Raw genomic sequence first — 71907 nt, forward strand, 5'->3', positions numbered from 1 at the left:
GGAGTTGAAAATATAAAAAATCTGAGCGTGTTATGGGCTGAATTTTGTCCCTCCAAATTCATATGTTGAAAGCCTAGCACGCGGTATCTCAGAACATGACTGTATTTGGAGACAGGGCCTTTAAGGAGGTGTTTAGGTTACCGTGAGGTCATTAGAGTGGGCCCTAATTCAAACTGACTGGTGTCCTTATAAGAAGGGACAATTAGGACACAAAGAGAGAGATACCGGACATGTGCCCAGAGGAAAGACCATGTGAGGACACAGCAAGAAGGTGACCATCTGCAAGTCAAGGGGCCTGAGAAGAAACCAGACCTGCCTCACGTCGCCTTGATTTTGAACTCGTAGCCTCCTGAACTGTGAGAAAAATTTCTGTTGTTTAAGCCACCCAGTCTGTGGTATTTTATTATGGCATCTCTAGCAAATTAATACAGAACAGAAGGGTTACATTATCAAAATGAAATATTTAAGAGGCTGTTTTTAGCTGAGAGAATGAGGAAGTTTGAGAGTATGGGAACGGGGCCTTTGTTTATCCTGTCAGCTCCTGAGGTCGGAGTTGCCCAATTGCCTCTGACTCCCCAAGCCTGACACAGAGCACGTCCTCAATAATTATGAGTAGAATGAATGATGGAATGAAAAGAAAGAGGGAGATTCAAGAGAGGTTCTGTAAAAAATAATCTAGTGTAGTAGTTCTCAGGCTTTCTGGTGTCAGGACTCATCACACTCTTAAAAACTTTATAATGAAACCCAAAGATCTTTGTGAATTTTATCTGTCAATATTTATTATGTTAAGGTTTAAAATGTTTATTTGATTTTTAAAATAACATGATCAACCTATTAGATGTTATCATAAGTAATATAATTTTATGGAAAATAACTATATAATTTTAAACTCTAATGACTGGCTTAATAGAAGACAGATTTTTATATCTGCTTCCACATTCAAAATCTTGAGCTATAATGTTTTGTTTCAAGCATATGAAGAAAGTTTGGCTTCATACAGATATGCTGTTAGAAAAGGAAAGAGTATTTCAATAGCCTTTTCAGGTAATTGTGGACATCTTTCTTTGATTTTACACCAATACTTGACAGGCAGTACCTTCTTTAGGGTTGGTTGTAAAGTAGAATCTGACGCCTTATTGCTAACTTTGAATGGATCTTTTACCCATGTGTGATTTGGTAACAACTTGGTTATATTGGTCCACTGAGATATATAGTTCTTCCAAATGTTGAAACGTTTCAGTATACAATATCAAACAAACAGAAAAGAACATTCATTGATACCATCACCAATCTCATCAGAAACATCTCTAAATATTGGGAAGCTGCAAATTCATGAAGTTTCCTAAATGCTAATTTTCACTTGAAGGCTAATATTTTATCATTGCAAACAAATTCTGTCAGTTATTTTCTTTGAAGTGACAGGCTGAATTTTTTTACTCTTGAGAAAATGCCTGAATATGTCATAGTTTTGTCTGTTACTTCTTTCAAATAAAAGTGGTGTTCCCTGAAAAAAAAACAAAACAAAACCCATAACTAGAACAGTTCACAACTCAAAAGTCACCCAAGTGCTTTTCTTAGAGATAATCATTCTACTGTGATGCACAGCTGAAGGGCTTTTTCTGCACTTCTCATTTATTCACACAAATTATTAAAAAGACATGTACTTAAGGGTGAGAGTTAGTAAATATTTTTTACTGCTCCATCAAGGATATTCTTAGGTAAAATACTTTTTTTTTCTGAGTGTGTGGCAGATAGACACAGTGGCTGCTAGCACAGCTTGATGTCACTGCCTTGATCCATAGCAGGCACCAGAAACTTTATGCGCTGCTGTTTTTGCACCATCGGATTGTTTTTCATAGCAAATAAAGCCTTGATAATTATGAAAAAATTGTTGGCCTCACAGATACCCAGAAAGTGTCTCAGAACCCCCATGGATCTGGACACCACACTTTGAGAACTGATAGTCTAAGGTATTTGTCAGGATTTGAAGGACAAAAGGTCAAGTCTGTCTCGTCAGGTGCCAGGCACATGGCAGGTTGTGAATTAATGTCTGTTGAATGGACTGAAGAATTCACAATTCTATAAATATTTGTGTAACGAGTGAATGTGGTGATGTGGGGAAGAATGGTGGAAAGAACATAATCTAGAGTGAAGAAAGCACACTTTTTGGAATCCGCAAAGTCTGCTTTCAACATCTGGCTTTGCCATTTAGCAGCTGTGAATCTGATACTACTGAGCCTCAGTTTCATCAGTAAAATGTGGATAATGATATATAGATTTATGGCAAAATATTAAATTGGACTAAATTAAATTGAATAAATAGAATCTTTAATAGGATTTTTGGTACATAGAAGTGAAGAAAACATGCAGACTTACAAAATCAGTTTGTGATATACTGAGGGGAACATCTCGGGCAACATAGGTGGAAATGTAGATTTAAATTAAGACACGTAAGTGTAGACTGCTGATATGTTTGGGAGCTATGCATTCATCCAACTACTATTTGGTGAGAGTCTACTATTCCAACAGAGGAGACTATGGATGGTAAAAAATCGACTGATAACTGAGGGAACGACAATCCAGATGATTAGAAAATAAGGACAGCACCAACCAGAGGTCAGGCACAATTGTTCAGTGGATACACTAGTTTCCAGGTATGAAGTTTTTTGAGCGCGGGGCTAGAAAGGAATCTAGATATTTGGAAATATCTTGGATAACCAGTAACTCTGGACCAAGAAAACTGAAAATCCAGAAAGTAGTCCGTTTCGAGGGAAAGAAATTAGATAATTCCTTTATAGTCTGGCCAAAACCAGCGCTCCAGCGCCTTCTTAGCGCAGTGGGCAGCGCGTCAGTCTCATAATCTGAAGGTCCTGAGTTCGAGCCTCAGAGAAGGCATGCTTTCTTTTCTTCGGCGTATTCGTTTTCTTTGTTTTTGCACTTATTTACCTCTGGGACGTAGTTTCTTCTGCTCTGAAGTATCAAGAAGTGAGATTGTATCAGAGCCAGAGTTTTCCTACAATAACCGTTCGGGTCCCCAGCAGACATGCGCTCGCCGCTCCGCGCAACGGCTGTTTCCCGAGGGGTTCTGGAGACGCTCTGCCTTGAGGGCGGTGACGCTTGGGACTCCAGACTAGTCCTGAAAAACCACACGGGGCATAAAACTTCTAGTGCCGAAATAACCACGTGCTCAAGATAGCCAATAGCGCAGAAATTGTACTTCACTAACTTCACTGGCTGGTGCCTGCAGGGTCTACGCCCGCGGTCTTCGGCTGTGCATCTCCTTGCCCTCTTGGTCGGTAACAGCAACTTCCCAGATGACTACAGCTCAATACAAATATAGAAAACATTGACTTTTTGTGTGTGTGGGGGGGGGGGGGCGGTGTCTTAAAAATTTTTTTTTTTTTTTTTTGCGGTACGCGGGCCTCCCTCTGCTGCGGCCTCTCCCGTTGCGGAGCACAGGCTTCAGACGCGCAGACTCAGCGGCCATGGCTCACGGGCCCAGCCGCTCCGCGGCATGTGGGATCTTCCCGGACCGGGGCGCGAAACCCGGTTCCCCTGCATCGGCAGGCGAACGCGCAACCACTGCGCCACCAGGGAAGCCCTAAAAATTTTTTTTTATGAGCCCGTAGAAGACACGGAAATATTGGACTTTGAACTATTGGAAGTGTAGTAAATCGGATCTTTCTGATTTTTTTCCTCGTATGGTTCCACACATGACAGGGCTGGCGATGTCTTAACTGACACTCCAACTTTGTAGCCGGTGGAGGAAAACAGTGGAAGAGAGATGGGGGATCTCGGAGCAGGCAGAGCTAGATGCTCAAAGAGGAAGAAGGTCTGTGCGAGGCTGGGCTGGTCATTTTCCATCACAGCAATGCGCGGTGCTGTATGTCGGGTGGGTCCTCAACCCCGTGTTATAGAAGCCGAGAGAAGTTAATTTTAATGGTGAAAAGTTAATTAAATGGCCAATGACGGGGACCTAGAGAAGCTAGATTACGAGAGGACTTGCGCGTCTAAGGTCTCCTAGTAGATGCCGGTTGGGGAGGGGATGGCAAAGAGCTGGAGAGTCGGGCAAAGGAAGGTTCTGACGCCCAGTGGAATTTATAGAAAATGAATTCACGCAGGAAGAGGGGGAAGAAAGAGAGCGTTGGGAAGTCTGTCCTTAACGAGATGCTTACCCATCTGCCTAGGACCCCATGATTGCCGTCCCTGCCTCTGTATTTCAATTGTAATACCGGTCCTGAGCAATAACTTTAGAAACCCTTCAAAATCATAAAAGGAAACAAAGAGGCCATTCTCATGTGCTACACACAAAACGTGGATAGCTTTTCCTCTTTTGTTTTAGAGAGAGATTGGGACTGACATATACACTAATATGTATAAAATGGAGATTGGGACTGACATATACACTAATATGTATAAAATGGATAACTAATAAAAAATAAATAAATATACTGACTATAAGAAACTCACGTAATATAGTTACAAATAAGTTTGCATACAGATTTACTATTTAATAACTTATTAATGGTTTGTTCCCTTTGTTTTTCATATTTCTTTGTCCCTCTTCCTTCCTACCTTCATTTGACTTATTTAAACATTGTTAGTAGGTGGTCTAGTGATTACACTATACATCCTTAACATCTCACAGCATACTTAGAATCAATAAATTACCATTCAAGTTGAGTATAGAAACATATATCACCATTATGCACCTTTGCCATGAGCCCTTTATGTTATGTATGTAGTACATGTAGATATAATGAAACTCTATGAGACAATGTTGTAATTTTCACTTTCAATCATCAAACATACTTTAAAGAGCTCAGAGAATAACAGTCTGCCATTTTTACCCAGATCTTTCCTAGCTTTGCTATTATTCAATCATACTATTCCAAGTGTCCTTCAGGTATCATTTTTCTTGTCTCACACTTTACTTTTTTCTAGCACTTCTGCTGGCAATGGATTATCTCAGTATACCTTCAAATCAAAATGTATTTTTCACCTCTTTGTCTGAACGATATTTTTGCTATATCAGCATTCTGGTCTATTCTTTCAACATTTAAAAAAGTCATGTCATTTCTTTATGGCCTCTGTGGTTTCTGATGAGAACTCCAAAACCATTCAGATCGAAGTTTCCCTTTAGTTTTCCTCAGGTTGCTTTCAAGAAGTTTTTATTTTTTTCCTTTGGTTTTCAGCAGTTTAATAGTAATATGTCTGGGTGTGGATTTATAGAAGTATATCCTGCTTCAAGTTTACTGAACGTTTTGAATCTGGTTTAGGTCTTTTGCCAAATTTCGAAAGTTTTCAAATTTGGAAATTCAAAAAAAATTTCCCCCGTTTTCAAGGTCCTCTCTCTCCTCTTGTGTCTCCAATGATGTGAATATAAGATCTTTGTTATTTCCAATTTGTCCCTGAATCACCAGCCATCTTTTAAAAGATACTTTTCACTCTGTCATTTAGACTGGATAGTTACTATTGTCTATCTTCACATTCACTGACTTTTTCTCAGTCATTGTCTGCTATTAGGACAATCCATTGAGGCACTGTTGTTTATAATTTTGGTTAATACATTTTCAGTTCTGAAGTTTCAATTTGGACTTATATGTCCCATTTTTTTGCTAAGACTTTCTAACATTCAATTCATTTCAAACAGTTCTCACCCCTAATTCTCAGAGCACTGAATAATCACTACTTCAAAGTATTTATTAGAAGATTTCAACATCTGTGTCATCTCAGTATTGATATCTGTTGATTCTCTTTTTCAAGTCAGTTAACCAATTTTCTTGGCTCTTCATTTGCTGAATAATGTTGGATTATAACCTGGTCATTTTTGCATCAGACTTTGTGTCTTGTTCAAATTTTATGGAGAATATGGCTACTTTTGTTTTTGCAGTCAATTGACTGCCTTGTGTTCAAGTTCCAAGTACCGACCAGCCTTCTGTGTGTTGTGGTTTCATAGTCCAATCCATTTCCAAAGCCTTTCTGAGGCTATTTGGAGATCTCTGGAGTGTGTGCAATCCAGCGACAAGTGTGGACTTGGGCAGTGCGCTAGCACTTCAGTTCTCAAAGTTTATGTTGTTTAGGACCTGAGTCACTTATACATAGATCATGGGTTCATCCAGAAGTTCACTAATAACTTCACGTGTTTGCTTAACACAGTGTCTTTCTCGATATTTTCTGGTTACTTGGGGGCACTCGGTTTCAGTCCCTGATGAGAAAGCTGCGGCTTTATTGAACCCCGCTCTGTCCTGAGCTTCCCAAGACTGTGCCGCCTTGTGGCCAAGTTGCAGGAAGAAACAGGAATAAAAAGACGAATTGGGCATAACCCTTTAGATGACCAGCTATTCTGAAGAAACAGAAAACGAAATATAGGTTGAAAGTATCTGTACATACCGAAGGCCAGTAGAGCCAGCGCTGCCCTGTCTTGTCCTTGCCCATAGAAGGGTCCAAAGTGTCTAATTTTCTCATTTTTTACTACAGGCTGGAAGATTGGCGCTCCTCGGTAGACAGAGTAAAACTTGGAGAATGTGGGCATCGATCCCACTTCCTCTCGCATGCTAAGCGAGCGCTCTACCACTTGAGCTAATTCCCCTGTACCGAAATTGCTCTCTCTCTTTTTTTTTTCTTCCTCCTTCAGTTTTTCAGAATACTTCATTATTCGCTCTTTTGGGAGGCCCAAACTTCAGGAAATGCCAAGGCCATTAACGCGAAACCAGAATTTAGACTAAGGGCACATCTTCTCAAAGATGCTCCAAAGGAAGAGAGCGGTTGGTACCTATTCCTCCGCTAAGAAAAGAAAGTAGCCATGGGAAAAGTTTGATACCCCCAAATTTCACGTTTCAGATTTTCTGGGACAGAAGAGAACACGTCTCACTTGGGAGGAGTCACCCAGAACAGTTGGCTAATGCGACAAGACTATCTCAGGATGATTATCTGTGTCTTGAAAAAGAGACCGAAACAACAAACCAAAAGAAGTTGGATGATCACTTATTCCTTTTAGGGTAGCTGGTACACTGATTTTTCCCAGATGGTGGAAGGCAAAAGAAATACCAATTGTTTCCGCTCGGTTTCGAACCGAGGACCTCTCGCGTGTTAGGCGAGCGTGATAACCACTACACTACGGAAACTCGTGCTTTGTTTCTTTCCCGGCATATTTATTCAATTCTTGCTGAGGTGGGTCATGAAAGGTTTCACATCTACACCGTGTGAGAAAATAACCAAAAACTACAAACTATTACAAGCAAGACCCATCGGAAATAAGAAGCGAGATCATATCAGAGAGAAGAAAAAAAATACGGACATTGAGGGGTGAAGATGAAGAGTGAACAGGGTGGAGGAACAGGCATGGAGGTAGGAATTCCTGAGTTCAGCAATTACCTGTTGAGGTGGAGTGGAGTGGAGTGTGTGTGTGCGTGTGTGTGTGTAAAACAGACATGGAGGGAAACAGTGATTGAAAAGCCTGGACACATGAAGATACATTGGGGAGAAAATTGTGGAGGCTTAAGAACCTTTGAAAAAAAATCCAGGCACATGGCTTTAAAATCAAAACATTTTCTGAAACGCTTTTACTTTGAATGCCAAATAGGTAGGAAACGGAGAAACTAGAATTAGAGAGAGAGAAAAAGAAGTTATAAAATATTAAAGAATCGAGGTTTATTCTTTCAGCTCCTGAGATTAGCAGTAGCATGAGTCTTTCTGCATCTCCAGCCCAGTACACTGTCTGGTACAGAATACATTCTCCATAAACATAGAATGGATAAAGGCATAGATGCATGAGAGGAAAGAGAAAGATTCTGGAGCGGTTGTCCAGGAAGGATCTACAGTATTTGAGTACGTGTCAAGACACTGGATGTAGAGATTTTGAGGGAAAAGAAAGTGTCAAAGCCATGTATAGAATACTTGAACCTGGGTGGTAGCCACAAGTGATTTTGAATTAATATCTGATGCATGGAAGATTAAATCCACTCATTTATAAGTATTTGTTTTAATAATGAATTAATGAATGAATTAGTCTGGAGAAAAAGTGATAAGACTATGCACAGGGCTAAAGGAAGAGCCTACATTTTAATATAGGAAAAAAAAAATCAGTTTTCCACTTCCGGTTTTGCTCCATACAGCCATTCGAACTGAGAAAAACATGGTTCAACTACTCTGAGCTTCCATTTTATCTGTAAAGTGGGAATAATGATATGTGGATGAACTGCAAAGCCTAAATCAAACAACTTGCATAAAATTAATAAACATTTAGTACAATTTTTAGCATATGGTGCTGAAAAAGGATTTATTTTTCATTCTTTCGTAGCCTGTATTCCAAGTCCCCAGTGGTGGTCATCCTTCTCTCAAAGGCTCAGAGATGCAGCAAATGGAAGGAGGTAATCCTCTCGTAACCACTGTGGTGCTTTCTCCAGCCTGAAGATGGCTCCCTTCCTTGAGCCCTTAAGGTGAAGAAACAGCACGGTCTGATCTTCAGGAAGCAATCTCTAGACAAGCTAACCTTCAGAAATCCATCTCTGGGTGTCGTTTTGGTAACGTGTATAAGAAGTAAAACAGAACATCACTTCTCTTTCACATTTTAAAAGAAAATCAACTGGGCAAAGTTGGAATCCTACAACCCATAATCATATATGTCACCATACTGTCACTGGTTCCCCAAAGAATAAAGTGGTTTCAAGATATTTTATTATCCTGAAAAGGCTACTACACTGTCTACACTGTCAGCATTCCAGATGTGACCACTGTCTCCACTTTCTCCCTCCAGCTTCCAAGCTCACAGAATGTCAAAGAGTTATAGTTTACCTAGTGTAAGAACGCTCACAAACCTCATTAATCAAATCCTCAAGCTCCTTGGATCCTGCCACTCTAGAAGAAGCAGAAGATGGAGGGATATAGCTCCATGAGGAAGGGAATTTGGGGGTTTTATTCACTCTTGAATCACTGCACCCAGAAGAGTCCACTAACAAGAATTATTTGTTGCATGATTAAAAGAATAAATGATTTTACACATCCTCATTGCTTAACTGCTGTTAGGTGACCTTCACAGCACCAATTTGGAAGATAAATTTCCCTGGCTTCTTCCATCAGAGGGAGAAGAAGACACAAAAATATGATATAGCTTGTATTTTCTGGTGTGATCTAAATTACTTCACCAATGAGTTTACAGAAATTACGGGGAAGTGCAACAAACTTGAAATCTGGTTTCACCCTCCTGAGCAAAAATTGGATCATTTATCAAAGCTTATCTGGCAGCATTTGATCATTTTACTTTGTTTTTTTGTTTGTTTTAGTGCAGTCTACATACCTTTTCTTTTTAGCAACATAAGACAGGTGAACTGCCCTGCCCTCTCGGAGGCTCGAACTCAGGACCTTCATATTATGAGACTGACGCACTGCCAACTGTGCTGAGAAGGAACAAGGGCTTAAATTCCCACATTCTACTTAAAATATTAAATAATATTTTCCAGGCCTGTCTATCAGTTTCCAGCTTTTAAAGAATGTAATCAACGTTCTTTGAAAAGCACCTGATGGATTCTACATTCTGAAACGGAGGAGTCCACACCTTTCCAGCATAGACCCAGAGGTCTTGGACGCTCTGGACAGCAAGACCAGGAACAATCATACCTGTCTTTTGCTGCTCTTTTCCCCTCTTGTGTTCCAGAGATCTGCCTCTTCCCTCCCTCAGAGATCCCAGCCCCTCTTACACTTTCCTTGGTACCTCATGTTAAAAAGAAACTTAGGAGGTACCCAGTTAATATTAGTTCACTGACTGAGTGAATGAATACTCCTCAAATTTGTCTACAGTTCATACTTCTGTCTCATTCTACATCTCCACTTACATTGACACAACTGGAAACATTCTCTTTACAAAAACCCCAAACTGAACTTAACAAAAAACCTCCCTGTTTTTTTTTTTTCAGCCTTTTGTACCATTAATTAGACTAAGAGATTTATGGAGATTATTTTGTATATTCCAATTGAATTTTGACAACAACTATGTATCATAATTTGCATTTTCCAGTTATGTTGGCAGCTCAGAGAAGTTAAGTAATATTTCTCCTAAGCAGTGAAGCCTGAATTGAGAAACAGATTATTAGATTCCAAATTGTGATCTTTTTTTTCTGCTCCAGCTCATGATCTCTCTGCCTGTTCTTCTCCACAGTAGCCCATTCAGGTATTCCCTAACTATCTAATTCCCAGCCTCCACTGTGCTGGCCTTTCGGGCTTAGCCTTCCTAGTCAACTTTGGCCCATTCTCTTCCTTCAAAACCCACATCCCTTGAACGTTATTAACAAATCTGAACATTATTTCGTGAAGCTCTCTTGAATCTATCCCTTCCTTTCCATTCAGTCAGTACATATTCACTGGAGAGCTGCTCTGTGCAGGGCAGTAGGCTCAGGTGATTCAGAAGGAATCTGACCACCCAGACCTCTGGAGCTAGAGAGATATAAAGAGACAAGGGACAATCCACTTCCGGTTTCACACTTTCAGTCTCCTTGGCATTTGCAGCTAGATAACGCTTTTAAAAATATTTATTTTCATAACGTCCCTCGGCTTCACTCTGACCATTCTTGATTTCTTAGTTTTGATATGATCTTGCTTTTCTCTCAACTCTTTGGCCCTTCTTTCTACCTACATTGCGATTTTGCTCTATAAGGTCAATTCGATCCATTGGTGGACGGTATTGTTTTGTTAACTACTAGATCTGACATTAATGAGAGAGAAGTGTTGACATCTACAATGATAACTGTGGATTTCTCTATTTTTCTTTTCAAGTTTATCAGCTTTGGTTTATGAATTTTGAAGCTTGGTGGTCAGGGGCATATACACTTAGGATAGTTTATTTCATTGGTGAGCTGACACCTTATCATTATGTAACTTCTCACTTAATAACTGGAAATTTGAAATCCACTTTGTCTGATATTAATATATCTGTTTCGGCTCTTTTTGATTAATGCTTGTGTGGTATCTCTTTTCCCATTCTTTACTATCAACCTCCTGTGTAACTTTAATCTTGTTTATAACATTTAATCTCGCATATTAACACCTTTGAAAAGAGTTTCTTAAGGTCAGCATATTTATTTTTAGTATATTATGACAATCTGATTTTTACGGATGTGTCTAGGTAATGTATATTTAATGTTATTATTGATAAATTTGCATATAGATTTAATATTTAATAGTTTATTAATGGTTTGTTCCCTTATTTTTTATTCTTTGTTTCTTTTCCTACCATCTTTCAGCTTATTTAAACATTGTCTGTAGCTGCTCTAGTGATTACTCTATACATCCTTAATACGTCACAGTATATTTAGAATCAATAAATTACTATTCAAGTTGAATTTAGAAGACTCACTGCTATTTAGTCCCTTTACCATAATCATTTTATGTCATGTATATAGTACATGTAGATACAATGAAAACTCCATGGGACTCCATGGGACTCCATGGGACTCCATGGGACAATGCTGTAGTTTTCACTTTCAAACATTAAACATACTTCAAAGAACTCAAGAGAAACATAATAGTCTATCCTATTCACCCAGATATTTCCTTCTCTGCTATTGTTCTGATGAGAATAGTTCAGGCATATAAAAATGGAGACGTCTGCCATTGAGAATCTGGTCTCAGACACCTCCTTACATCAGTGAGAACGTGAATTTTCTTTGAACTTTGCCAAACCCAAGGATGCCATTTGCCCTGTTGAGAACAACATAACCAGCTGCAACTTTATGGTCTCAAGGTTCCCCCTTGTAACTATGTAACCATTGCAGACCCCAACCAAACCTTGCTTAGCCAGTTCTCAAACTCTATGGTATGTTGTTTAGGATCAGCGCCATTTAGTCACAACTCACAGGTGCATCCAGAAGTTCACTAATAACTTCACGTGCTTGCTTTCCACAGTGTCTTTCCTGATATTTTCTGGTTACTTGAGGTTCCTGGTTTCAATCAGTGACAGGAAAGCTGGGGCTTTATTGACCCCGCTCTGCCCTGCACTTCTCAGGACTCTGCCGCCTTGCTGCCAAGTAGTAGGAAGAAACAGGAATAAAAAGAGGAATTGGGCATATCCCTTGAGATGAGCAGCTATTCTGAAGAAACAGAAAATAAATTATAGGTTCATAGTAGAGGTACATAAAAATTGCCAGTAGAACCAGTGCTGTCCTGTCTTGTCCTTGCCCAGAGAAGGCTCCAAAGTGTCTAATTTTCTCATTTCTTTCTACAGGTTGGAAGATTTGCAGTTGTCAGCTGGAGCTCTGCAGTTGAAAGAATAAAAGTTGGAGAATGTGGGCATTGTTCCCACTGCCTCTCACATGCTAAGCGAGCGCTCTACCACTTGAGCTAATTCCCCACATGTACCTCTAAACCCTTTCTTCAAATATTTTAGAGTAAAGTCTCCACTTCATTGTTCATTCTTCTGGGTGGCCCAAACTTCAGAAAATTTCAATGTCCTTATTGTGAAACCAGGATTGGACTCAGGGCACATCTACTCAAAGACGCCCTGAGGCAAGAGCATGATTGGTACCTATTCCTCTGCTAAGGAAGGGAGGAGAGAGTGGCCGTGGGAAAAAGAAGAGACAGAAGGAACATTTTTGGACTTCACTGTTGAAGAGAAACTGGAAATGAAGAACCTGTGTAGGGCTTCCCTGGTGGCGCAGTGGTTGCGCGTCCGCCTGCCGATGCAGGGGAATCCGGTTCGCGCCCCGGTCCGGGAGGGTCCCGCGTGCCGCGGAGCGGTTGGGCCCGTGAGCCGTGGCCGCTGAGCCTGCGAGAGGCCGCAGCAGGGGGGGGGCCGCCTACCAAAAACAAAAAAAAAAAAAAGAACCTGTGTAGAAGAAAACACATGCAAAAGGAAATAGGGTTTTAATTCTGTTCTAGTTTTCACCCAACTTTAAACTGTTATCAGTTGTGATTGTTTTATAACGGGAGTCCTAAACATCTGTGTTCCCTTACATCTTTATCTGTTATTCACTAATTAGAAAGTAGAAGATTCTGTCTGGGAAAATTTTAAATTATACAGTATAAATAAGTTGTCATTCATCAATAAAACTCAAAACATCAAATAAGGCATAAAGAAAGAGTAAAATAAATCGACAGATGCAGAGATTAACATTTTGGAAGTTAATGAAATCATTTATTAAATTATTAACTGTTCAATATTTGATCTACCTATTCCTTAGCCTTACCTAATACTTTCATTTCAAGACAGAAGCCGTATTTATGCCTTAACTTCAGGCACTGAGGACACAGTGAGGGCAAAACAGTGATTTGAGCCTAAAGATCCTTATATTCTAGAGGAAAGACAGGAAATTTAAAAAGAAAAACGTCATAAGACAGTTTCTGAAACAGAGAGTGTTTGTGAGGAAGGTGGCATAAATTGATGTGATAGACTGAAATCACGAGGAGAGGCATTAGCTATGGTGGGGGTGGTCTCAGTAGCAAAGTAACATTTGATTTAGCGGCTGAATGCCAAGAAGTACGCACCTTACCAGGTCTGATTCAAAATGAGAAGACGTATTAGTCAGGAGCTGAGAGGTGAAGAAAGGCCCTCTGTGGACAACTGGGAAACTAGCCCAGACAGACCCCGGTTACCAAATACCCACAGCAGAGCCAAAATGTGAGAAATTTTCCATCTCATTTGAAGACTGTGCGACTCTGGCCTAATCAAATGTTGGGTGTGCTGAAGGAGCACCCATTCACAGAGTCTCCAAGAGCATCATCCATAGGATTCTTTGTGCCTGAAGACGTTTAAGATCAAGTTGAAGGTGAGGGAAGTGTTTCAGTGAAAAGCAAAGTGCAAGGGCTGTTCACAGCTCAGCATGGCAGAATCATGACCCTCTTTATCTTTCCTTCCTGTCTTTGGACCTCATCTGGTTCTGATCGCTAATGTTGATAAATATATTTCCTGCATTACCTGCTGGAATCCCCCCCACCCCCATTTTAAATCATATTTCAGCTGCCTGTGCAAAGAGGAAAAATCTATTTTGGATTCTATGTGTGGAAAGTAAATACCCCCTGATTGTTTCATAATTTGAGAGATATTTCTGAAGGTGTTGATTTGAACTGTCATTGCAGGTACTACGATGTTTGGGTTGAGACAGGTGGGTAAGGAACCTCCTTAAGGAAGAACTACCCAAAGATCCTACTCCTATTCTTCTTTATGAGTTTTCTCTAAGAATTCCCCTAATTTCATATTTTCTTTTTTGTTTTGTTTTTGTTTTTTGTTTTTGACAATCTGGGTCTTTTCGTCCCCTTCCAGACCCAGGAAGCTCAGACCTCACACCCACAGATTCTGTTGTACATCTTTTCTCTCTAGGTGTCCCTCAACTGCCTTCCCTCTTCCCCTATAGACCCCAAAAATGTCAATTACAAATAGTGGAAAGGCCTTCTTTTCACCAGGATCTCTCTGTTTGGAAAACAGGGCTGGGAGATCCACCCTCCCACTAGCCCAAAACCATGAATGTTGAAATGGAAAGGCCAGCACAGTCCAGTACAGATCATGTTCACTCCCTCCACAGCAGGTTTTCCTTCCTTGTTGTAGTACAATGACAAAGAGTATTGGTCAAAGACTGAGTCTGTGCTGTCTTCTGTGTGAAATATAAACGTATAAATTGTCATTTTAAAAGGCAATCCAATATTTCCTGGAGTTGGGTTCAGGAGAGAAGCTCTGAGGACTCAGGTGCCTGTGGAGAAGGAATGAAGGAGCAAAACTGGGGAAAATAGATATCTTTCTCACTAGCTTCCATGATGTAACGGGCTATGGATTTCTTTTCATATTTCCAGCTTTTGATGAATTGGACTTCTTGAATCTTTTCTTTCCTATAAATCTTGAAGTAATAGGTAAAAAAGCTCATGTATTATGTGTTCAGTTTTTCACTGTGGATCTCACACCCAACTTCCTCTCCTGTAGATAGAAGTTATCACAATTGTCAATGAACATGCCAGTGTTCAGTCAGATGACCATCCCTGATAGCAGAAAGGAACTGATGGAGGCATAGCCAAGAGTTAGAAATGTTTGAATACTAAAGAGCATTAACTTATTGCTTAAAATGAAATCCATAGAGAAGAAAGTAACAAAACCTCCCCAGATTATATTACCATCAGAAGCAGCCTCCTCAGATGAATAGCAAATTTAAATTCTAGAGCTTTAAATTATAATGCTGGCAAGGGGTGACATCAGCAAGATGGCAAAATAGAAAGCCTTGCTCCCTGACAGAGACGCCAACTTAACATCAATATATGGTCCAAAAACCTTTTATGAGAGCTCCAGAAACCAGCTGAGAAGTTGCAGTACCCCAAGTACTGCAAAGCCAAGAATGGCTGCATTGAAACGAATAAATAAAACCATTGCGTTCTACCCACTGTAGACTTTCCTCCAAGCTGACAGAGCCCAGCAAGATCAGGAGAAAATGCCCAACTTATTGTTTCCCTCTTGGGAAGGAAAGGAAAGAATGGAACATATGCCCAACATTTTGGTTTTCGGGGGTTGCAGGGGAGGCTGCCCAAGGGACTAGTTTCTGTCTCACGTGATTACGAGCACTGACACGGAACCATCATACTTCGGAGGCCTGGGACCACAGAGAACACCGGAGAGTTTGGCAGCTTGTTGCCGCTCCACAGAACCTGCAGCACCACAGATAAACACCAGAGGGAGCAAGAGACTTGAGCTCCAGAAAAAGAATCTGCTGTGGAATGCCTCTAGTGTATTTTTCGGTTCGTTATTGTATTCTTCAGCTCTATGACTTCTGTTTGGTACTTTCTTATATTTTCTATGTCTTTGTTGAGGTTTTCATTGTGTTCATCCATTCTTCTCCCAAGTTTGCTGATCATCTTTATAACTATTACTTTAAACTCTTTATCAGGTAAATTACTTATCTCCTTTTTACTAGGTCTGCCCCCCACGCCCCGAGGTTTTATCTTGTTTTCTCCTTTAGAACATATTCCTCTGTTTCCTCATTTTGCTACACTGTGTTTTTTCTATATATTACATAAAACAGCCCTTTCCTAGTCTTGAAGGAGCAGCCTCACGTAGGAAATGAAACTTATCTTCAACCTTGCCCTAGCTCTTTTTTTCACACATAAAGACATTTATTTCCTGGAATTATTCTTGTGGCTGTGGACTGGCAGGTTCGAATTCTGTAGGGTTTACTTTTTTTTTTGTTTTGTTTTTTTTTTTTTTTTTGGCTCGTGTTTTAGGTGTCATACCTAGACTCATTCTTTGACCTCTTCAGCTGGCTCAGCCCTGGCATTTGGGGTTCCTAGTTGAGGACCAGGCTCCAGGGCGGACTGGTCATACTCCTGGGTGTAGTTCTCTTAGTGAACCTGGTAAAGTGCTCTCTCAAAAGGACAGAAAGTCTCTGCCAGTGAACTGCATCTGCACAGGTTGTTCAGGGAACCCACTGGACCCAGTTATGCTTCCAAATTTGAGGTAGACTAGGGTCCTACAAGATTTGACATGCTTTATCTATTGTTTCAGTAGATTTGGGGTGGATTCTTGAGAAAGGCAGTCTCGTGTGCACAGTCTTTCAGCCCCTGCTTGTTCAGATAAGAATGGGCCTTGTGCCTGGAACACATCCTTACCAAGAGATAAAGAGCCCACACAGTCTGTGCCAGGCTTATTGCCTTATGTGGGAATCTATTTCCCTGTTTCATAATGTGTATTCCTCTGTTCTGCTTAAGCACATGCAACAGTGACCCTCAGGCATGCTCCCAGCTTCCAGTATTTCAGACCCCATGGGAAAGGGGTTGTGGTCCTCCTACTGTGGCATGAGAGGGGTGTGCATAGCTGCTGTGGGGACCTGCTAGACATGGGGGACTGACACTCATATTAAAGCTGACCTTGCTCTGTCTCTTCGCTATGTAAGTAAAGAGTTGTTCCATCCTGTGCTTGACTGTGTTGTGTTTTCCCTGGTGACTCTGATAGCAAGATGCAGTGAGCAGACTTGTTTGGACTTCTATTTCTGGTGGTTGGCAATAATGATGATCTTTGCTATCCTCCAAGTCGTTAGAGTCCTCCCCTGACATGAGCAATCAGTACAGGGGGAACCTGTGAATATATTACCATGATGGCAAAAAGGACTTTGCAGATGTGATCAAGTTTACAACCTTGAGATGGGGAGATCATCCGGGTGAGCCCAATCTAATCACAAGAGTCCTTAAGAGTGGAGAAAGTTTCCTGGCTGTAGGCAGAGTTTTGCAAGGACAGAAGGCTTGGAGAGATGTGACATATGAAGAAACTGGTCCTTCATTGCAGGCTTTGGAGATGGAAGAAAAAGGCTATGAGCCAAAAGCTATAGGAAACCTAGAAGCTGGAAAGAGCGAGGAAGCAGATTCTCCAGAAAGGAACGCAGCACTGCAAACACCTTGATTTTAACCCAGTGTGCCCTGAATTAGACTTCTGAACTACAGAACTGTAAGATAAGAAATCTGTATTGTTTAATCCACTAGGTACATGGTAATTTGTTACAGGAGCCATAAAGAACTGACTCATACCCCTTTCAGGGAATACAAAGGATTCTACAGTCATGTCTCTCTTGAGAACTGCCACTTCTTTCATTCAGAGCAATTTTGGGATATGATGTCTCTCACACGCATAGCCCCTCGGTTCGTGTCTGATACATATTAGCTGAATGAGTAAATTAAAACTGTTTGCCCCGATTGTGTTCAGGCTGGGTACCTAGATTATTGGCTAGGCTGACGTTGAGTTAATACATAATTGTTCTCTGAAAAGAAGAGCCATGTATTAGCTTACAAAACAATCTGTTGAGCCCTAGCTTATTTCTCTACTATGTTTTACCTGATTTTTCTTTTTCTGTTTTCTTCCTTTATCCCCCAAATTCCAAAGGTTCTTCTATATTTGTTTTGAAGGTTTCTGTTGTCTTAAACACATCAGCAAACATCAATATGAACAACACATCAACAAAAGCACAAACGTTTTTATTAACCTAAAGATATTGTCCCTCAGCCTGCAGAAGGGGAAGCATTCTTCAGTTATGTTCACGTGTTTTATGAATTAATATTGCAGAATTTCTTTGGAAGAGTTTGAGATGCTCTATAAAAACACTTGGGGCAAGAAAGCAGAGCAGGCAGCTCTAAGTTCCTGTCCCTTGACAAAAACATTTAAAAACAAGCAGAAAATGTGAAAGCTAATTTCATGAGAATTCTGGAAGGTAGTCCAAAGTTTACAGCAACCAGTGAAAGCTGAATCAAGAAAAAGTCAACCAAAAAATGGTAGGAATCTCTGTGGCATGTTTACTTGCTCTTGCCCCACTCCCCCTCTGGCTCAGCAGCAGACTTAAAGACAGAAGTGTGTGCTCCCAGTGTGGGAGCCTGGTGCCTGATTCCAAAGAAAGCAGAACAGTCCTTGATCTCAAATTATCGTATAGGTCTGTTCTGACCTGTCTGGGGGCTACCTGGAGGACTGATGCAAGGTGCTCATCTCGGTTTGTTTTGTTTTGTTTTGTTTTGTTTAACTCAAAACTCATGGCAAAAAAACCACGTGACAACCATTTCTTGAAAAAATTTTAAGTTAGAAAAACAACCTGAAGACACTTGAGGCAGAAGATTATACTTGAGATTTACGATAGACCTCCTCAGGTATAGGAGGAGAACTTTTTTTTTTGAAAATTAGGGCAATCAAAGCATCTGTGTATATAGGCTTGAATCAGTAATACCCACCTAATAAAGACCTAGCCTGCAACAAAGTAACCTCTCTCTCTATAGCCATCCCGGTTGCAAAGGGTAAGTGATCCTGCTTACCCTTTGCACCAGGGGAAAGCCAAAGATCATGTTCAAAACAGACATCCCAGACACTGCTAAATGTCAGTGTCTAAGAACAAGATTTGTACTCAGTAAGGGGAGATAGAAGTCTATTTCAGCAAGAGGGGAGCCACGAGGTTGAGGGCCAAGACAGAAACTCAACTTAGTTCCTTGAGTTCTCCTTGGGAGAGAAACATGTTCTGGTAAGTAAGGAATGGAGCCACTAACAGGATAAAACAAGACACACTCAGAAATTTCCCTCTGCTATTTCTCCCCTCCAGACTTGAGCTAGCTCCCTCCACTTGAGCTCTTTTAAAAGGAGACTTCAGGGCTTCCCTGGTGGCGCAGTGGTTGGGAGGCCGCCTGCCAGTGCAGGGGACGCGGGTTCGTGCCCCGGTCCGGGAGGATCCCACGTGCCGTGGAGCGGCTGGGCCCGTGAGCCATGGCCGCTGAGCCTGCGCGTCCGGAGCCTGTGCTCTGCAATGGGAGGGGCCACAACAGTGAAAGGCCCGCGTACCGCAAAAAAAAAATAAAAATAAAAGGAGACTTCAGATATGGCCAAATCCCTGGTGGCTTTTCATCAGACTTCCCAAACGAAGTTCTGCCCTCCTCACATAATTCACTCCCTCTTTACCTACTGGGCCCTCCATACTACCAACTTCATTTTTTGCTTCTTCAAGCTGATTCTCTCCAGATTTCCTTACCTTTGTTACTCTTCTTATTTAGTGACTATCATTGTCTCATTATGCTCTGTAGCTGCAAAGGAGTTAATTTTTATTCTGCTGTCCATATGCTTTCCAAAAATATTGGGTTCTATTCCTATGGAAGAAGATGAACATGCATATTATGGGGGGGTGTTGTTATAGCTACAAGAGTGATGCAGAAAATGAAAAATAGAACATTTGATCTAATCTATTATTTAACAAAACAACTTCCCTTCTTCCTTCCCCCCATCCCAGATTCCCATGTAATATCCATATTCACCTTCATCCATAGGATTAGTACTTGCTACTTCATGTGACAGTGTGACTGAGGTCTGGCCAATGAGATGCAGGTGGAATGATTGTGTGGCAGCTTCTTGGAAACTTCCTTTACTAAAAGCTGGCACATGCCCTTTGCCTTTTCTTCTTTGTCTCTTCCTCCATCTTTCTGTCTAAAATGTGAATGTGATGGTTAGAATTCTACCTACCAGATAAAGGCAACATTCCAAGGAATAGGGGACAATGAACTGGAAGAAACCTGGCTCTCTGAAGAGTTGTGGAACAAAGCAATCATAACAGCCCTAGACTGCCTATCTCTTTTTGTAAAGTCTTCTCTGATCCCTCCAGAGAGAATAACCCACTTCCTTCAACATTCTTATGGTACTTTGTACAGATCTTTCCTCTAGTTCATATGCTATTGAATTAAACTGTTCTCGTGCACAGGGGTAGCAAAGCAAAATCCATCCTGATTGACTGACAGCGGATATTGTATTGAGAAGGTACCTGAGCTTAAGTTTTTGTAAAGTGGAAAAGAAAATTCACAACTGATTGGTGTTAGTGCCATGGATATGGGGGAAGAAACTAGTAATTTCCTCCATAGATTTGCCACCTCTTAACCAGGCAAATATCTATTTCATTTTTCAACTATGATTTATTAATGATAGGAACCAATTTTTTTAATTTTCTATTTCCAGTGCCCAACTAGATCACAGGGTGGAATGCAAATTGCATGAGTTTTAAAGATAAAATGAGACACCCAAATTAACTTTCCAACTGTGAGAAGCCACTTTGAGGTACTTGTTCATTCTCCTCTTGCTTGGTTATACTTCAGTAGGAAAACCTGAGATACCCTGGGAAATCAGGAGGTGAAGAACAGCAATGCTATCCTACTGGAATTGTTGAAACATGAACATGGTGATTTATTTTCTAAAAATATATTACTGATTTTTATGTTTGGATTCAATCAGACAGAAGATTATTTCTTGTGAGAAAAATTCCTCTGAATCAGGGTTCTGGCAGATGACTAATGGAATAGACGGAAGCCTGATGAATAGAGTATCTATGGCTAGTTGAGGTTCCTCCCTCCAAATTCTACAAGTAAGGGTTTCTGAACAAGACGAAAGCAACACAGATATATTTTCCTGCTCTGATCTCAGATTCCTTCTCCCATTCAAGGCAGTTCCTCTTCGTACTGCAGACCTCAGCCTCTCCTGTCTCCTGAGTGGCCTCTCTACATCAAATACCCCTTTCCTGAATCCTCATCCTTTCTATGAACTTGTTTCCTTTAGCAACATATTAAAATCTCCCCCACCCTGAAGCCCTAGGCCCTGCTCACTGTTTAAGTCCTGTGTTCTATGCTAGAGATGGTCTTTCTTTGTTCTTCTTCATAGCCGAGCTTCTGAAAGAAAAGATGATGCTACCTGCATTCCCTACTTCCCTTTCCACCACACTCCACAGAAGCTGCCCTTACGAAAGAAAAAAAAACTCTTTTTTTTCTAAACTCCGCAGAGCCTCTTTAGAGAGGCAGGATAGAGTAGTGGTAACAAGCACAGACTCAGAAGCCAGACTCCCAGTGTTTAAATCCCCATTCTGCCTCTTAACAGCTGCATGATTTTGCCCAAATTACTTATCCTCCTTGTACCTCATCTTCCTCATCTATAATATGGGGTTATTGTGAGAATTAAAGCACACCGTGTTGTTGGATGATTAAGTGAGCTAATACTATAAAGTGCCTATAACAGCACTTAGAACATAGTCATTCTCATGTAAACTTTATCCAGTGTTCTTTGGTGCTATCTCATCTGATCTCTTTATTTGACATTGCTCTCAATAACCTTTTAATTGAACCTCTCCTCCCTTGGTTGCCATGACCCATTTTTTTCATTTTCCTAATTTTCTGGCTTCTCTACCTTATTCTTTATCCTTGTGTCCAGGCTTCCTGTTTTGCTTCTCTCTATATGTAAAACTAAAATAAAATCATCCTTCTAAAGATTTTAAGATTGGGGATAATTGAGCTACTCCATGAATGGATTCCCATTTCTTACAAGATAAAGTCCATTAACTGAAATCACATTAAAACATCTCTGACCTGTTTCCCATCTTCCATTCCAGTCCCATCTTCAACTCCTTGCTTCCACTCCTTCAAGCCTCACCTCATGCCCCACGTTCTACAGTCATTTCTGACCCTTTCTCAAACAAGTGGTCCTTCTCTCTGCTCCCACACTACCTTATGTAACTTCTACCTCTATCACACCACTCGCTCTCTCCATAGTAGGCTGTGAACCGTTAGAGGAATGGGACTGAGTCTTTCCTGCCTTTAAATTCCTAATACTCAGCATCATGTCAGGTGAATTGGAAGTGCTCAATAAACATGTGTTGAGTGAATGAAACAATGAATAAAATGAGCTCTTTGCTTGGGTCAATGTATCTTTAAAGAAAAAGCTGAAGAGTTCAATTCAACAATTATTGAGACCTTCCTATACACAGTGCAGGAATCAGAACTCAGTACTTTTCCACTATACAGTCACCACTATTGATACAGCCCTATAAGTACAATGATGGCAAGCTCAGGCTCTGGTATGAATGTTCATATTTCAGCTTCACTAGTTACTAAATGTGTGATCTTGGGCAAGGTACTCAATCTCTTCCTGCACCAGTTTTCTCCTAAGATAAAAATAATAATAAACATCTCATAGAATTTTTTTTGAATTTTATTTATTTTTTATATATCAGGTTCTTATGAGTTATCCATTTTATACATATTAGTGTATATATGTCAATCCCAATCTCCCAATTCATCCCTCATAGAATTTTTGTTACAAGTTAAAGGGATAATACGTGTAAAATGATGAGAACAATGTCTGGAACATATCACATACTCCAAAGTTATTAAAAATTATTTCAAATACTAAGAAGGCTCTGGATAGAATATTTGGGCCTTACTTGGAAGTTTTCATTAAAAACAAACATGAAACTAAGCTGCAACCACTCTGGGGAAGAAGTCCAGAATTAGGAACATGATTAGTTAATCTTGAATAAACGACTGTTACGACCCTGATGATGCTCTCACCACTCCCTAAACTCAGTATTTTTCTCCTGAGCCAAGTTCTTGGTCTCATTACCCAGCCTTTTGTCCTCTACATTCCTAGTACTAATCCTTCCCCTTTGATGTCTGACGGATTTTAGGAAACTTTTTTTTCATTGAACAATGGAGCAAGGGAAGATGTAGATATAGGTATATTCTTCTCTCTGAAGGAAATCTCATTTCTGCTCCAACCCCAACATAGGTAATTACTTAAGTTGATTCCAGGCCATAAACAATCGGGAAGGATTGGGAAACCTCCTACTATCAGAGCAGTCTTATCCTCCTCTGCAGTTTTCTCTACCCACACAAAGCCAACACTATTCCCCCTTTAAAGCATTTCATTCATCTCTCTGGCCACATCTTGGGTGACGGAGTGCATCCACCGTGTTTTGGGATCCTCCATTTCTTCCAGATCCTTCGGGGTGTTTTCCACAGGGTCGGTGGCATCCATCTCTTCTGACGCTACTCCTGCCTCGAGTCTTTTAACAGCCTTCAGGAAAGAGAACATAAGTTGGAAACTGTAAGATAAACAGGGTTCCTTCTTCTTAGACAAGGTGGTAGTGGGGTCCTCTCGTCACCCCTAGACGTCAGTAGCATCAGAAAGGATCCCTAAATAGTCCTCGACCGCTCCGCCCCCGAAACACCAAGGCGCAGGCGCCTCAGGGCCCCGCCCCCGGTCCAGAGGCTCGGCCCCTATTGGTCCAGAGGCCGGAGGTGGACCGCCCCAGTGGCTGAACAGGGGTGATCATGTGATTCGCGGGGGCGGGGCTGCGCCGGCCGCTTCCCAGCCAGGCTGAAAGGGCTCGGTTAGCCGGCCTTGTCGGCCCTTAAAGAGCCCCGTGGATGGCCTGGCTCCAACTGCCCACGCCGAGCCACGCAAAGGGGGCTGCTTCTGGTTCTCCTCGGCCTCCCAGGTTGGCTTTCCTTCTTTTCCCGAAGGTGGGCCCTTAGGTTTACCGCCCGGAGCCTGCGGCCGCCGGGAAACCCAAACCCGAGTGTCCGGAGAGTAACCGGAAGTGCCGTCCCAAGCGGAGGGGCGGTGCCGGCTGCTGCGGTGGTAAGCTCGGCCCGCGGGGCCTGGGAGGGGCATGGCCTGCGGGGCCCAGGGATCGGGGGAGGGGTTCTGCGGGACCGGAGACCCCCTCGGCCTCCGCCTGGTAGGAGCAACCTCTGGTCCTCTCAACAGAGCAGGGTCTGGGACCCCCCCTGACGGCGACTGAAAGGAGGTCAATGAAAAGTTGAAGGAAGAGAAGCTTAGTACTATCGTTTCTGGAGATAATAGTAAACACTGCCAGGCACTTTTCTAAGTGATCTAAGTGTATCTTTCACGTTGGGGGGAAAAAAAAACAAGGACGTTGAATGTTCTCCACCCACCGCCCACCCCTATCTTTAAGGCAGAGATTGGTCATGTTGCATCGAATCTGTATGCAGAAAAATCTGGTTTGTTTAATCATTCCATAACCATTTTTGGAAACCGGCATTATATATAGTTTTGTATCATATGCACTTATCAATTGCATCTTGAGGTTTATAGTGGTAGAAGAATGGGTCATTGATCTCAGAAGTTGAGGTAAAAATTGAAACAAGTAGAACAGGACTCAGGGCTTTATTATGAAGTTAAGGTTAGTCATTACCCAGAAGGATTCTCGATGTTTTGTCTAGAGCTGTTTGGGAAGGAACTGATGGCTACCAGTGGCAGGTGCTTCTTGCAGGAGAAAACAGAATGTAAGGAAAGGTGGGAAGAGGTAAGTTACGGTTGAAAGATACTGACCAGACTGGGGAGTAAATGGAACCAATTTTTAGATGTTCAAGCCTCAGAAAAGTTATAAATTTCACAAAAATTATAAATTTCTACATTATTGATTTTTTTTCCTCTAGGAGAGGGAAGAATTGAGTGTTGTGAATAGTTATGGACTAGAGACCTTTTGGAGCCAAAAGGAAGATAGTCTTGAGTCTTTGTTGTTATGGTAAGTAACATACCAGGCTGTGTTTCCATATAAACAGTGGATTTTTGAGGCCGGAGGAGAGGGAAACTGGGGGAGACAAGGAGGAATGGGAGAAGATACATGGAAAGAAGATACATGACCCTTTCTTAGCTCCTGAGATAGCAGAGTGCTAAAACCGAGTGCTGTCCTACCAATTTAAGTGTATTTTCTACTCCTTTTCAACAGGCTTATTCACAATAGGCTTTTAGTAATTCCTTTGTGATTGATTTACAGTCCCCAAAAGGCAGTATGCCCAATGCTTAAGCAGGCCCTGGAGTCAGAAGATGGAGATTTAGATACTGGCTCTGCTACTTACTAGCTGTGAGTTCTTACGTAGTTATTTAACTGCCCTGAGCATCAGGTTTTCTATCTGTAAGGCGAAAACATTGGTATTCATACGTATTTTACAATCTTGGGAAGATTAAATGAGATAATCCATGTAATGAATGAAAAATAAATGAGGTAATCCCTAGCCTGGGACCTGAGACAGTAAGCATTATCTAGTTTTTTAGATAACACTTTGTCGACTTTATCTTTCTGTCACGTGTACATCCTTTAACTGTAAGGATAGCCTTGGGCTTTGAAGTTCTGTACTCAGCCTGTCTGCCTATTCTGTGCACTCTGACCCTAGCCATGGAAGAGAGAACCAGTCTTTTCCTAGGAAGAGGTAAGAGAAACCTCTTAGGTAACCTCTTAGGGTACCCTGAAGCTAAGACTTGAAGTATATATTTGGGTTTGCCAGATGCACCAGCCAGGGCTAGCCTAGCCTGTTATATTGCTACTGAGGCTTAGAGGATGATGGCTCTTTTTTGGTTCTGATATTCATTCATATTTTTCATTCACTCAACAAATGTATTCTAGACGCTAGGAATGTTTCAGTGAACAAAAGACTAAGTCCTAACCCTAACGGAAGTTATATTCTAGTAGGAGAGAGAAACAAGTTAACAAATATAAGATATATAACACAAAGTTGGATGATGATAAGTGCTATGAAGAGAAATATTGTAAAACAGGCTAAGGGTACATAGCTATTTTAGATGAAGTAGTCAGGGTGTGCCTCTTTTTGAGGAAATAATTTTCAGTCAGAGACTTGATCAAATAAAGGAGCAAGCTACTTGGGGGAAGAACATTCTAGGCCGAAGGAGCAAGTGTAAAGATTCTGATGTGTTGTGTGAGGCTGAAGGTAGGGGGAGGTACTGCATTTTGTAGAGCAGTGAAAACTTTAGGTTTTATTCTTAGAGTGGTAGGAAGCAGTTATAGTATTTTGAACTAGGAAATTGTCATGGATTACTTTAAATTTTGACAGCCAAACTGCATTTTATTTTCTAGGTGCTGACCTGTAAAAGACTTCCTTATTTTTAATTTTTTCCTTATTTTTAATTTTTTTCCTTGGTGCCCTACAGTTGATTGGCTATTTAGGGCAAATATGATACCCTGGGCTGATAAAATTAGGGAATATTCTAATTCATTTACCAGGCTATGACCATGCTCAGAATCATTTATTTCCACTCTACTCTCTCTCCTTTTGACCTTAACAATAATACACATTTTAAAAGACAAAACTCCCATACAGCCACTCCATCTTAGAGCAGCTATTTGTCTGTATGGATGCATATCTTTACTTAGTTGTGATTCTAAAGTCTTCCTTTTCCTCCTAGCATTTCTCCATAAATGTTCTTCTTGTTTTTGCTTAATCTTCTTATTAATCATTAACTGATTATTATTTATTATTTAGTTATTTTAAATGGATTTTGAACAAGGCTTTGCATAAGAGACAGGCACAGAGGATGAGCTCAAGAAATGTTAGTGTTTTTGTGACTGTGAAGATGGAATTAAGAAAATAATAGAACCTACCATTTATTGAGCATCTTTTGAGACACAGGCACTGAGCCACGTCCTTTATTGACAGTGTCTCAGTTCCTATGGCAACTCCTGAAGACATGTAATGGTATCTTACTTATTTTATCGAAATTGAAGTTTGAAGCTGAAGGAAGTAACTTACCCAAGTTCTCATAGCTACAAAAGAGCACAGTGGGAATTTGAGCCAAAATCTGATTCCAGAGTTTGAACATTGAGCTTTAACTATCACAATATACTAACTCTCAGCTCCCATGTTCTTTTTTTTTTTTTAATTTATATATATATATATATTTTTTTTTAATTTATTTATTTTTGGCTGCATTGGGTCTTCGTTGCTGCACGCTGGCCCTCTCCAGCTGCAGCGAGCAGGGTCTGCTCTTCATTGTGGTGCGCAGGCTTCTCATTGCAGTGGCTTCTCCTGTTGCAGAGCACAGACTCTAGGCGTGCAGGCTTCAGTGGTTGTGGCACGTGGGCTCAGTAGTTGTGGCTCGCGAGCTCTAGAGCACAGGCTCAGTAGTTGTGGCGCACGGGCTTAGCTGCTTCACGTTATGTGGGATCCTCCCGGACCAGGGCTCGAACCCACGTCCCCTGCATTGGCAGGCAGACCCTTACCACTGCGCCACCAGGGAAGCCCTCAGCTCCCATGTTCTTAAAAAACAAAAGAAGATATTTAAATTTTGAAGTAATTTCAGATTTACAAAAAAGTTGTAAAATAATATAAAGAATACCCATACACCCTTCACCCACAGTCCCTAAATGTTTACATTTTACTATGTTTGTTTTATGAGTCTGTCTATACTAATTTCTCTATACATACATGTACCTGTATGTACATTTTTTCTGAACCTTTTGAGAGTAAGTTACAGACGTAATACCTCATCTCAAACTACGAGAGAATTAAGCCCTAAAGTCCTAAGACATGCTAAGCCCTGAAGTAATAGGTATGCAGTGAATTAACTTCTCTCCCATGTGTGTTCAGTGCTACTAGCTACATGCCATCCTTGGGAGAATTGAAAAAATAGTTACTCAAGTCATTTTCTGTAGGGCTTTGTTCTTTGCCAGAACTCTAGTTGAGAAAGCCTGTCCTAAATACTCAATTGTTTATTCCCTGAAGACAAGGCTATTCTCTTATATTATCATTACAGTTATCACAGTCAAAAAATTAACATTCATATAATACTATTATCTGATCGCCAGACGTTATTGGAGTTTAGCCAATTGTTCCACTAACGTCCTTTGTAGGAAAAGAAAAATAAGTTTTTTTTGTTGTGCAGGATCCATTCCACCATCACCCATTTCATTTAATTGTCATGTCTTTATTGTGGAACATATCCTCAGGCTTTGTCTTTAGACTTTTTTTTTTTTTTTTTTTTAAGTTTAGGCCGTTTATTTGGCAGAATTTTCCTCAATTTGGGTTTGTCGGATGTTTCCTCATGATTAGATTCAGGTTATACATTTTTGGCAAGATAGCACAGAAGTGATGTTCTGTTCTTCTCTCTGCATCATATTAGTAGGCAACTATATATCTTGTTACTGGTGATGTTAACTCTGATCATTTGGTTAAGGTGGTGTCTTCCAGGTTTCTATACTGTGAAGTTACTTTTTTTGTCTTTGTAATTATTAAATATCTAGTGGGGAGATATATTCAGATTGTGTAAATATCCTGATTCTCATAAAACTTTCATCCACTATATTTTTGCCTGAAACAGTTCTTACTCTTCATTGGACATGTGATGTTTTTAATTCCATCATTTATTCTACATTTAATTGTTGGCTTTTTTAATGTAAGAAAAAACTTTCCCTTCTCGCTCACTATTTATTCACTTTTTTTTTTTGGATAAATAAAACCAAATGTTTATTTACACCAAAGAATTCCAGCACTGGATCTTTCACATATGAAGGACAAAGTATTATATATACACAGACAGCAAGGGGTGGCAGGGCTGTAACAAGAGAGTTTAGTTTTCCCACAATTACAGGTCTACCATTTCAGTTTCACTGGAGATAGTGGCTCTGCTCCTACCTCTCAGGTACATTTACAAGACTGAGGGGCAGGTCGTCTCAATGGATGGCATGTGAGGGAAGGGGAAGGTAGGAGGAAAACAAGGTAGAAAGCTTAAAATAAAATGCAGTGGCCACATCTCTTATTACCTCTTCAAGAGTTGCTAGCATGAAACCAACATAGACAATGTTTTTTTCTTTTGTAAAAAGCAGTAATTATACCCAGTAACTAACTGAATTCAAAAGGGCCAAGTCAAAGAAAACGGAAAAATATTTTGCCTTCCCCCTCCTCCCAGCTATAGAGCATGTTGGGAGATGAAAGGGGAGAGATCCAAGGTAGGGAGCCTGGGAGAGATGGTATTAAACTTTTAAACTGAACTGAAACTAAATTATAAGTGAGTTGCATTTAGGTTAGGTCAATAAGACATGATTCATACTGAACAGACGTTTTCAGGGCCTGTCTGCACTTTGGGTAGATTTTCAGCATCTCAGTGTAACTAAGACATATTTCCACTAGATTCACCAGTAGAGCCCCACTGAAGCACTTTTGGAGTAAAGTGATATAAGTGACTAGCAGTACACTGCTCTTATAGGTTGGGTCGTTCCTTCCTTCTTCCTTCCCACCTCCCTTCAAGAAGCTACATTTTTGTAATCTCTGGAGGAGAGCATGAAATACAAACCCCTCAAAGTGTGGGATGGTAGGGGAGCAATGGTGGGCATGGGAAGAAATCTCCACCCAAACGCAGCAGCCAGAATTGGGGCTGGTTTATCTTTGTTCTTTAGTGATGAGGAACTGAATTTGGAAAGGGAGAAAAAAAATTTGTCTGTGAAATATTCCACCTGCAGATAATTTTTGAGGGAATCCCCTGAGTTATGAAAAGTTCAAGTTAAAAAGAAAGAAAGAAAAAAAGGAATATCAGCCTATTATAATTTTTTTTTTATGACTGAACTACTATAAATGCACAAGCAACGGTTCAGACACGGTGCTTCTGAAGTATTTCACTCCTCCCCGCCAGGCGCAAGCTGCATCAAGGGAGTGAGTGGACTCCCCAACCTCTGCTCAGGCATTAGGAGACAGAAGGGGCCGTTAGTGCTGAGCGCCAGCGGCAGCTGGAACAGGCATCCCAAGGGGGTTGGCAGCAGCAATCACTGGTGAGCCTGCCTGAGGTCCAAGGGATGGAGGGGTTGGCACTCAAGAAACCCCTGACATCATATTGGTGCTACTGACAGGCATACTGCCCCCTGGCATGCTAGATGAGCCCATTTGAGCCTGGTCCTTCACAACAGTGTAGAAATAGGGGTGCTCCATGGCCTCTCGCGGTGAGCCATGACTGGTGGTCGTACCGCAGCAGCTTGTCCAGGAAATCCAAGGCCTCAGGGCTGACAAGGTGCTGGTTTTCACTGTGGACAAAGCGTTCCCATCGCTTACGGGAATGTCTGCCCAAGATACCGTTAAAACGTGGATCTAATTGAATGTTGTATTTGTCAATATAGTCATATAAATCTTCTGTCCCCAGAACCTTGGCTGTCCTCACCAACTGATCATAATTGTCATGTCCATGGAAAAACGGCTCCTTCCGGAAGATCACACTTGCCAGCATACAACCCAAGCTCCACATATCCAAACTATAATCATACATCTGATAATCTACAAGTAGCTCAGGACCTTTGAAATATCGGGAAGCAACTCGGACGTTATGTTCTTGACCAGGATGGTAAAACTCAGCCAAACCCCAGTCTATTAGCCGTAGCTTTCTGTGCTCATGATCAATCATGACATTATGGGGCTTTACATCTCTGTGCATAATCCCCATGCTGTGACAATAATCCAGGGCCTTAAGAATCTCTTACATGTAAAATCGAATATCATAGTCTGTTAACGTCTGGTACAATTGCTTGAAGTCTGTGTTGTTTACGTGTTCAAAAACCAAGGCGGGAGTTTGTGACACCGGGTCTTTTACAATGTCTGCCAGTGTGAAGAGGTTGAGACCGCCTCGCAAATTCTCCAAAATCTTTATTTCACGCTTGATTTTCTTCTTCTTTACTGGCTTGAGAATTTTAACAACAACTTTTTCATTATTTGTGATGTTGATGGCTTCAAATACTTCACTGTATTTCCCCGGGCCTAATTTTCTAACCAGCTGGTAGTCATCTTGATTTTCCCATTCCACCACATGTGACTTGTAATCCCAGTACTCTTGGGTCTGTGCGTATTAACATCTGTGTAAACTCTGGCCCTGCTTGGCACGGGTCCCGACATGTCAAACAGGTTGGCGGACAAAGCTGGACTTGACGTTTGGAGAGATGGCAGTCACTGTGTTGAGAGGCACCTGGGGGTAAAACCTTGTTTCAGAACTGTTTTCTTCAAACTGTGGTGGAAGCTGCAGTGGCAGCGGCTGCTCTCCCCTCTCTTCACACAGACAATATGGAGGCGGTGGACTATTTACTCACTTTTTAAATGAGTATGGATTCATGGATTCTTACTGTTACTAATTTATCACTATCATTATTTATTTTGATGTTGTTTGTTCATGATTTGTATAGTGGCAGCCCCTTCAGCCTGGCTCCTGGGTCCTCTTGGCATATTGTCACCACTTTTTAAGCACTTCCTTATTTTCTGACACAACAAGATGTTCCAGGTTCATCTTGTACTTTCTAAACTCTGGAATTAGCCATTTCTCCAGTGAGCCTTGATTCCTTTCAGTGGGAAATGGTGTTTAGAAACCATGCTCTAAGTTCTTGGTGTGCTCATTACTACTAAGATTTCATCGTTTCTGTAACCTCACAGCCAGACATTAGTAGAAAAAAAGTACACACTTTCACACATACACATTTCTGTTTTTTCTGTATATACTTAAAAACCTTGACCTCATACTGATACTTCTAATTCCATTTAAATACTACAGATGCGGAGTTCATTCTAGCCTTTCCCTTTTCTATGTTTGTAACCCCCTTCGCTGACAGTGAAGCATCTGGGCGCTGTTATATTTATTTATTTGTTCATTCCTAGGCTATACATTAAGTAGTGAACCTTTTCCACTCTGGGGGAAAACTCCTACTAATTAGAGTTCAGTAATTGTTTATAGTCCTTTTTATCTTTAGTTTGAGTTTATATAATCCTAATACTGTATTATAAAGTTATTTGAGTTATTTTTCCCCCTCCTGGGTGGTTTTGTTATTAATTTGAAATACAGACTTGTTTGTTTTTATTTGTATTCCATTTTAATCTTTTTCTCCCCCAGCTTTTCCTATTTATTTATGTATTTATGTATTTGTTGAATATATGAAATGTAACAGTTTAAAAAGTAAAAATGTGTGTTTTACAAAAATGTATATACTAACAGAAGTATGACTCTCTTTCCATCCACCCTTTGGTACCAATTTCATTTTCCTGTCCTTTTGATCCCATTTACACCTACCTTGTGATGATAACCAAACTCATTAGTTTCTTCTTTTCTGAGTTTCTTTTTGGCCAAATGAATAGATACATGTGTAGTTTCTTATTTCTACTTCATTCTTACACAAAATGTAGCATACTTTTTTACACCGCTGCTTTCTAAAATTTACGGTTTATCCTAGAAATTTCTCCACATCAGTTCATAAAGGTTATCTTCATCCTGTTTTACAGCTACATAGTACCTCATTATATGTAAACATACCTCCTCTGTGCCAGGCACTGTCCCAGGTGCTAGGGAAACAGCAGCAAATGAAATGAACTAAAATCCTTGTCCTTTAGGGGCTTACATTCTATGGAGAAAAATAAAACAGGAAAGGAGAGAAGGAGTGTTGTATGTGTGGGTCACCTGGGGTGGAGGTGTGTCATAATTTAAAATAGGATGGTCAGTCAGGCCTTACGGAGACTATGACAGTTTACCGAAGATTTGAGTGAGATGAGAGAGGGAGCCTTGAAGTTCTAAAGGAAGAGCACTTTAGCAGGGAGAGACTACAAGCACAAAGACCTTGAAATGGGAATGGACCTGGCTTGTTTGAAGAACAGCAAGGAGGCCAAGGTGACTAGTGTGCAGTGCACACGAGAAGAGCAGGGAAGTGTGTTGGAGTGGTAACTAGGAGTCAGATTTCCTAGGGACTGCTAGGTTCTAATAGTAGCAGTTTTGGTGGAGTGGTGAGGATATTTGATTGGAGTATGTTCCAGAAACCTTGGAAGATAAGAATTAAAGACAATAAACAGATTGATTTCTTTTGAAGAATTTTGCTGTAAAGAGAAACAGAAGTGAGACAATAGCTCTAGCGTGAGGTGGTTGAGAGAAATTTCTTGTTAGTGCTTTGGTTTTAGGAGAGCCATAACAATTTGCTGATTAGTGTGATCCAATAGGAAAGAACAAATTGATATTGCAGGAGAGAGAGGATAGAATTGCAGGAGTGATGTCTTTGTGGCAAAAAGGGGTGGAATCCAGTACACCAATGGACAGGTTGTCCTTAGATTGAGCAGGGGCAGTTTGTTATCCGTAGTAACAGAAGGAAAGATGGAGAGTGCATGACCACACTTGGAAGAGGTTGGTTGATGTGGTGGGAGCATGTGGAAGTGTTTTTTTTATGTTTTTGGTTTTTGGCTTCCTTAGATTTTCTCAGTAAAATAGGAAGCAAAGTCATCCTATTCTTTTTTATCAGCAGTAAGTTGGGATTTTTCTTTTTGAGCAAGGTTTGTGCTCATACGACCATATCAAAGCAGAATCTTAGGCCCCTTTACCATAATAATAGTTATTATAATAGCTAACAGAGTACTTACCATGAGATAGATCGTGATTAATTTATTATTCAACTCAGTGATGTGAGATAATTTCCATCATTAATCCATTTTATAGATGAGGAAACTACGTACAGAGTGATTAAGTAACTTGCCTGACATCACACAGCTAGGATGATAGTCATAGAAACTTACTTTCTCTCTCTTTGCACTGGGAATTCTAATGATCATTAACCATTTTCTTCCAAACCTTACTATAGAAAGGACCGCACAGATATTCATAGCCCCTTTTGGACTGTTTTCTTCATAAGCAGGCATACTAATTATCAGGCATCTTGATTATTCAGTTGAACCAAGGGAAGAGGAGGAATCCTGGTTTTGAGATCACCTGAGTTTAAAGAAACAATTCTCTCTGGTACTTGCCCTGTATGTGTTGCTGATTGGCTTTATACTAGCAAAGAGGAAAACTAACTGCTTTCAACCCCTGTAAAACCTAGAGCACTTGTGGACTTAGATGCAGAAATTCTGTCTTTTCTGCAGCAATTTTAATTTTGAGCATCTTTCCTTAGTTAAAGGAATATAAATAATACTTCTTCTTCGTCTCACAGGGTTGGAAATACCAAGTAAAGAATTAGTATATATGATGCTGGAAACTTGCAGAGAGGAGCTGCTCATGACTGAAAGGCCTAAAACAGATGTATCTTTCAAGTTCTCATCGAGAAAATGACTGTGAAGAAAATGATGGGTCAGGAAGACCAGTGGAAAACTCCCTAGGAGAGAGCCATAGAAAATGTACACTTCAGAAGAGAGGTATAATCAGAGAACTCAAAAAAGGAAAATATATCATGTATGCCCTCAGAAGGGTAAAAAGATTTTTATTCACGTGCATGAGATTACTCAAATAGATGATCAAATATACCAGTGCCTTGAACGTGAGCAAAACTTCTGTGAAAACTTAACTCTTATTATGTGTGAGAGAACCCATACTGGGGAGAAACCTTATAGATGTGATATGTGTGAGAAAACCTTCATCCAAAGCTCAGATCTTATTTCACACCAGAGGATCCACAATTATGAGAAACCTTATAAATGTAGCAAATGTGAGAAGAGCTTTTGGCACCACTTAGCCCTTTCAGGACACCAGAGAACACATGCAGGTAAAAAATTCTATACATGTGATATTTGTGGCAAGAATTTTGGTCAGAGCTCTGATCTGCTTGTCCACCAGCGAAGCCATACAGGCGAGAAACCGTATCTATGTAGTGAGTGTGACAAATGCTTCAGCCGAAGTACAAACCTCATAAGACACCGAAGAACTCACACAGGTGAGAAACCATTTAAGTGTCTGGAGTGTGAAAAAGCTTTTAGTGGGAAATCAGATCTTATTAGCCACCAGAGAACTCATACTGGTGAAAGGCCCTACAAATGTAATAAGTGTGAGAAAAGTTACCGACACCGTTCAGCCTTCATTGTTCATAAAAGAGTTCATACTGGAGAGAAGCCCTATAAGTGTGGTGCCTGTGAGAAATGCTTTGGCCAGAAATCAGACCTTATTGTACACCAGAGAGTCCACACAGGTGAGAAGCCGTATAAATGCTTAGAATGTATGCGAAGTTTTACTCGGAGCGCCAACCTAATCAGGCACCAGGCAACTCACACTCACACTTTTAAATGCCTGGAATATGAGAAAAGTTTCAACTGTAGTTCAGACCTTATTGTGCATCAAAGAATTCACATGGAAGAGAAACCACATCAGTGGTCTGCATGTGAGAGTGGCTTCCTCCTGGGCATGGACTTTGTTGCCCAACAGAAAATGAGAACTCAGACAGAGGAGCTGCATTATAAATACGGTGTCTGTGATAAAAGCTTTCACCAGAGCTCAGCACTTCTTCAACATCAGACAATCCACATCGGTGAAAAACCATATATCTGTGATGTGGGTGAAAAAGGTCTTGAGCTCAGCCCTCCCCATGCATCAGAAGCCTCACAAATGTCTTGACCAGACAAGAAGTTATAATGCCATAAAAAATATATTTACAATGTAAGAGAACTCCTTAAGATGAAGAACTCTAAGCAAATCTCAGACTTTCCTCAGAGCTCAGATTTCACTGGGGACCAGAGAATCTGCAATTGTAGGAATTTGAGAAATGGTTTGCCCAGAGAGCTGTCCTTACAGAAGCTTATCAGCCACTCCAATGAGAAACCTTACAAATGCTCTGAGCTTGGGAAAACCTTTAGTCCAAGCTTGTATCTGATCACCCACAAGAGGATTCATACAGGTGGGAAACCTTACAAATTTGGTGAATGTGAGAAAGCTTTCTAGCAATGGTCACCTCTTCTCATTCCAAGAGAATTCACATTGGTGGACAGCATTTTTAATACCCTGTGTCAACAGTGCTTCAGAGAGTGTGCACATTTCATTGGACGTCAGAACGCCCCACTGGGGAGAGACCCCCACAAGTGTGAAGAAAGCTTCTAACAGAACTATGACTTTCTTACCTATCAGAGAAGCCATACAGGTGAAAATTTCTATATTTGCCTTGAAGGTGGCAAAAGCATTAGGTGGAGAGCCTTCTTGGGTTTGCACCCCAAAAAAAAAAGAAAAAAAAAACAATCTGAGGAAAGACCTTATGAATTCTCTGAATGAGAAAAGCTTCTGTCAGTGATTGGTTTTTGTGGTATACTGGGGAACTCACATAAGTGAAAAACCCTATAAATAACCTTGAGTCTAAAAAAAAGCCTTGCAGGAAATCCCTACCTTATTGCGCCCCAAAGAACCTACTCTGCAGATAATTTTGTTCTAGTAAGAGATCTAACTGTGGACTGTGTACATTTAATAGGTATGAGAAGAACTGTTCTCATAGTTAGTTGACTCATATAGTAGAGATGACTTTTAATGAGTCAATATGTAAACTGTTATTTTTAGATACCCAGAAACTTTTTCTGGGAGGAGCTAGAGCAGGTCAGAGTAGGCCTGATGGGAAACTCAGGTAAAGATGCTTTTCTTTTATCTGAACCACTTAATGATTGCTTTACTTTCAGTTTTTAAAATTTGGAACTCCAATAAAGGAAAGGACTGTAACCTTGAGATAGAAGGTGTGGCATGTGTTACTGTTGGGGGAAAGAAGTACATTTACTTTGCCTCTGTCGATTTTGTAAGTCTTGGCTGGAGTGGGGACTAGTGTGTTGATAGCAGCATGGGAACCTTTTGCTGGTTGTGAAAAGAACTAAGCAGCTAGGGAGTAGTTATAGATCAAAACTCTTCCCAAGGCTTCCCCTTTGGAGGGCCAACCTCATAATGAGGTAGAATACTCAGCTTTTTACTTGTGAGTTGAGGCATACCCTCCCAAGTTTCCTTTCCCTAAAATCTTTCAGATTATTACTGGTATTTGCAGTTTCAGCTTTAGAGATTCATTTCTTCTCAACTCAGAGATGCACGTTCCAGGATAATAGTTATGATTTTTGCTAGTACCCATACTTTTGTGACTTCATTGATCATGTTTCTTTCAATGGTAAGATATCCTCATCAGCTCCTTGCAAAATAATTAAGAGAAAGCTGAAAGAAAGGTTTAAGCCTGAGTAGGCACAGAGTAAAACACATAATGATACATTATTAATGGAGAAGCTAGACTTTGATTTTGAGAATCATGACTCAAAAGCTGGTGTTTTGTGTTTTTTTTCCCGCTCAATTATCCTGCTGTTTATAGCAAATCAAGCCGCATAGTGACATGCCTTTCATTTACTTCGGTTCTGCCAAGGAAGGAGAATACTTTTTATTCCCAGGGAAAAGACTGCAATCACCACAATATAAGGTATATATTTCGCTTGTAATGTAGGATTCTAAATGCTAGAAGGGAAAAGTAGTTGGCAGATTCATCAGAGGTTTAAGGATAAGCACTTATCTCCAACTTAACAGGATGATTATGATTACCTTTAATATTCTCCAGAAATACTCTAATTAATCCAGGGATCTGTAAGTGGACACTTCTGAGGTTTTTTTCTTCCCTCAGATTAAACGACATTTAATATAAATACTTAAAACTTCTACAGTATTTGGGACTGTAGGCTTGGTGAATAAGTATTTTGAGTCCTCTGGTTTATCTTAGCAAATCCTGAACTCCAGAGAGCGTTGGTGTTCGGACTCATGGCGGTGGCCACCTATTGCACTGCCACCTTGTGTATGGCTCTAAGCTTTGATTCTGATGACTGGTTGATGACCTTGATAATCTTAGGGTCAGAGGATATAGCTCATAGTGATAATAAGGAATCTGATTCTAGGGTGTTTTTTTCTTCTTTTAGAAAGCAGGTCCTGGAAGTTTATTTGATCTTATGTATTTTAGTAATTTTCATAAATAACTCTTATACCATAAAAAGTTGCTCGGTGTGATAAAACACACAAGATGTATTTGTTTCTCTTTGGTGAAAATCATGCCTATCACTAGTATATGTTTGGCAGTTGTAATTCTTAAAATAGTATTGGGTGTATGGCTTGGTGGTGATGAAAATTAGTCCTTATGGCTACTTGTTAGTCATTAGAGAGAACTTGGAGAAGGGAACAGAGTTTGTATCTTTGGCAGGGCAGTGACTTGCCCCTTCTTTCAACTAATCTTCCTGGTAATTGTCTCTAGTCTTTAAGTAAATTAAGAATGGACCATCCCTCAGACAGAGAACTTTGGGGCTATGAAACAGGTCTGAGGGCTTTTAACCATGGGGGGAAAAAGGTGTTGGTATTACTCATATAGAATAACCTGAGGTTGGAAAGGACCACTTGGGAGCCTGTAACCAAAACTAGAAGGTAACTTCTGGGATGGATGGAGGTTCTCTTGAAACAGTGCCAACCTAAATCTACCTCAGGTAAGTAGTCAGAGTGACTTTTTCAAGATTTCAGACCAAACAAGACACTTGTATTCAGTCAATGTATTCCTATGCTTTAATGTTTTTGTTTTCCCTTAATTCTTAAATAAAAGCATTGTTCTGAAAACTCCATTTTTGCCTCCACTGTACTAAGAAAAAGCATTTCCCCTATATTTGCGTTAGAATAAAGCAGATGTTCAGGAATCCTTTAACAGTGTATACGTATATCAAACTGTCATAGTGTACACTTTAAATACCTTACTATTTTATTTGTCAGTTATATCTCAGTAAAGCTGGGGGGAAAAGGAATAAAGTGGATATTCATGTGACCCTTTGGCCTGGTGGTGATGATAGCCATTGGACCATCTCTAGAATTCCAAGATTTTTTCTTTTTTTTAAGAATTCCAGGAATTTTTGATGCTAAGGCAAATAATGAATGGAAACCTGGAAGGAATTATTGTCTTTGCTCTGCTGTAGGCATTGGATCCTTTTGGAACCTCCCCATTGCATTCCATACAGAGTACAGGGAGGAGTAATAGCTTAAACTGACCGTATTTGGGACTAAAATTCAGAAACAACAAAACTGTCTGTCTACACCCTCAAAATAAAAGACAATTTTGAATTTTCAGTTCCCAGTGGAATTCCTGTATGACTCCAGTTCTACCTCTTATCACCTCATCTTATCATTTGTTGGAGTGGGGCAAAGGAGATGGTGTAAAAATGGTGGCACTGATTTACCTCCCATTATGAAGTTTGCCCCAGTTTACATCTATTTGCTCTGCCACAGAATAGGTCCCAGCGTTTTAAGTGGCTCTCATTGTGAGAAAAGAATAAGAGTTAAGACAGTTTGGATGGATGAAAAGGGGAAGGGAAAATGGTACAATTTCAAGTTTTGTTTTTTCTTTTGACATAAAGTGGTGTGGCTAGAACAAGGCCTGTGGCCTTCATGCTTATCCCCCCGCTTAAAGTGATGCTACATCCCAACGTTTAGCTGGGCTGTGGCAAGAAATATTTCTGGGAAAAACACTAGTCATATCCCTTACAAGTAATTAGAAGAGAAATGGTGCCACACTCGGGTAGAAGAAGGGAGAGGTGCCTCTCAGTACACGTGTACGCCACAAGAGTTTCTTGAAAGAGTTCTTCACATTGCTTTCTGACGGGCTGGGGAGGACTTGTATGCAACTGAAGCTTTCTTGTTTCATGCCCAAAATATTAGCTTGTGTCATTACCCAAGCAGAGATTTGGACTTTAAAGTGAGGGAGGCTGAAGGCAGTTAACGCTTGCAGAGAGAATCCTTTTTCCATCTGGCACAGGACACTTTAAAAATAGGGGTATAGGAATCCAACTCTCAGTAGTAAGTGATAACATCAAATAATTGGTAATTAGTGAAGAAAAGAGAAGACTTGGAGTAACTCCTGTTGTTTATCTTTTATACCCACTTTCAAATTCTCTGCAACACTTGTATCCAGGAATCTTGGTCTTAATTGCCTGGCTCAGAAATTTGCATTAATGTATCTGAAAATGAGAAGTCTTTTATATGGAATTCTAAGTGGACCTCCTCACTATTGAATCCAGCACCTCGTCTAGATGAGGAGCCTCAGTCTTGCAGGTGGAGGAAGTTGGAGCTGCTTTGGGAGACATGGGGGCAATTGGTTCGGGGGCAGTAGGACCATATCATGATTTACCAACAAGCAATTTAAACCACATCAGTTATTTCTGACTGAGCAGGGGACTGATCAGGGAGTTGTTTGGAACAGTCACTGCTGCAGTGACCTGTCTTCTCTCCTCTGTCAATGTCATAAGCCCGCACTCTCAGCCCTCATTCACCAGCCCTATTCAGCCACCACCACCCAACCACCCCTGCATAGGATCATCTACTCCAATGAGAAAAATCTCTAGTAGAGGCCTCCTGACCACTTCAAAACAAATCTCTTTATCCTGCCTTTCTTCTCCCAAAGGAATAAACGTCCTGACTCCTTTAACATGCCAAGCACATTCTCTTCAACAACCTCTGAAACCTTCCTCATTTATCTCTCTAGATTTTTTCATTTATTTCCTTCATTGAGATTTTCCCTCATGTCTTCAAATATGTATAGATGCCCTTTCATTCCCTTTTTTTTTTTTAAACTTTAGGTTGCCCTTAATAGGCTAGTGTTTCTCTTAATTTTCCGCCTTCCAGAATTCATCAGCTTAAAATCTATACTGCCTCTGTTTCTAAGTGTTCATTTCCTATCATGCTATAATCTGGCTTTACACAATTTCCTACCTAGCTGTTCTCTCAAAGATCATGAGCAACCTTTGAACCAAAGTGGATGATGTGCTCTCCAACACGGCACATCAGTTGCCTGCCTCTTTTTTTTGTCCTTAGCAATACAGTATAGTACTGATTCTCAGCCTGTCTTTCTGACATTTCTTTCTGTTGACGCCTATGTTGGCTCCTTTTTGCCTAATCTCATATAGCATAGGGGCTGATTACCTGATTTTTCTTAGAAAATGTATTCATCTGTATTGTATGTCTTTTACTCAGATGTAAATAACCTCCAAATTCTCATTACCGTAAGAGCTAATTTTAATTTTCCAGCATCCTGAGTAATTTCTCTTAAAGGCTCAAACCATGTAAAATCCAACTCATTTCCATTTCCAGCCACTGACCCATGTCCCAATTTTTCCATTAAGATTGATGGCACCACCTTTGCTGAGCCAGGGTATCATCTTTGACTCTTTTCTCTCCACTGTCACCAGATCCTGTTATACTTTCTTCATGTCTCTCACCCTTATTCCTTCATTTGCATTCTTATTATAACCACTCTAGTCCAGAAACTTATTAGTTTTGATTTTTACAATAATCTCTATTATCTATCCTCTTTCTCTCCATCCTAGTCAGTTCAGTAGGTTTACCTGCCTTTTACACTCTTATGCAACCTTAAATAGATTACTTTCCATTATGTATAGCATCAACTGTACGTTTTCTAACCTAGCTTTTAAGGAGCCTAAAATTTGATCCCTTTTTAGATATATTTTCTGAAATTAATCTAGAGCTGACATTTCACCCTCATCCGTTGTGCGGCAGGAGTGTGGTGTGATGTATCGAGGGCAACTTCAAGCATGAAATACCATTTCCTTTGGTTTGTGAGCCCAAGTTTAAGCTAATTTAGCACCTAGCATTATCCTGATTAGCATTATGGGTCTAAGGTGGGCACATAAACTATGTTGGTCCAATTAAACTAAAGGAAAAATCTTATGTAAACTCCTCCCCACTCATTCCACAGGCATGGTTGATCCGGCTCTGGGGAAAGCAGAGCTGAGAGAATTGCCAAGAGATGAGTCAAGAACCATGGCTGAAATGAGCTACTGCCTTCCAATTATATGAGAAAAAAGAAGTCCTTTTTGATTACGTCTTATTGAGTTGGGTTTCTATTACTTATAACTGAAAACATTTTCATATATTCCATAAACTCTTATATAGTTAGGCAGTTTTCCTTGCTATCCACTGAACATACTTGTTTTTTTGTTTACTGTGCTTTCTGTACTTGGACTGTGTTTCATAGTGCTTTCTAGCTACTCAAATCTAAATATCTGAATATAAATATCTGTACAAAATATGAATTTATATGGAACTCATACATCCTTGGAAGGCTCTCTAGTATCTGTTCTCTGATGACCGGAAGTGACTATGGAAGATATCCATAGATGAAGGACTACTGGGCTTGCACAATTTTATGGATTGTGAGTCAGACGATACTCAATATCTAAAAGGAAGTTCAGGTCACATGGCCATCCTTTGTATCCCATTGTGCAGCATTAAGTCTCTACAAAGCCCAGTAAAGTGTGAGGAGCTTTTTCTCAGGTGTTCTTTTCCTGTGAATTGACAGAGGCTCCATAGAGCATCTCTATTTAACACAGACCCTTGATGCACCATTGGATCTGGTATCATAAAGCCCAGTTACACTGCAACTTGCTCAATACTCTAAATCAGCTACAAAGTAGCTTAATGGATTTGGGGACTGAGAAGAAATAAGGTAGGTAGAGTTTTGGTAAGGCTCCGTCTATCCCTCATTTGGCACTTACAGGGAGGAGCTCTCCAACTATTCTTACTCATAGTGTTACTGGAGCTTCTGAGTGTTTACTGGACTTCTCCTCCCATGGGTCCTTCTCATGGAAATGATAGGACTCCACATTTCCCGGTGATCAGAAGAACTAACACATATCCCCAAACTGTCCAACTGATGATAAGTATCAGGCACTTGAATCTGAGCTTTTAAAGATTTCTAATTAGGGTCAGGCAGGAAATTTTAGTGGGAGCCATACAAAGAGAGAACTAAGAATGTAATGACTGTTGAGTGAAGGCCCAATATTTGAATCACTCCTGTCATAAGGAAAAAGAGGCCAATAGTGACTGGTGATGTCTATTTTAAGACAATGTGTGACAATTATTGAACATTCGAAATATTCCCCCAAAAATAATAATTAAACAAGTGGTACAGAAGGGAATATCCCTCATCAGCTCAGCAATCGTCTCAGACTCTGAGTTAGCAAATAATTCTCTTTTTCTGAACCATAGTAAAATATCACTGGCAGCAAGCCTATGCATTATGTGAAAGCTGTTTAATGAAGAACAAGCATGTTTGAGGCTTATTAGTAGCTTAATCTAAAAGTGTCAACTTACAAAGAAAATAGGGTGAACGAAAAAAGCTTATTGAACAAGTTTTTCCATGGGATAGAGAACAATGAAATCCAGGGACAAAGATGTCATTGTTAACTTTGGAAGAAGAGAGCCTGCACAATAGAATCAACTGGGAAGATTTTTAACAGAGCATGCCTGGTTTCTTCCGAAGAGATTCTGATTCAATGAGTCCAGAAAGGTTAGGTACTAGAAAACATTTTTGAATCATCTCCTCAAAAGATTCTAGTAAGTATCTAAGTTTGAGAACCACTCAGAGGCAGGAGAAATTGTGAAGACGTTTAAAGCCAGACATTAGGTGACTATTTCAAGCAGTCTATATTATTAATGATGAAAGAAACAGATCATCCTCTACTACCTGGCATCAAAAACAAAACAGAAGCAGTGCTATTGTTTCTTCTTGGGAAACACCAGAAGGTAAGATTGGAAAAAGAAGTTTAAATTTCAAAATTTCTAGCACCTTCATGGTTTCAATGAGGCAGAAATGGATGACAACCTATACTATTTTAGATACTTCCAAAGAGGTAGATATATTTTCACCTTAACTTGGCCTACCTTAATTCATCCCATATTTAAAAGTTGAGAAATATTAGTCTTGTCTAGGTCTTGGGTTCTTTTTAAAGAATATTTTGTGAATATAAGGCATTATGATTTGACTGTTCTATAATGTACACAACTTTAAAACTCATTCATAGAATCTCTTCATGGATCTATTTCATTAAATCTACACTTTTTTTTCCCCTAAGAAGCACATATTCAACTCTGTGTAAAGCAAAGTTCTGTTTGATTAAAATAGTACTTTTTAAAATGACATTATCTTTTAGTGGCCTATACTCCAGTTTAGAGAATAAGTCATTATACAAAATAATAGGATAAAAATAAAGATGGGAATTAATATATGTTTTATGGATTGAATTATGTCCCTCAAAATTTATATGTTGAAGTCCCAGTACCTCAGAATGTGACCCTATTTGGAGATTTGGTCCTTATAGAGGTAATCAAGTTAAAATAAGGTCAATAGGGTGAGTGTTAATCCAGATGACTGGTGTCCTTATAAAAAGAGGAAATTTGGAAACAGACACAAAACAGCAAGATTGCCATGCGAAGATGAAGGACACATCAGGGTTATTTTCTACTAGCCAGGGAATGCCAAAGGTTGCCAGCAACCACCAGAAGCTAGGTGAGAGGCATGGAACTGATTCTTCCTTGCAGCACTCAGAAGGAACCAGTCTTGCTGACACCTTGATTTGACACTTCTGGCCTTCAGAACTGTGAGACAGGAAGTTTTGATTGTTTAGTCCTGGTTTTTGGTACCTTGTTATGGCAGTCTAGCCAACTAATACAATATGATTAAATACCAAAAGTATGGTAATGGTAATAAGATGGTTGAAGCTCATATTTTCTGAGTTCGTATGTTTTGGATTAAGCTTTACGCTGAGTTTTATTATCTTTGCAACAACACTGAGGGATGATACTGGTCTCACTATAGAATTTTTTTTAAAGAGGATTCTTGAGAATATCACTGTTGGCAGTCGAGCAATGATTCAATCACAGACCCATCTGATCTCAAAATCCCAGTTCAGCACTCTGCTTCAAGAGCAGTAGAAGAGACCATATGACTGAATTTAGTGAATGGGGAGCATATGATCTATTAAAATGAAATAGAGTTCATGAGAGTGATGTGGTTGTTCTAGAGCTGGAATGAAGGAACGAACTGAAAATGTTGGGGTGAGTTGGAGAACAAAGCTTCTTCATGAGGGAACTAACCTGAGCCAAGACCTCATGTTAGAAAATATTTGGGGATGAAAGGGTAGAATTCTCAGGGTTTGTGTTGAAAAACAATGAGGAGAAACCTCCTGAGATGGTGGGAGTAACCTCTTGTGCAGTATCCTGAACCCCAAAAGAAATAGTTGTCATTTGATTTTCTGACAGTTTGGAGCCTGTGGAGGTCTCTGACAAGGAGAGTGACATAACTCAATGGTACTAAAAAAAAAAGCAATCAGAGAATATTGTATCCACGGGAGGGGAAGTAAAGGATTTACTTTATTGAAAATTTAACAATGTTACTGGGAGAGGCAGAGGAAATTTTCAGAAGTAGCCCTGTGTTTCCAATAGGTACTAGCTTTTCTCTATATGGAATGCCATGAGAGGGTCCTCTTTGAAAGCAGGAAGATGGACTACAGCAGTGGTTCTCAAACAGTAGCCAGCGTCCAAATCACCTGGAGGCTTGTTAAAACATATTTCTGATTCAGTAGGTCAGAGGTGGTGCCTGGAAATGTGCATTTCCTGCAAGTTCCCAGGGGATGTTGATGCTACTTTGTTGGGGGATCACACTGTGAGGATCACGGCACTAAATGAGTACTTTCCATCTGTCTTGGGGCAGGCTTTTTACTGTGTTCTGCAGGAGGAGGACGTTGCTGTGTTATAACTAAGAGAAAATACAAGTTAGTCTGGCATCCACAGAGGAATTGACCTCTTCATACTTGGTATGTCCTGACCATGTCCAAATTTTTATCTGTCCTCTCCATGTGGTTTCTCCTCTGTTTCTTATTCCTTGCAAGTGTCATTTTTGCTCAAAATTTGAACTAATTCAGTCATCTTCCTCAGCAGAGGTTTTTCTCTGTTCCTCCTCTCTCCAGTTTTCCTTTTACATATATATGTATTTAATTTACACTTGGAAGGTCCTCCTCTTGGAACTAGGAATACAGGTAAGCTCAATCTCATTCTGTACTCTAGTGAAGTAATTAGGTATAGCCATATAGTGTTTAATGATACATTGTAATGATCAGTGACATGTGGGCCCTTAATTCAGGATTATATAGCAGAAAGCATTTTGCGAGCATTTGGATGTGGATTTTCTTTTGTGCGAAAGAAAGTAAAATACAAAAGATTGAACTAACACAATTTAAGATTTTAGGTGTATTACTATATAAAACCCTTTGGTAAAGCAATTATACTCCAATAAAGATGTTTTAAAAAAAACAAACCCTTTGTATTACTATTTGTATAACTAAAGACAGTCTAAGATGTTCTTGAAAATTATTGAACCACAATTTTTTTGACCACTAGTGTTGCTGCAAGATATAGTTTTGCAGGTGTGACAATACAGAGAAGTTTTAATCAGCTGTTACTTTAAGCTCTCTAGCAAATTTTAAAGATTAGTTTTTGATCAGAAATTCTTATCGTTGGAAGGGATGAAGAAACACTACATGTTCCCAGGAATAGTGACACACACACACACACACATAAACACATGGACAAACACAGGTACATTCCCTGTATTAAATAATTCTTGGGAGAGTCTGTTAAACAATGCCTTTGTATGATATTGAAAAGCAGTGCCAACTGCCTTTTTGCCTTATTTCAACGTTTCGATACTGTTACTTAACACATATCAAAAATAAGAAATATGCCGACTGAGTGAGGTACAATATTCCTATGGAAAATTAAACTATTTAGTAAGTTGATTACATCCTTGAACACGCTGAATGTTAGGTTGAAGTTTCTGGAGTTTTTTGAAGTACAGTAATAGCCACTAATATATATGTAAAGGATGAGCTGGAAACTTAAGGATCTTCAGAAATAAGGGTTAATTAGCTTGTATAGTAACTCAACATATGAGGATTAGGATTGTGGATTTGGGGTGTAAAAACAGATGCACTTGTATGAATGAGAGAGTTAGTTTTAATAACAAATCTGTATGACTGTGTGACTGAGTCTTTGGGAATAAAAAGGAGTGAAGAAACCAAAATTATGGTTTATGATTATTGAGATGTACAGTTAAAGAATTAAGGGACACTATGGTTATAGATATTTTCAGAAGACAGAATAAAGAAATGGCTAAGGACACTGGTAACAAAGTATGTTTCATGGAGGTAAGAACATATATGTGCATATATCTTTGGGTATCTGTACATATATAATAATTATTACAATACAATTTGAAAAGTGCTGTGTTTAGAAAGTGTTGGGAGGGTTTCCAACTCAAGAGTACTGAAGAGTATGTGTAGCAATAAACAAGGACAATGATTTAGGGGGAAGAGATGATCAGCAAAATAAATATTATAAGGGATACATGGAAGGATCAAAACACAGGGGTATCTGATGAACAAAACAAACCGGAGTTGATGCAGTCGTGAGTTACACACAAAGGTCCCACGTGAAAAGACCTGGAAGCAAAACAAATGAAACCGGTACTGCTCTGTAGGACAATAATCACATTGACTGAGAACATTAAGAGTTCTCCTAGGGTGCTGGCACCCCTACATAAAGTTCTCATTTAGGTATTTGGCCATTTTAAGTGTTAGCTCTCCTCTTACAATGCCCACATCTAATTTTCTCATTTGCAGGCTCCCCTTAAGTAACGAGTGTTCAAAATTCAGTTACCCCTTCAGGGTAGAAACCTGTAGTTAATCAGAGAGTAATCTGTGCTCCTACTGTTTGCATTGTTTTAATATCACAAAATTTCAATTGGCTCAAGTTTTAAATCAATAAACAATCATCATAAGATCTTTCAAAAAGACATTCTAATAAATGTCAATAGGAACAATAGTGAAGTAACACATTGAGAGATATATGTACTCATCTTTCTCTCTAATGAATCCAGTAAAAAGAGAAATAGACTTTTAATAATGTTTTACAAAATTAGAAAAAGAGATAATAGAAGAAACAGATATAAAAAATACTATAATTATCAAAATGTATGAAGAAAATGGGAAAGGAGAAGAAAGGCTGTTTAAGAGACTTTTTTTATTATTGAAATATAGTTGATACACAATATTGTTAGTTTCAGGTGTACTACATAGTGATTTGATATTTGCATACATTATGAAACGATCACCAAGATGTCTCTAACCATCTGTCCACATACAGAGTTATTACATTACTGTCCATATTCCTTATGCTGTATATTGTATCCCCGTGGCTTATTTATTTCGTAAATGGAGGTTTTTACCTCTTATTCCCCTTCACCTATTTCACCCAGTCCCCACGTCCTCCCATCTGGCAACCATCCATTTTTTTTCTCTGTATCTGTGAGTTTGTTTTCAATTTGTTTTGTTTTCTACATTCTATATGTAAGTGAAAGCGTGCAATGTTTGTCTTTCACTGTTAATTTCACTTAGCATACTACCCTCAAGATCCATCCATGTTGTTGCAAATGGCAAGGTTTCAGGGTTTTTTTTAAGGCTGAGTAACACTCCATTGCATATGTATGCCACATCTTCTTTATCCAGTCATCTATGGATGGACATTTCAGTTGCTTCCATATCTTTGGTACTGTGAATAATGCTGCAGTGAACATCGGGGTCATATAACTTTTTGGATTAGATTCAAATCAATAGAATCAAATGCAATAGAATATGACTGATCATATCGCAGTTCTATTTATAATTTTTTGAGGAACTTCCATACTGCTATCTATAGTGCGTGCACCAACTTACAATCCCACCGACAGTGCACGAGAGTTCCCTTTTCTCCACATCCTGGCCAACAACTGTTACTTGTCGTAAAAGACATAAATTCGTGACTTTCATGTCAATTCTGACATGAGGAAAAGCGTATTAGTATGGCTGTAACCAGCAGGTGAAATAAACAAATTATTAAAAACTGTATACCTGTGGGGAACAAGATATGAGAATTTCCATTTTAATATGTGCATTTTATTTTAATTACAGCCTTTTTAAAAATGAAAGTTAAAACAAATAATATGGGAGAATAGCAGAAAACTCTAGAGATAGTTGAAATACCCTGATTAATAAAAACCAAGAATTTGAAATTTGTATCTTTATTGATTGTATTAAGATGAGAACTCCATATTTTTGGTAACACTTGTTTTGTAAACTTGTCTATTTTTCTAATAACTTATTTAGAAAATAATTTTGCATAGATATCTGAAAAGTAAAACTCTTGTTAGCTAATGCTATCATTAGTAAATAGGGATATTGATTATTTGATGTTTCCAAAATAATTTTCTGAGCATGGTAAAAGTTTTTATTAAGTATTAGCTGAGTGAATACTGATTGAATTAATTTAATCAAGACATTAATTTGTGTATTTTTATTGAAATAATCTGCACAGTTGATTTCATTTGAATTTTATTCCGCATAAAATACTACAGTAAAATTGAAGTGTTATTAGGTTAAAAGTAAATATACCATCACGTTATTATCATGAAGGCTCTGGATCTAAAACCTAGTGTATTCTAGAAAAAGCAAAAGGCTAAATATGGATTTGATCAGTGTTCTTAATTAGTACTAGTGTTCAAGTAGACTAGATCAAAGCACATTATAGCCCTCATAGTCTCCTCCCACAAACCACACACACAGATGCTAATTTCACCACAAAATTTGGAGGAAGGGCAGTCTAGAGTGGACATGAATCGCCAGAGCAGGGAGGATGAGAGTAGGAGAAAACAGGAAAGATACTGTTTGCAAACGGTACCCACAGTGCAATGATGGGTCACTTGCCACAGTCCAACATCAAGGCAGGAGATGCAGACAGTCTCTGGATGATAGAATCGCATAGGCCTTCTACCAATGAAGGGATGAGAGCAAGGACAGGCCAATTCTGGCTGGGCTTGAAACTTCTAAAACATTGAGGGGCCCTCTTTAAGAAAAAAAGAATATACAATGGTGAATAAAAAACTGCTAGGTCCTTCTAATGGACTTAAGCTTCAGTTAAATCCTCCTCTGGGTAGGGAAATCTCAAGAACTGCCCTTTCAGACTGAAATAAATCATAATTTTGATTTTTTTACTTCCTCATCCACAATTAAATCATCTATTCATGATGTATAAATTACTTGCAGTTATTTACCAATTATTCTGAACTGGAAGTTCATCATCTATGTAACTGTATAAGTAGTAGTCCTGTTTAGTCTCTAAGTTTGGTGCACAAATAAGATTACATAAATGCAAAAGTTAATATCTCTTGGAAACAACAGAATATTAGTTGTTATTTTACTTTACTATATAGGCAATGACATTCAAAATGCTCTCTTCCTCTGTTACAGAATTCACTACATACTGACATATGATAAATTTATGGATATAATCCTGTCTGATAATAGCTTATATGTTTCTTGAGAAGTCAGATGCCCTGTCCAGATGCTGTGGTTTGCAGTGATATCTTGTTTAATAATCACAACTTAATTTAAAAGTTATTTCTACTGTGTAAAGGAAATAAAATGAAGCACGTAGAAATAACCTGTCAGAGGACATGCACGTTGGTAGTGGCGGAGCTTGAGTGTGATTAATGCCACCTGACTGCAAAGTCTCTGCTCATCCTTTTCCCGTCCTGACCGTATCGTGTATGTTGGTTTACCAGGGTACCACACATAGAGTGGACAGTGAATAAGTAACTGTCCCAGATATTTAACATTTATAACTTCTTGTGGTTCTAGATAAAGAAAATATTCATCATGGAATGGGTGAATCAGACATTTAGCCCTGACTTCATCTTGATGGGAATTTTTAGTCACATGCCCACTCATATCTTTCTGCTCTCTCTGGTCCTGGGCCTCTTCACAGTGGCGCTCTTGGCAAACGCTGTCATGGTTCTCCTCATCTACCTGGACACCCGGTTCCACACCCCCATGTACTTCCTCCTCAGCCAACTCTCCCTCATGGACCTCATGCTCATCTGCACCACTGTCCCCAAGATGGCCTGCAACTACCTCTCTGGCAGGAAGTCCATTTCTGTAGCAGGATGTGAAGCCCAGATATTCTTCTATGTGTCCCTATTTGGTGCTGAGGGCTTCTTGTTTGCTGTCATGGCCTATGACCACTATGTTGCCATCTGCTACCCTCTTCAGTACCCTAATCTCATGAACTGGAAAGTCTGTGGACTCATGGCTGCCTTCTCATGGATCCTTGGTGTCTTTGATGGGATTGTTGATGTAGCTGCTACTTTGTCCCTTTTGTATTGTTCCCAAGAAATATCCCAGTTCTTCTGTGAAGTCCCAGCACTCCTACATCTCTCATACACAGATGCTTCCACATTTGAAACACATATTTATCTGTTGTGCAGTAATGTTCCTCTTCCCTTTGTCACTCATCATCATCTCCTACACATGTGTAGTTATAACTGTTGTTTGCATGAGTTCTGCACAAGGCTTTCACCACCTGTACTTCACACCTTATTGTTGTAGTGATGTATTACGGAGCAGCTATGTTCATATATATGAGGCCCACTTCTAATCTTTCCCCAACCTAGGACAAGATGGTGTCAGCCTTCTACACCATTCTCACTCCCATGCTGAATCCCCTTATATACAGCCTCCGGAACAAAGACTAGGGAGGTACTAGGGAAGGGGAAATCTAGAGAATAAATTGAATAATGGTTTACAGGGATTTTTTTTCTCTCATAACTACTCTCTCTTGCACATTTATATATGAAAAAAAAGGCCCCGTATAATTTAACAACAAATACACACACATATATATTTTATATATACATATTAGTATGTGTGTGTGTGTGTGTGTGTGTGTGTGTGTGTGTATACAAAACAAACAAGCAACCCTCCCATATATTCCTTACTGAAATGTTCTCAGGTGTTTCCTGGGGTACATTCTCACTTGCCTCAGAAAGCTGAATAAATCTAACTTTCGTTAACTATAAGTGTGTTCCTGCTGGCCTTTGCTGGTGGGTTTTTGTATTGGGTGTTATCCAATAAGAAGAATTATGAAATGACTGACAAAAAATAGGACATATTTGGGACCTGGGTCTAGGCTAAGAGTTCTTCAACTTGACACCAAAAGCATGATTCATAAAAGTAAAAAAAAATGATAAATTTATGCCCCCTCCTGGCAACCACTGATCTTTTTACTGTCTCCATAGTTTTGCCTTTTCCCAAATGTCATATAGTTTGAATCATAGAGAAGCCTTTTCAGATTGGCTTCTTTCACTTAGTAGTGTGCATTTAAGATTCCTCCATGTCTTTTCAGGACTTGATAGCTTATTTCCTTTTAGTGCTGAATAATATTCTATTGTCTGGACATACCACAGTTTGTCATTCCTTTCACCTAATGAAGGACATTTTTATTGCTCCCAAGTTGTGGCAATTATGAATAAAGCTGCTACAAACATTCATGTGCAGGTTTTTATGTGAACACAAGTTTTTAAAGTCATGGCTGCATCATATATTAACACTATTTTAGCTTTGTAAGGAAATGCCAAATTGTCTTCCAAAGTGGTTGCACCATTTTGCATTCCCATCAACAAAGAATGAGAGTTCTTATTGCTCTGCATTCTTGCCAGCATTTGGTGTTGTCAGTGTTTTGAATTTTAGCCATTCTGATAAGTATGAAGTGGTATCTCATTTTTGTTTTAATTTTCAATTGCCTAATGACATATAAGGTGGAGTGTCTTTTCATAAGCTAATTTTCCATCTACAGATCCTTTTTTGGTGAGGTGTTTATTTAGATCTTTGGCCCTTTTTAAAATTGGGCTGTTAGGATTTCCCTTTGGTGACATCATCAGCTTCACAATGACATAGAACATCTCTCCTTTCTGTCCCTCTTTTTTTTTCAAACTACTAATGCATTGTAATATTTCAATTAAAAAAAAATTTTTTTTGGGCCATGCTGCACAGTCTATGGGATCTTAGTTCTCCAACCAGGGATCGAACCCAGGATCTTGGCAGTGAAAGCACCGGGTCCTAATCACTGGACTGCCAGGGACTTCCTCATTTTTTTAATTAATGTTTTTATTTTTGACAGATTGTAGATTCATAGACAATTATAAGAAGTAATACAGAGACATCCCAGTTTCTCACAGTGGTAAGTTACATCTTGTAAAACTAGAGTACAGTAATACAACCAGAATGTTGACATTGATACAGTCAAGAAACAGAACATCTTTGAAACCACCAAGATCCCTCATGTGGCCTTAAATTACACCCACCTCCCTACCTCATCCTTACCCATCGAAAACACTAAGCTGTTCTCTATTTGTATAATTTTGTAATTTTAAGAGTGCCATTTATATGGAATTATACAGTTGTTTGTAACCTTTTGGGATTGGCTTTTTTCACCTAGAGAGGTTCTTTCAATATTTTTTATTATTAAGTAGATTATTTTTCTACTTGTGCTCTTAAAATTTATTTTTCTAAAGGCAAGACAATGTGAAAGCACTATCAACTTTCATTGTTTATTAATTAGATAATTATAATTTGTTTTTGAATAAATTGACAGTATCTCCTCATTGCATGGCATTTATTCCTATGTGGTATCATTATGACTACTGAACTTCACTTTTTTAGTCATCAATTTCTACTTTTCTTAAAAACAGATGACCAAAATCTGTGGAGTTGCTTGTCATTGCTGAGAAGTATCACAGGGCTTAATAAGGTAAAACTCACCCCGATGAACTTCTTAGCATTCAAAGACACAGGGTAAGTTTTTGAAAAATAACCTAGACTGAAGGAAAAAATCATATCAAGCTTATAGACAGAGATGAAACACAGAGTCAAATTGATTACCTTTTTAGTTGCTCTCATCTCAGGGCTCATTTTGAAATGAGTGCTTGAGTGAAGGTGCTGTATTTGCTTATGATGTCTGTAGAGGCGAAGCATCATATATCCACTAGTCCAGCACATAGAACCCAGGAAGGAGGCATCTCGAAGGACCATGAATGTGAGAAAGAATCACCTAGTTAGGTCATCCATTTCCAAAATGAGGCAAGATTTGACAATGACTCTGGATAGAGACCCATTCCTTAAGACTGTAACTGAGATTATTAAGTCAGAAGATATGAGTAAATTAAGCATCCAGATGAATAAAAAGGAGTAAAAGATGCACAATGGGTTTCTGGCTTTAAATGCTGCCCAGTAAGACCTACCAAGACCCATGGTGATGGTTTGAAGAATGCTTAAAAGACTTGTCAAACAGATGGAAAGGCCATTTGACACTCTGTGTAGGTATTTGTCTTACATATAATATCATCCATGAGAGTTCTGAAGCCCAAAGCTGCTTCTGCCTCAGGGATACCTGAGGATCCCTGAGTATAGTACAAACTAGTAACATATGAACCAAGGATAAGTGGGTTTATTATGAGGCATATGGGCCTCTGTTTGATACGCAACAGTGAAAAATATGAGCACAGCACACAAAGAGAATGGCATTCCCAAAGACACCAAGTCCAGTTTGAAAAAGAAAAGCAATTCCCAGGATGCCATCCACTGAAATCATTCTGACATTTCATGGACTGCAGAATTTTCAGGATGAACTTCTGTAACCTGTTTTTAAAAATTCCTCATTTTAGTAATTATTACCTGTGACCTCAAGAGGCAGGTAAACTGGTGGAGAGTAAAGGCAGATGGAAGTATACAAAGAAGTACTGTGTGGGCATTAGAAGAAAAATAGTAAGTATGGGAAAAAGAGAACGAGATACAATCTACGTGTATAAGAAGAAAGTGAAAAGGAAAGCATCCACAGAGAAAAGAGGGAAAGGGTGAGGAGGGAAAGTGGGGAACTCAGGAGAAACAGTAAAAGGAAAATGACAAAAAGGAAAGTTGGGGAGGGGAGGTTACCGTTGAAAAACATATCAATAAGGGAAATTAAAACCCATCAAAATATAGTGGGAAAGGAAGAAAGGAAAGAAAAAGTGCGAGTACAGGAGACGGGGATGAGAGAACCAGCCACTTGGCATGTTCTTCCTTTTTCCTGCAATCATGACCCTCAGGGATTTTCTGCTCCTTCTTCTGCCACCAGGTTACTGGTAAAAGCATAGTGTTTTATTTAGGAAGATAAATAAAGTGCATCAGTAAATTTAAGGCAGTGCGCTTACAGTTTTCGGGCTCTGCATTTGAAGCAACAAATTTCCCACATCTGAACATCTTGTTACTGAATGAACTGGTATGCAGAGAGCTTGAAAATGTAAATGTGTGTGGATCTATTACTTTAGATTGAGAAAGAAACCTTTAAAGACCAGTATATATTCCAGTGAAGTTTCCTTGATGTGCTAATTCACTGGTTAAAATAACACTGTTTAGTACCCATTATTCTACATTCCATGAGAATTCAGCATTTCAAAATAATTAAGCATTGTTAATTGCGTTGTTGCTTTAGAGTCATTTATAAACTGCAAAAAGAATCATGTGAAAGGGCTGCATGTGGTTAAAGCAATTTACATTTTAAATGAACCATTTGTAAAAATGTGAAAGTCAAGGCAGCAGTTTAGATATTTCAAACTGGTGGTCCAAGGCCAAACCGGACCCACTGTTTCGTTTGAGAGATTTGGCTTATTGTGCTCACATTTATGTTACCTGCACTTTCACACTTCTCTGAGACTCTGACTTAGTAGTCTTGAAGGTGATGTTCATTTATATCAGCATAAGAAAACAAGCAAGATATTTTACAAAACATCCTTTTTTAATGTTACAATGATGAGTGTTGGTGAATATGTTTTAAGAATCAAGTTAAAATAAGTACCGTAAAAATTGTCTTAGGGACCTCCCTGGTGGCGCAGTGGTTAAGAATCCGCCTGCCAATGTAGTGACACGGGGTTTGAGCCCTGGTCCGGGAAGATCCCACGTGCCTCGGAGCAACTAAACCTGTGCGCCACAACTACTGAGCCCACGTGCCTAGAGCCTGTGCTCTACAACAAAGAGAAGCCACTGCAATGAGAAGCCCTCACTCCTCAACTAGAGAAAGCCCGCACAGAGCAACGAAGATTTCTTGGCTGCGTTAGCCAAAAAATTAATAAATACATTTATTAAAAAAAAAAAAAAGTATCTTAATGTTGGTTATTTCTCTAGACATTGTTCACAACTCTACAAAACACATCACCTCTACATTATAAGTAAATATAATTGTCTACGACTCAGCTGAAAAACTTTTAATTAGCAATAAACCAAGTCACTTTCTAGAGACATAAGAAAAACGTGAATGGACTTGATGCTTCCTCATTCCTTACAGATGATGCTCCCCGTGGTCCAAAGTATTTCAGAACAATACTTGATTGCCTAATAAGTATTAAGTTCCGTCATTTCTTTCAAATAGTCTTTCTCCAAATAATAAAATAAATAAAATCTACATTCTAAGAAGGCATAATTCATCCATTTTTTTAAAAATCCTCTTATTCAAGTGCCATAGCTCTTGAAAACTAAGATTGATCTGACAACCTGAAATGACTTTATTTACTATATTCAGTCAGTTTTTAGCTGTTTCAAATACAGGTTAACTCTTTCTCTTGTGGCCAATTTCTTGAGAAAAAGAGATTTTTCTCTTTTGTTGTTTTGAGTCTAGTCACCCTGAGGCAGGAGACAGATGGGCCCACATGGCAAACGGTTTGAGTTCGTTTCTTGTGGACAGATACTCCAGCCGGGAATAACAGGACAATTGAGAGAGGAGTCTGGGCCCTGCCCAGATAGACGATAAGAGTCCACATATTCCTCATTCTTGAAGTCAGGACACCTCCCCGACTACACATGCACAGAAAGGCTCCTTGGAGGTCAGAAAGGGGAGTGATGCCAGCTAAGACTCACTTACCCTTAGGCCTCTTCGGTAGAATCCATCTTGGCTAAGAGACGTGCAGGCACACATGGGAAAATCCTGAGATCCACCAAATATGGACTCTGAACCAGGCAAATCAAAATGATTGGTCAAAGGAAACACGGAAGAAATGCCCCATTAAGTGATTTAAACTGCCACCAGGTCGCGACTCTCTCTCTTGGAGCCCACCCGTGGGTGTATCCACACATGTTGTACTCTTTTTCTCCTAATAAATACTTTACTTGTTTCACTACTTTCTGTCTTCGTGGGAATTCTTTTTCTGCAAAGCCATAGGGCCAGGGCCTTGTCACTGACCACTGGTGTAGTGGCTAGGACTCGGTTCTCTCACCGCCGCCATCCGACCTCAGTCACTGGCCGGGAACCAAAACCCTGCTTCAAGCCGCTGCAGGCCGAGGCCACCAGCGATCAACCCTGATGTACCTTCTATAAGAATTCACTGCATTCTGTTGATAAAATTCACCTTTGTTATGCTCCTAGTGTATACAGTTTTTTTTTAATTTTAGAATTTTATTTATTTTTTTATACAGCAGGTTCTTATTAGTTATCCATTTTAAACATATTAGTGTATAAATGTCAATCCCAATCTCCCAGTTCATACCACCACCACCACCACCACCACCACCACCACCCCCGCCACTTTCCCCTACACAGTTTTTTTCACAAACTCTGGCAGAAACATGTTGAGTTCTTTGATTAGTGCTAAATGTAAATATACTCAGCTCATTCCAGTCAATTCTAGGATGAATATCTAAATATTTGGATGTTGGTGTTTTGAATCACTTCTCTTACAGCTCTGAATTTTTAATAGAGTGTAAACTTGTGGAAACTGCTTATCCAAGACTCAGTGACCCTTCAGTCACCCACATTGGAATTTAAAGTCTGGTCTTAAGATATATTTTCATTCTTGTTCCCTCAATAAGCATATTCTGACATTCCAGATAGACTAGATTTCACATGTTTACCCAACATGTTCTGACTCTTTAGTCTGTGTAGTTCTGTTCAACTTTCTGTTTCTTGAGCATCTTCTGCCCATCACTACCTCTTGAAATATTATCCATTTCAAAGGTGCATATGAAGCATCAGCAACCCCTTGAAATGTACCTGATACTGTGTTCTCCTAAGTAAGTTTCCTAGAGGGCTATTTACACACACACACACACACACACACACACACAGTCTCACATTCTGATAATGCATATGCTCATTACCATTTCTGTAAGTGCTTTGCCCCTTATCAAAGCAAATATGAATTTAAAATTATTCCACCTCTAGCCTGCAATACAATGAAAATGCTCTCTATGCACACTTCCTGTGCATGCATGTGTGGGTATGGTTGTATGAGGAATGGGGGTGTAAGTGGTCACACGTTTCTTTAAAGAGCAGTAACAAATCACTTATTGAGCCCTCACAGGGGTGATAACGCATATCTTCATACATTATTACTCTGGTTCTTCTTTTAATACCATCTTCTCTGTCCTTTACTCCCTGTCCTGTGCTAATGTGATAATTTCAAAGTACAACTCCTGGGCATACTTTCGGGTACTTCAATCAGTTCTCTCTGGATACCACATTATTTAAGAGACAAAATATGCAGAGATATGCTGCCAGGATTACACAATTTATTTCCATGGAAAGCTGTATTTTCATTTCTTGGAACTAGTGTTGAGGAGTTACTTTGGTTAGAATCATCACTTACATTTTGTTGTGTACCTATATTGTGACACTCATGGAATGAAGAGTGATAAGTATTGCTCAGTCCCAGTAAAGAATACTGGTTAATCTCTAAGAGGATGGATTAGAAGTGTGTGTGTGTCTGTGTGGGGTTTTTTTTGTTTGTTTTGGCTGCATTAGGCCTTCATTGCTGCTTGCAGGCTTTCTCTAGTTGCGGCGAGCCGGGGCTACTCTACTGCGGTGCGTGAGCTTCTCACTGCGATGGTTTCTCTTGTTGCGGCGCCCGGGCTCTAGGCGTGTGGGCTTCAATAGCTGTGGCACGCAGGCTCAGTAGTTGTGGCTTGAGGGCTCTAGAGCACAGGCTCGGTAGTTGTGGCCCACGGGCTCAGTTGCTCCATGTCATGTGGAATCTTCCCGGACCAGGGCTCTAATCCATGTCCCTGCATTGGCAGGCGGATTCTTAACCACTGTGCCACCAGGGAAGTCCTATGTGTTTTAAAAACATACTTTTGGGCTTCCCTGGTGGCGCAGTGGTTGAAAGTCCGCCTGCCAATGCAGGGGACACGGGTTCGTGCCCCGGTCCGGGAAGATCCCACATGCCGTGGAGCGGCTAGGCCCGTGAGCCATGGCTGCTGAGCCTGCGCGTCCGGAGCCTGCGCTTCGCAACAGGAGAGGCCACAACAGTGAGAGGCCCACATACCGCAAAAAAAAATAAAAATAAATAAATAAATAAATAAATAAAAACATACTTTTTAAGAGTTTGAAAATATGTTTAGGTATTTATATAAATTTAGAATAAATATGTAAATTGTTCTCAAGTTGTTTTAAATTAGCAAAATTCTTTATCAAGAATGACAAGAAGAAAATTCACCAAAATGTTAATAATAGGTGATCATATTCTTTGTTCAAGTATGAGTGCTTTTTTTTCTATTCATTCATTCTTTCATTCACTTTGCATTTGACAAATTTAAGAGCAAGCATTAGTTTTTCCACTGAGAAATAAGTAAAACTGAAATTTCAAAAATAAATGTAAAAGCTAGCTTAAAAAGGGAAATTGGTAGTAGCCTGCTAGGAAATTACAAGTGTGATTTTGAGGATATTTAAAAATTTTGAGTCATTTTTTCAAATATAAACCTCACATTTTCCCACTCACTAGGGAGGTAGCCTCCCACTTAATCTTTAAAGTTCTTCCAAAGAGTAATATGCGTTTACTGTCCAATTCTTTTTTTTTTTTTTTTTTTTTTTTGCGGTACGCAGGCCTCTCACTGTTGTGGCCTCTCCCGTTGCGGAGCACAGGCTCCGGACGCGCAGGCCCAGCGGCCATGGCTCACGGGCCCAGCCGCTCCGCCGCATGTGGGATCTTCCCGGACCGGGGCACGAACCCGTGTCCCCTGCATCGGCAGGCGGACTCTCAATCACTGCGCCACCAGGGAAGCCCCTACTGTCCAATTCTTGATTCACTTTGTATGATACTGATATATCAAGTAAAAAAGAAGATGAGAAAAGACTTATATGTTTAAGACAAACAGGAAAAAAATCCCACCAAAGTCATCAGAACTGTAATGAGACTATAGGAAAATTGAATAATAAATATTCAATAATAAACAACACTATGAGGTGAGTATAATGATTATTTCAATGTTATAGAAGAAGAAACTAAGATACAGTGAGGTTAATATATTGCCTAAATTCATAAAACTAGTAGATGACAGAATCAGGATGTAAACCCTGGCAGTCTGTCTGCAGATCCATACTGTTAATACCTACTCATACATGTGATCTTACATATTTAAAGACTCATTCCCAGCAGATCCTAATAGAGTAAGGCATTATTGGACAGCACTAAAATAGTACCAAATGGAACAAAAAACTTTTGCAGTTACACTCAAGGAAACTTAGTATCCTTTTCAGCCATCAAGTTTATATTATATGTGGATTATAGTCAAGTTTTCATTCTTGCTCGAGCTGATACTTCCTGACTTACTTGCCTCCAATGCTCAAATAGCACTTTCTATTCTTGACCCACCATTATTACTGCTTTAATTAATTTTTATTTTTGGCCTCTTTTTTTCAAATCCTAAATTTTCATTTTACTCACCCAAGAGAGTGAAGGCTCTCATTTGCTGTGAATCTTGGCTCTGGTTTAGTTTGTATTTGTCATATAAGGTGCAATTATACCTTTTGAACTCGCTGAGTACATACATGTGTTTGCTGCAACCTCCTTACACAACTGTTATGAGCTCAGCTGTGAGATTCAGAGGTAAGATTTCTCTGGAGAGGCTCCCATCCATGGAAAATAAGAATTATAATTGTACTAGTTAACATACACTTAACAACTGTGATTAGGATGCTGTCAAAAGACAAGGAATTGCACCCAATGTAGCTGCCTTGTTGGTTAGACTTGAGTGAAATTTTTCTTCTCTTTAATTTGTGTACTTGTCAAAAATTTCATGAATGCACAATATGTTTTATGATGCAAAAGTTATATGCAGATTATTGTTACATGGTCAAGGTTATGGAAGTGAGAAACATTGTCTCTATTTGGGAAATCTCTGGTTAAAATTAAAAGAGAAGTTAAATGGTCCAAAGTTACATGCAGATTATTTTTACATGGTCAAGGTTATGGAAGTGAGAAAACTTGTCTCTATTTGGGAAATCTCTGGTTAAAATTAAAAGAGAAGTTAAATGGTCCACATGTTTTCCAGGTTTCCAACGTAGGTGAAACCCAGGTTTCTATTTCTATCAGTTCATAGTTTCTGAGTTAAAAAATGGTTTACATGAATGCAAGCTCTATATAAGATTTTAGAAATTGGATTTCTCCCCAAAACTAAATATATGCTCTAAAGAAAAAAATTAGGAAAGCAAGGACCATATAGACCATATAGAGCCCCTTAATTCTTCAGAATAGTGTCACAGTGTCAATGACATGGGACTACAATAGGTTATTTAGCTGTTATCATCTGATTAGAGTAGGTTGATTCAAGAGTTTTGTACATTTTTTAGGAATCAAACCTACTATAAAATGTTATGAATATATCTTTAAATTGTTATGCTAGTGATTTTATTCAAAAGAATCCTAAACTTTGCTGGATCATAAAAGTTTTTTAATGTTAAATACTATCTAATAGTACTCCAATTGTATTGACTCAATTTACACAATCCTACCAATAGGTTAAAATGTCCATCCCTCCACTGCCTCTCTATAACAACAGTGAATATAAACAGTCACTTTTTAAATTTTTGTCAAGTTGGTGATCAACTAGTTATTTTAAATTATACTTCATAAATCAGAAGGGAGAGAAGCCCATATTTTTATATGTTTACATGAAATTTGTTGTCCTAAAAAATTGGGAGATTGCTTCTACATAAGTGCCGCATAGTTTCTTTGGGGATGTTTTTGATTGATTGAAGGACCCCCTGTCAGATTATAAATATTTCACTTTTGTTATATATTTGCAGATATTTCCTCTAATTAATTATTTGTCCTGCCTCCTCTTTTATGGATCCTTTAACTCTATAGAAATTCTAAACTGTCACATAGTCAAATCAGACAATTTATAATGGGTTTGGGAAAGTCCCTAGATTAATTTACCCTACAACAAGTTTATAATATTCTTAATATATTTCTTTATTAGTATCTTAAAGTTATATTATAGTTAAGCCATGACTTACTTTGAGATATAGTGTAGGATGTAATATATGGATCTAACTTTGTTTTCTTCCAAAAGACAGTAATGCGCAACCACTGCGCCACCAGGGAAGCCCTATAATATTCTTAATATATTTCTTTATTAGTATCTTAAAGTTATATTATAGTTAAGCCATGACTTACTTTGAGATATAGTGTAGGATGTAATATATGGATCTAACTTTGTTTTCTTCCAAAAGACAGTAATTTGCCTCAAAACCACTAATCCAAGATTTCTCTATATCTTCTTTTTTAAAAAAAAAATTGAAATATATATGACAAAAGTAGAGAACACTTCATGACTTGCATGTCATCCTTGCTTAGGGGTATGCTAATCTTCTCTGTATCCTTCTAATTTAAGTGTATGTGCTTCCCAAGCAAGCACCAAGATTTCTCCAAACCTATGCCATATTTTATGTTAAACACCGTTTGTTTTTATTTTTTCTGAATTGTGACCTCTATTCTATTAACCTATCATAATTATGTTTTTCATCAAAGCTATGCTTGAACATATTCAAAAATACAAATAGTTCCAAATGCTTTGTTTCATTCAGTCTTTCAACAGAGTATCACATCGGCTGTAAGAATTTTTGTAGGTTGAGGAAGTTCACAGCTATTTCTAGTTTGCTGAGAATTTTGTTTGTTTGTTTGTTTTTGATCATGAATGAGTGTTGAATTTTGTCAAATGTTTTTTTTCTACATCAACTGATGTAGCCAGTTGTGATATAACTGACTACTTTTTGATTATTGAAACTGTCCGTAAATTTCTGAAAAAAATTCCACCTGACAGTGGTATATAATTCTCTTAATTTATCTGGGGTTTGATTTGCTAACAAATTGTTGAGGATGTTTGAATGTTTGTTCATGTGGGTGTGAATTTTCTTTTTTTACTGTGTTTGTGTACTCTTGGGAATAGGGTAATATTAACCTCCTAAAATGGGCTAGAAAGTGATCTCTCCTTTTTTATTTTCTTGAAGACTTTGTGTAAAATGGGTGCTACTCTCATTTAAAGTTAGGAGTAATTAATAATTGTGGTAAAATTGAACAATATGCAAAGTTTTACAAAAGCTCAAAGTTTAATCGAAGAGAAGCAATAAGGCAAACCTAGCTAAATATATTCCTTAATTATGTCAACTTCGTATTATTTGAATTATAACTTGAGGACTTTCATGAAAAATGAGCATTTTTTTATTGGAACAAAATACATACATAGTAGAACAAAGCACAATACCCAATATCTTCTTTAATACTAAGAATTATGGTCTCCTCTTACTGTGGAATGCTTGAATGTAGAATTACCATTCCTTAACCTTGAAAGTGTTAAATATGTTTTGTTGACAAACAAATAAGTAAATGATAGAGAAACAGAACATGCCACGGGGGCTGTCAGTATCTAATCAATCAATTGTAGTTTTTGTTACAAGAGGAGTAAAGTCAGTTGGGATGGACTATATTTTGATGGAGGAAGTTGGGGTACAAATATTGATCCCAAATCAGAGGAAGGCAAAAATGTAAATGTCTTGAAAGAAAGTCATGGAAAAACTAACAGATAAATGTATTACTTTACAATTGTTCCAGAGGCAAATGATTAACAGAATACAGATACCATTATCTTACACATGCACTTAAAGTCAAAGTTCCTTCCTGAATCTTTCCGACCTTGATTGTTTTCAGCTTGAAATAATCTGCATAGTCTAAGATAATCAAGATATCAAAGTTGGACAAATATATAATAGAAACAAAAGTATAGAACTTTATATTATATATAATTTTAAAAATCCTAAATAAATTCATTAGCAAATTCACTGTAGTAATATCCACATATTTCCAATGTCATAATTGAATGGGTTTATATCATAAAGAGGAGAATACCAATAAATACATTAGCCTGTATTATCAAATTCAATGGAAAAAAACACAGTCATCACAATACTTGCAAAAAAAAGTTCAACTAAATTTAACACTTTATGATGATAGAAACCCTTAGCAATCCAATAAAAAAAAAACTCTTAATCTTATGAGGGGCATCCAGGAAGATCTTACTTAAAACCTCAAAATTAATTGTGAAACATTTAAAATATTCTAATTAAAATCAGGAATAAGCAAAGACACTCACTATTACCACTACTATTCATACATTGTCCTAGAAATCCTGGTGATTCAAAGAGACAAAAAATTAAAATTAAAAATTAAAATAATTTAAAAGAATGACATAATATTGACATCATTTGCAGGTTGTATGATTTCAACATTAAAAATCTCCAGAAAGTCAGTTTTGTTGTTGGATTTGAGCATAATACTGTACATGAAAGTAAATAGCATTCTGATACACCATATAAAGATGCCACACATATAAAAGACAGTGAGCTGAAATAGATACACAAGTGGGTAATGAACTTATAAAAGATGTTCAACCTCACTACTAAGACAACAGTCAGTTATATAGCGTTGTGGAGAAAAGGAAATCCTATACACTGTTGGTGGGAATGTAAATTGGTGCAGCCAATTACAATGCAGCATGGCACTTCCTCAAAAACCTAAAAATAGAACTAGCACATGAAAAGAGCTCTCACCAGACACCAAATCTGCCCATGCCTTGACCTTTGACTTCCCAGCCTCCGGAACTGTGAGAAATAAACTTCTGCTGCTATTAAAAAAAAAAAAAAAAAAAGTACCACATGATCCAGAAATTCCACTGCTGGATATATATCTGAAGAAAATGAAAACACTAATTCGAAAAGGTATATGCACCCCAATGTTCACAGCAGCATTATTCACAATAGCTAAGATATGGAAGCAACCTAAGTGTCCATCAACAGACCAATGAATGGATAAAGAAAATGTGGTATATATATATATATATATATATATATACACACACACACACATATACACACACACACAATGGAATACTAGTCAGCCATAAAAAAGAATGAAAATTTGCCATTTCCAACAACATGGAGGGACCTGAAGGATATTACACTTAGTGAAATAAGTTAGAAAGACAAACACTATATGCAATCAGTTATATGTGGAATCTAAAAAATTAAACAAACTAGTGAATATAACAAAAAAGAAACAGACTCACAGATACAGAGAACAAACTGGTAGTGTTTACCAGTGGGGAGGGGCAAGATAAGGGTAGGGGATTAACAGTACAAACTACTATGTATAAAATAAATAAGCCAGAGGATATATTGTACAGCAAGAGGGAATATAGCCAATATTTTATAATAACTATAAATGGAATATAATATACAAAAATTTTGAATCACTTTCACTATATTGTACACATGAAACTAATATAATATTGCAAATTGTTATACCTCAATAAAAACTAAATAGAATATAGGATAATGCTACTGTAGTAACTGTCAAAACTCTGGAATATAAGTGGTTCCACCATAACATAATCTTCAATTACAGAAATGCTCAGTGCATCAGGGAAGTCAAAATCTAAGCAAGAGAGCAAGAGAGAGAGGGAAAAAAGAAAAAAAAAATTTTCCTCTGCTAAAATAAGTAACATTCATTATAGGACAAGCTTTTTGGTAAATAAAAAATATCCATGACTTGCTTGCTGGTTAGACTATTTATTTAAAATGAACTAATAACAAAATGAATTAGACAAGTGTGGTATTTAACTTATTACATAAGTCATAATATAAGCACTTCAACAAGACACTGGGTTTTAAAAATAAGGAAAAGCATATAATGCAGTTTATTTACTATTTAGTTCTATAAACAGAAGTATATCTGTTTATTAACATAATTTTTCACTTTTCAAGAACTTTAATTGATTTATCCTTAAAACTAAGATGAATATACAGTGAATGCAAAATATACCAATTAACTGAATGTGTACCCAGAGTCCATCAACTCTGATGGCTGTAAATAATTTAGGAAAATGGTCTGTATATTTGTTGCTAAATCATGTGTTTGTTTTTCATAAATGAATGTGCGAGAGAGTAGTTATGAGAGAAAAGAAGTCCTTGTAAACCATTATTCAATTTATTCTCTAGATTTCCCCTTCCTTAGTACCTTTGGCCACATCTTTGTTCCAGAGGCTATATGGAAGTGGAGTCAGCACGGGAGTGAGAATGGTGTACAAGGTTGACACCATCCTGTCCTGGGTTGGGGAACGCTTAGAAGTGGGCCGCATATACATGAACATAGCTGCTCCGTAATACATCACTACAACAATAAGGTGTGAAGTATAGGTGGTGAAAGCCTTGTGCCGACCCTCCCCAGAACTCATGCGGCCCACACGTTATAATTACATGTGTGTAGGAGATAATGATGAGTGACAAAGGGAAGAGGAGCATTAATACACAACAGCTAAAAATAGATGTTTCAATTGTGGAAGTATCTGTGCATGAGAGAGGTAGGAGTGCCGGGATATCACAGAAGAACAGGGATATTTCTCGGAAGCTACAACAGGAGAAGGACAAAGTAGCAGCTACATCAACAATCCCATCAGAGACACCAAGGATCCATGAGGAGGCAGCCATGAGTCCACAGACTTTCCAGTTCATGAGATTAGGGTACTGAAGAGGGTAGCAGATGGCAACATAGTGGTCATAGGCCATGACAGCAAACAAGAAGCCCTCAGCACCAAATAGGGACACATAGAAGAATATCTGGGCTTCACATCCTGCTACAGAAATGGACTTCCTGCCAGAGAGGTAGTTGCAGGCCATCTTGGGGACAGTGGTGCAGATGAGCATGAGGTCCATGAGGGAGAGTTGGCTGAGGAGGAAATACATGGGGGTGTGGAACCGGGTGTCCAGGTAGATGAGGAGAACCATGACAGCGTTTGTCAAGAGCGCCACTGTGAAGAGGCCCAGGACCAGAGAGAGCAGAAAGATATGAGTGGGCATGTGACTAAAAATTCCCATCAAGATGAAGTCAGGGCTAAATGTCTGATTCACCCATTCCATGATGAATATTTTCTTTATCTAGAACCACAAGAAGTTATAAATGTTAAATATCTGGGACAGTTACTTATTCACTGTCCACTCTATGTGTGGTACCCTGGTAAACCAACATACACGATACGGTCAGGACGGGAAAAGGATGAGCAGAGACTTTGCAGTCAGGTGGCATTAATCACACTCAAGCTCCGCCACTACCAACGTGCATGTCCTCTGACAGGTTATTTCTACGTGCTTCATTTTATTTCCTTTACATAGTAGAAATAACTTTTAAATTAAGTTGTGATTATTAAACAAGATATCAATGCAAACCACAGCATCTGGACAGGGCATCTGACTTCTCAAGAAACATATAAGCTATTATTAGACAGGATTATATCCATAAATTTATCATATGTCAGTATGTAGTGAATTCTATAACAGAGGATTAGAACATTTTGAATGTCATTGCCTACATAGTAAAGTAAAATAACAAATAATTTGCTATTTCCAAGAAATATTGACATATACATTTACATATTTGCACACCCAACTTAGAGACCAAACGGGACTACTAGTTATAAAAGTATATTATTGATGAACTTCCACTGCAGAATAATTGGTGAATGATTGCAAGCAATTTATACAGCATGAATAGATTTAATTATAGATGAGGAAGTAGAAAACCAAAATTGTCTTTTATGTTTCAGTAGGAGAAAGGCACTATCTGGAGATTTCTTTTCATATTCACCAAAATGAAGAAACTTTAAGAAGGTATAGGAAAGTACCCAAATTCCATACCCTGTGGTTCTGCTGAATTCCCTAAATCAGCATCTAATATGGGAAAATAAATAAATGTCTTGGTATAGCTCTATCAGTGTAAGAGCGAGCTAAGACCAGCTTGTTGTGGTTAGGGAAAATATGGAATTATGCTACAAAAGATTAGACTAAAAGAAACTGAAGAGAGACAGCTTTTATGTTGTTGAAACATCAAGGAAGAGGAACCCAGCCAACCTCATGACATGATTTATTTTGTCATTAAAGGAAAAGTGTTCTCTCATGCTACCCACCACTGCCTCAACCTAACCGTGCTTAAAGATTGGACAGGTTTCATGCCTTTACTCCAGAACGCTGTTGAAGCCAGCTTTCACTGGCCTTGGTCTAAATGTCTCTGGCTTCTACAGTATGGCCCCATTCCAAGAAATTTTTCAGGCAAACAGCACATTTTAAAATTTCCTTATTCTCAAATCTCTTTATGTTTTGTCATCCCTACCCAGAGGAGGATTGATTTAATTGAAGCTTAAGTCCATTCCAAGAACCTAGCAGTTCTGTATTCATCATTTTATATTCTTTTTTTCTTGAGGAGGGCCATCAAAGTTGTGTAAGTTTTTACTTATGATAGCATTAGCTGACAAGAATTTTACTTCTCACATATTTATACAAAATTATTTTTCTAAATAAATGGTTAGAGAAATAGGGAAGTTTACATGGGAAGAGTGTTGCCAAAAATATAAAGACTTCTTAATCAGTGAGAATACAAATTTCAAATTCTTGGTTTTCATTAATCAGGTTATTTCAATTATCGGTAGGATTTTCTACTATTCTCCCATATTATCTGTCTTAACTTTAATGTTAAAATGTTTGTAATTAAAATAAAATGCCCATGTAAATGTGAAATCCTCAGTCATATCTTGTTCCCCAGAGGCAGTTTTTTTTTTAATTTATTATTTCACTCACTGGTTACAGTCATAATAATATGCTTTTTCCTCTATTTTATAGTTCACCATACCTGACATGAAAGTTAAGAATTTATGTATTTTACAACAAATAACAAGTGTTGGTGAAGATGTAGAGGAAATGGATCTCAAGTGCGGGTGGAATGGTACATTGGTACAGCCACTATGAAAAGCGGCATGGAGGTTCCTCAAAAAATTAAAAGCAGCACTGCCATATGATCCAGCAATTTCACTTCTCGATGTTTACCCAAAGAAAACAAAAACACTGATTCAAAAAGGTATAGGCATCCCAACATTCATTGCAACATTATTTGCAATATCAAAGATGGAAGCAACTGAAATGTCTACCAATAGATAAATGGATAAAGATGTGATATATATACACAATGGAATATTACTCAGCCATTTAAAAAAATGAAATCTTGCCATTTCCCTTCTATTCCTTTGCTATTAGGCACGTAGTTAATAATAATTTATTAACTTTATATGGGGACATACAGTTACAAGACTTACCATGGTGATCATTTCATACTGTATGCAAATGTCAAATCACTATGGAGTCAACCTGAAACTAACCTAATATTGTACCTCAACTATATTTCAATAATTTAAAAAAAGAATTTGTCTTTCAACATCCTTTCATCTCTTTTGAAATTTTCTTCATACAGTTTGATAATTATAGTATTTTTCATATCTGTTTCTTCTATTATCTCTCCTTCTACATTTGTAAAACATTATTAAAACTCTACTTCTATTTTTATTGGAGTCATAAGAAATGTGAATACCTAATATCTCTGACTGTGTTACTTCACCATCCCTTCCATAACCAGTATTGTCCTTGTTGACAACATTTACCAGAATATCTTTTCGAGAGATTGTATTATGATTGTCTATCAATTTAAATATTGTTTAACTCAAATGCAACTTTTTTTTTTTTTTTTTTTGCGGTACGCGGGCCTCTCACTGTTGTGGCCTCTCCCGTTGCGGAGCACAGGCTCCGGACGCGCAGGCCCAGCGGCCATGGCTCACGGGCCCAGCCGCTCCGCGGCATGTGGGATCTTCCCAGACCGGGGCACGAACCCGTGTCCCCTGCATCGGCAGGCGGACTCTCAACCACTGCGCCACCAGGGAAGCCCTCCAATGCAACTTTTATAATTTTAGACAATAATTATAATTTTAGGAGCACAAATTCCTCTGCTTTTGTAAAGACAGGACTGATTTTTTACAGACCTGATATTTTACCTTGGAGGGGTAGCTGAATTGTGAAAGCTGGTTACTTAAGTGGAGCCTGAAAATGAGAAAATTAGATGTGAGCATTGTAAGTGGAGTTAACCCTTAAGATGGGACTTGCTGAATACCTAAATGAGGAGAGCTTTATGTAGGGGTGCCAACCCCTAGAAGAACTCTTAATGTTCCGAGTCAATTTGATTGTTGTCCTACAGGGCAGTACCGGTTTCATTTGTTTTGCTTCCAGGTATGTACTTGGCTGCCAACTGCTCTGCATGAGGAGTGAGCGTGAGAGAGAACGGTGGTGGGGCTGACTGGAACAGCATGCTTTGAACAGATCTTCAGTTAATGTCTTTTCACGTGGGACCTTTGTGTGTAACTCACGACTGCATCAATCTCTGGTTTGTTTTGTTCATCAAATAGCCATGTGTTTTGATCCTTCCATCTATCCCTTGTAATATTTAGTTTGCTGATCATCTCTTCATAATCATTGTCCTTGTTTACTGCTACATATACTCCTCAGTACTATTGAGCTGGAAACCCTCCCACTACTTCCTAAACACAACTCTACAACAGCACCTATCAAATTGTATTGTTATAATTATTGTATCTGTACAGGTACCCAAAGGTATATGCACGTATATGTTCTCACTTCCATGAGACATAAATACATTGTTGCCAGTGTCCTTACCCATTTCTATATTCTGTCTTCTCCAAATATTTATAACCATAGTCTTCCTTAATTCTTTAACTGTATATCTGAGTATTCATAAATCGCAGCTTTGAATTCTTCACTCCTTTTCTTATTTCCAATGACTCAGTCACACAGTCATACAAATTTGTTATTAGAACTCTCTCATTCATACAAATGCATCTGTTCTTATATTCATAATCCACAACCCTAATCCTCATATGTTGATAGTTACTATACAAGCTAATTAACCTTTATTTCTGAAGACCCTTAAGTTTCCAGCTCATCCTGCACATATACATTTGTGGCCATTAGAAACTTCAGCTTAACATTCAGAGTGTTCAAGGATGTACTCGATTTACTAAATAAAGTTTAATTTTCCATAGGAAACTTTTGTCTCACTCAAACTAACTGTTTTTGATATATGTTAAGTAACAATATTGACGACATTGAAATAAGGCAAAAAGGCAGTTGGCATCTCTTTTCAATATCATACAAGGGCATTGTTTAACAGACTCTCCCAAGGGTGATTTAATTTGGGGAATGTACCTGTGTTTGTGTAAGTGCTTGTGTGTGTGTCACTATCCCTGGGAATACCTAGTATTTACAACGATAAGAATCTCTGATCAAAAACTGATCTTTTAAATTTTCTAGAAAGTTTAAAGAAATAATTGATTTTAAAAATCTCAGTATTGTCACACCTGCAAAGCTATATCATGCATAATATTAGTGGCCAAAAAATTGTGGTTTAGTAATTTTCAAAAATACCTTTGACTGTCTTTAGTTATACAAATAGTAATACAAAGGACTTTATAGAGTAATACACCCAAAATCTTAAATTGTGCTAGTTCAATCTTTGGTGAAGTAGTTTGCTTTTTTCTCACAAAAGAAAATCCATATCCAAGTGCTCACAAAATGCTTCATGCTATACAATCTTAAATTAAGGGCTCTAGTGCCATGGGTCATTACAAACACAGCATCATAAAACACTATATGGCTATACCTAATTAATTCTTTTGAATACAGAATGAAACTGAGCTTACATTTATTCCTACATTTATTTCCTATGGAAAAGGAAACCTGGAGAAAAGAGGAAAAGAAGAAAACCTGTGTTGAGGAAGATGACTGAATTCATATAAATTTTGAGGAAAAATGTACACTTGAGAGGAATAAGAAATAGAGAAGAGACAATATAGAGAGGACAGATAAAAATGTGAACATGGTCAGGGCATATTACGCCTGAAGAGGTCAATTTATCTGTGGGTGCCAGAGTCCCTCCTAACTTGCATTTTCCCTTATAACCCAGCAAAACCATCCTCCTGCAGAACACAGTAAAAAGCCTGCAAGAAGTCAGTTGAATTTTCATATCACACAAGCATGACCTAAGATGGTCATCTAGTGCAGTGGTTCTCACAGTGTGATTCCCCCAAACAAGCAGCACCAACATCACCTGGGAGCTTGTGGGAAATGCACATTCCCAGGCACCACCCCAGACCTCCTGAATCAGAAATATGTTTTAACAAGCCTCCAGGTGATTTGGATGCTGGCTACTGTTTTTTTTTTTTTTTTTT

At 38.8% G+C, this 71907-nt stretch overlaps 4 protein-coding genes and 4 non-coding genes across 19 annotated transcripts; 3 read left to right on the top strand and 5 right to left on the bottom strand.

Annotated features, from left to right (window-relative positions):
• Positions 1 to 2822: 2822 nt before the first annotated feature.
• Positions 2823 to 2895, top strand: TRNAM-CAU (transfer RNA methionine (anticodon CAU)). The gene has a single exon. It is a non-coding gene; the product is annotated as a tRNA-Met (tRNA).
• A 3624-nt stretch (positions 2896 to 6519) lies between these two features.
• TRNAA-AGC (transfer RNA alanine (anticodon AGC)) lies at positions 6520 to 6592 on the bottom strand. The gene has a single exon. It is a non-coding gene; the product is annotated as a tRNA-Ala (tRNA).
• Positions 6593 to 7054: 462 nt separating this feature from the next.
• TRNAV-AAC (transfer RNA valine (anticodon AAC)) lies at positions 7055 to 7127 on the bottom strand. Its single transcript has one exon. It is a non-coding gene; the product is annotated as a tRNA-Val (tRNA).
• A 16467-nt stretch (positions 7128 to 23594) lies between these two features.
• Positions 23595 to 50508, top strand: ZNF322 (zinc finger protein 322). Of its 12 annotated transcripts, XR_008615812.1 has the most exons (6): positions 23595 to 23872; positions 24478 to 24560; positions 24694 to 24782; positions 33975 to 37178; positions 45285 to 45387; positions 50429 to 50496. XR_008615812.1 is itself a non-coding variant. In XM_055080098.1 (4 exons), exon 4 carries the CDS (start codon positions 34157 to 34159, stop codon positions 35363 to 35365), a length of 1209 nt encoding a protein of 402 aa, XP_054936073.1. In that variant the 5' UTR covers positions 23595 to 23872; positions 24478 to 24560; positions 24694 to 24782; positions 33975 to 34156; the 3' UTR covers positions 35366 to 38349. The 12 variants fall into 12 exon arrangements, 7 of the variants coding, with proteins under 7 accessions (XP_054936073.1, XP_054936076.1, XP_054936077.1 ...); XR_008615814.1 differs by lacking the exon at positions 45285 to 45387 and having other exon boundaries at positions 50429 to 50508; XR_008615811.1 differs by lacking the exon at positions 50429 to 50496 and having other exon boundaries at positions 45285 to 45521.
• On the bottom strand, positions 29587 to 31654 carry LOC102975161 (casein kinase II subunit alpha-like). Its single transcript, XM_055080105.1, is given in 3 exon segments — positions 29587 to 29977; positions 29979 to 30870; positions 30873 to 31654. Coding segments are annotated over 3 exon segments (1065 nt in total). The 5' UTR covers positions 30922 to 31654; the 3' UTR covers positions 29587 to 29853.
• Positions 50320 to 51256, top strand: LOC129391338 (olfactory receptor 2M2-like). Its single transcript, XM_055080106.1, is given in 3 exon segments — positions 50320 to 50906; positions 50908 to 51006; positions 51008 to 51256. Coding segments are annotated over 3 exon segments (873 nt in total). The 3' UTR covers positions 51195 to 51256.
• A 10796-nt stretch (positions 51257 to 62052) lies between these two features.
• Positions 62053 to 62157, bottom strand: LOC112064381 (U6 spliceosomal RNA). The gene has a single exon (XR_002891495.1). It is a non-coding gene; the product is annotated as a U6 spliceosomal RNA (small nuclear RNA).
• A 3630-nt stretch (positions 62158 to 65787) lies between these two features.
• LOC102985988 (olfactory receptor 2M2-like) lies at positions 65788 to 66709 on the bottom strand. Its single transcript, XM_024121709.2, is given in 2 exon segments — positions 65788 to 66036; positions 66038 to 66709. Coding segments are annotated over 2 exon segments (921 nt in total).
• Positions 66710 to 71907: the final 5198 nt, after the last annotated feature.

The sequence above is a fragment of the Physeter macrocephalus genome, chromosome 18, assembly GCF_002837175.3.
Source record: "Physeter macrocephalus isolate SW-GA chromosome 18, ASM283717v5, whole genome shotgun sequence".
In the NCBI taxonomy this organism is placed as follows: Eukaryota; Metazoa; Chordata; class Mammalia; order Artiodactyla; family Physeteridae; genus Physeter; species Physeter macrocephalus.

Excerpts from the sequence above, each read along its gene's own strand:
- ZNF322 (XM_055080098.1), top strand. The coding sequence starts at position 34,157 with ATGTACACTTCAGAAGAGAGGTATAATCAGAGAACTCAAAAAAGGAAA.